General features: G+C 40.9%; 2 protein-coding genes across 3 annotated transcripts in view; both read left to right on the forward strand.

Annotated features, from left to right (window-relative positions):
• Window positions 1-5,977: 5,977 nt before the first annotated feature.
• E2F3 (E2F transcription factor 3) lies at window positions 5,978-55,597 on the forward strand (the record flags this gene model as incomplete). Its single annotated transcript, XM_083359508.1, is given in 8 exon segments — window positions 5,978-6,013; window positions 6,017-6,292; window positions 45,222-45,333; window positions 46,159-46,378; window positions 48,653-48,806; window positions 49,790-49,933; window positions 52,705-52,840; window positions 55,332-55,597. Coding segments are annotated over 8 exon segments (1,344 nt in total).
• A 6,733-nt stretch (window positions 55,598-62,330) lies between these two features.
• CDKAL1 (CDKAL1 threonylcarbamoyladenosine tRNA methylthiotransferase) overlaps window positions 62,331-72,089 on the forward strand; it is a 307,006-nt gene continuing 297,247 nt past the window's right edge. The window contains exons 1-3 of one of the 2 annotated variants that reach the window (XM_083359500.1): window positions 62,331-62,398; window positions 65,439-65,478; window positions 67,674-67,845. In XM_083359500.1, the coding sequence (XP_083215626.1) occupies window positions 67,679-67,845 (167 nt within the window). In that variant the 5' untranslated portion in view covers window positions 62,331-62,398; window positions 65,439-65,478; window positions 67,674-67,678. Of the gene's footprint in view, window positions 62,399-65,438; window positions 65,479-66,366; window positions 66,477-67,673; window positions 67,846-72,089 lie in introns of those variants that run through there. The other variant, XM_083359501.1, reaches the window with a different exon arrangement.

The raw sequence follows: 72,089 nt of genomic DNA on the forward strand, positions 1-72,089 counted from the left end.
TGCATTTGATGTATTTATATTAAAAATATTTTTACAGTTTTACAGAGCCAGTTTGATGTAATAGTCAAGGTGCTGGCCTAGAAACCAGGAGAGTGTGAGTTCTAGTCCTGCCTTACGCATAAACCCCAGCTGAGTGACTTTGGGCCAGTCACTCTCTTTCAATCCAACTCACCTCACAGGGTTGTTGTGGGGAAAATAGGAGGAGGAAGGAAGGAGTAGTAGGTATGTTTGCTGCCTTGGGTTACTTTTAAAATAATAAACTGATTTTAAAAAGTCAGCAGAGAAGATTGCAAATGGCGATCACATGTTTGTAGAGTGCTTGGTAGCTGGTCCTAGAACCAATCTCATTCCAACCTCTGGAAAGCAATTAGGGAAAAAAACTTCAGATTATGACTGGTGTGAACAAGTGAATATATATGGAGAAGGCAATCTTTGATATATCGTGGTTTATTTAGGACTTGCTAGAGAGGTCAAGCTGGGCAGGGACAGGACATCTTCTGCAAAAGATGGTGTCTCTGGTTGCAAATACTATGAGAATGAAGAAATAAATAGTGCCTTAATTGTGGCCTATGTAACTAAGGGAATGAGGAGGACTTACTGTAATTAACTTTATACTATCCATATCAGATTTCCTGGAATCATTAGCCCTAAAGGGATTAGTAGAGGACAATAAGCAATCTTTGAACTGTTAATCCACATTTTTCTCTAGGACAGTGAGTCTGTGCTTGTGTGGTTAAACTGGAGTTTATAATCTGAGGGACAGATTTTTACTTTGTGATGTGCATATCCAAATAACATTAGCCTCAGTCTGTTTTGCAATATAGGCAAGAAGAATAGTGGGTGGATATATATTCTGTGGTTAAAAAGAAAGAACAAGAGCAGTGATGGGAATATTGGGAAGAATACAAAGGAAAATTTATTACTATTTTATTTTTATTGATAAAATTTATTGGCTGCCCATCTTTGCACAAGGTAACTCTGGGTAGTTTGGAATCATGATTTACCTTTATGGAGAAGGAAAGTGAGTTTTGCAAAAATTTCATCTGAAAACATCTAAAAGTCTAAGCATTTTGAATTTTGAAATACAGTAGAAAATAATTGTGATTAAAGAAAAGGGTTAGAACAAATGTCATGATATACCCTAAAGGAACATCATGTAGACATGTAGACAGAATCTTTCTACAGATATTTATTTTTATGGTAGCTTTATATTATATAGATAAAAGGTAAAGGTTCCCCCGCACATGCGTGCTAGTTTCCAACTCTAGGGGCCGGTGCTTATCTCCATTTCAAAGCCGAAGAGCCAGCGCTTGTCCGAGGACGACTCCGTGGTCATGTGGCCAGCATGACTAGATGCCAAAGGCGCACGGAACGCTCTTACCTTCCCACCATAGTGGTCCCTATTTTCCTACTTGCATTTTTACGTGCTTTCGAACTGCTAGGTTGGCAGAAGCTGGGACGAGTAACAGGCACTCTGCTACGCGGCACTCAGGATTCGACCTGCCAAACTGCCGACCTTCTGATCGACAAGCTCAGCATCCTAACCCACTGAGCTACCGCGTCCCTCTATTATATAGATAGTCGTCAGTTAATAACATATTTGAGATTGGAAAGTTCAAAACAATCGTAAAGTGAAAAAACACATGATAGCACCAATTTAAAATCACAGTTCTGGCAGATACAAATGGCAGATCCTATTGTGGTTGTTAAGCAAATTCTGTGCAGTAGTTAAGCACAACATAACCTGACTGATGTGTATCTTCCTTGGCTTGTTAGATGCGGTGAATTGCAAATGGCATTTATGGGACCATGGGACCCTTTTTAAATGCACACCTGTTGTCAAGCTCCCAAATCATAGTCACATGACCATGGGGCTGCTGAACTGGCTGCAACTTCAAGAACTGGACATAAGTCTCATTCAGCATCATTGTAATTTTGAATAATCACTGAACGTGTTACTAATCAAGGACTAATTCTCTAATTCCAAGTTTCCATTCTGGAATGTATACATTAATCTCATATACAGTATGTCCTAGGCATTATTCATAGGATTTTTCAAATTCAGTTGCAGCAACCATATAATGTTATAGTTTAATATTTGATAGAAATTGGATATAAAAATACCTTATACTGTAGTACACGACTAAGTTGTTAGTATATATATTACCCACATGATAGTTCAGATCTGCTGGTTAGTAAAGACTTGTTAGTCATCTCCCTGTATTTTACAGCTTTTGTTCTTGTGTCGACTCCTGGCAACTGCCTGGAGAAGTCCCTGAAGTTTTCTTGGGAAGATTTCAGAAATGGTTTGCTATTGCCGGCTTCCTAGGGCTGAAAGAAAGGTCACCCAGCTAACTCCTGGTTTCTATCCTGATGCCTTAACCACTACACTAAACTACCTTTCTTTTATTGCTTATAGTGGTTGGACGTTTCCCCACCACCACCTTTTGTCTCTTCCTTATAATATTTTATATTCCCAATGTGTATTTGTATTAAAATTATTTTTCTTTTTGTTATAGAATAATAAGGCTAAGGATAGAAATACTAAGATCAACTTTACAATCGTGCCATCTTTCCTTGCCCCTGTATAGAATGACTTCTTAGAATTACCGGTAGCTGTGACACTGACCCTTACTAGTTGATATATACACTATAACTTTAAAACATATAAAATGAAGCCAATTAACTTTTCGGTAGCAGATCAAGACTGCTTCTTAAGTATGATAGTAGGGGAAGCTCATAATATATTTTAAGATGGAATTAGAAAAGATGCTCAAAGAACCACTGAAATGTTTTCAAGTGAAAAGTTCTAATTATTATGATTAGTTTAGAACATTTTATTCTCCTGGCTAATCTGTTAGAAAATTAAGCATCTTATCAATGTGATCATTGCACAGTTCTGTACAGCAGAAATTGATTATATGCCATCAAGTTGCTGTTGATGCTTATTGAATGAATTTACTCAACAACAATCTGTTTCTAATCTGGTTCTTCATCTCTTCCAACAGTGTATTCATCACCGCTCTGACTAAGTCCATCCACCTTGCTGCTGTTCATCTTCTTCTGTTCAAATAAATGGTTTTCTATTTTTTTTCAGTGAGTGTCTTTGGAACTTTATTATATACTTTGCACTTTCTGAGCCTTCTTTTTTCCTTTGTTTCCTTAAAAACAGGAGAACTGTTCACAAGATTGCAATTATTTGCTTTACCTTTGTTATGCTTGTTATATATTGTTTGCACTAGTGTAGGGCAACTCACAGTGTTTGCTTAACATACTATGCTAAACCTGAGTGGGTTTATCCTGTACTCTGTAGTATGTATCATAAGATGCTAATGAGAGTGCACTATGCCTTGGTGCCAACTGTTATACTATCCACACTTGTGGTGACAAAGATGGGACAATTGATTTCAAAATGATTCTCCCCCCCCTCCAATAAATTCAGTGGTAGGAAGAGAAGGAGGAATTTCATTGCCCTGTCTCAAAGTTCAATATGAAAGTATATCACCAAGAAAGGTGGGATGGTTTTAAAACATAAATGTGTTCCTTGTGCCCATCTTATCAATTCTGCATGTACCATTCTGCCAGTGCAGTGCTGTACTAACAGAGTACCAATTTAACCAAGACATTGTGCTTGTTTTCCCAAGTAGGATTTTACCTGTAGTGTCTCAGATGGCATCTGTTCACCATAGGATTGTGTCCTTAAATGTAACATAATTAGCTTGGGACTCGCAGGAGTCTTCTTCAGCACCATAGTTCAAAGGCCTCAATTCTTTGGTATTCAGCCTCTCTTATGGTCCAACTGTAGCAAAGTTCCTTTTTTAATATAAATCTTGTGTGGCCACATTACTAGCTGTCCAGGGCCGCATGTGAGCCAGGGTCTACCAGTTGAACATGCGTGCCTTAAACTATTTAAATCTTTATGCTTTTATTTATCCCATTCCATGCACACTGCTCCTCATGGTCATCTGTTGGGCATGTTATATACTAAACCTTATGAAACATTTTGCTCTCGTAATCCCTTTGGTTCAATTAGGAACAACCTGGTTTAGAGACTGGGGTACTTTACAGTAGGCTGTTAGTTTGAAAGCACTGGATATATTGTTTTCATTAGTGAAAGGAGGCAATTACGGTTCTGTGGCATGAAGGCTAAAACCAGAAATATATAAAGAAAGAGACTTGGTGCAATTCCTTTAAACCAAAAAGCCCTGTTAAAAAGGCCATGCAAACCATCCTTTCTCTTTCCATTGTATGCAACTTACCCCCAGCAGAATCGGAAGCTCCAGGTCCTATGAATTTCATGTGGCTACAATAATTTATTTGCAAGGACCAGATGTTAAAACCAAACCATGGTTAATTTATTAAATTAAGAAATCGGGAGATTGTGAGTTCTAAGTCTCCTGTAGACAAATTAGTGACTGTCTTTCTCAACTACCTGACAGGGTTGCCAAAAATTAAAATAGTAATTCTTCTGGTGATAAAATAATGCAAACTGAATTATTTATAGTTTGCTACCCTCACTGATAGCCCAAACTCTGCCTCAGCCCAACCACTCTCATAGAGTTATTGTTGTGGGAGGATGGGAAGAGAAGGTAACAATATCCTGAAGGAAAGATTGAATCTAACAATAAATTGAAATAATATCTGAGAAAATAATACCAAAATGTTAAAAATGGACTTAAAATTAACATCATCTAAAATGCATTCAATATTTGAACTGATATCTGCTTAGATTAATAATTGCATAGCTCCTTCCAGCAGCAATGGTAACAATTACTTCCAGTTTTAATAAATTATATAAAGCAAGGGCATTACCATATCTGCCACAAACTATGGTAAATATAATTCAGGCGTGTGGGCTCAGCTTTGTCTATTATTCAGTCTAAATCAGAAATCTATCAAATAGAGCCTAGTGCAAATTGCCATTAATTGTGAGTCCACCAGCTGTTTGAATGCTAAAAAGCCATTTGTCCACAGATCTTCCAAACAAAATGAATTTTATTAATGCTTAGCCACTTGAACAATATAATTTGAATTTGCAGTTCTAGGAGATGATTTTGCTCCAGCTATTACCAGTCAAAAGTTTTTAGTGATCTACCGACAATAGTCAGATATCTATCAGATGACCAAAGGAAAGGGAGGGGTAAATCTTGTAGGTCATTATAAGCTTAATTATGGCATAAATTACAATATTCTTCACGCAGCCGTACCAGTTTAATTTCTTCCGAATCTGGTTTAGATGTCGGCAATTTTACTTTTAATATCCCAGCAATCCACCGAGTTCCTTTTTATGTCTGTGACTTATTTTGAGTGCAAACCGGTGCCGTGTTTCCCTCTTCACTGTAAAGCAAAAGAAAAGTTCGGAAAGGAATAAAGACTGAGGGTGGGAGGCTCGGCGTTAAAATCCGGAATCCCGGCATCTCGAAAGGGAATCCCCCAACTGATGAACCAATCGGCAAGGAGAATGCAAAACAGGGCAACCCCGTGCCTTTATGACCCAATGAGAAACTGGCAAAGTGTCCAAGGCTCTCGCGATTGGGAGACCTGGCAGAGGGAGTAGACCAATGAGTTAACGATCCAGGCTTGGCACGCTGAAAGGGCGGGGCTATGCAAATCTGGTTTGAAAAGCGAGCGGGAAATCTGAGTTTCGCGGGAGGCTCTTGGCGCGTAACCCTTCTCCCTTCTCTTTATTCATTGTCAGCGGCAGCTGCCGCTGCTTCCTGGAGCCATTTTCCAGCTAGCCCCACACAGCGGGAGTGGCCGCAATCCATCCGCCGCATCTGCCCATAATGCGGGCTCCTTCGCCTTAGTAACCTTGCCTCCTAAAGCTGGCTCCTTCTCCGGGATTCGCAGCCTGGACCATTTCGAGCCGGGCTCGGGCCTTAAGTAGCTCAAGACTAGGGAAGGCCCGGGGGGAAGGGGTGGCGAGCGAAAGGGGTGGGAGGAGACTCGGCTCCGGGTGCAGATCCGTACAAGAAGGATGCGGAGGGGACTCCACCCGCACGGCCTCCCTACTTAGTCGGCTTCGCCTCCCATGGATTCCGGAGGGACCCCCGCGGTTGTAGTCAGCCTCCCAGCTCGCTTCGCTCCTGCCGCCGCCAGCGCTTTCATTCAGTTCCACAGCAGTTCCGGGGCATCCGCGCTGGGTTCCAGTTTCCCCAGGGCTGATTGTGGCACGGCGGAGGGCGCTCGGCCTAATCTCGTGGGAGGCACCTCCTTGTGCTGTACCCCGCGCGGGCCCGCCGGACGGGCGGTGCTGGTGCCTCCCGCCAGTGAAAGCGGAGGCCGATCCCTGGTAATTCCTCCTTCCCTGTCTCTGGGGCTGAGTTTCCTTTCTGCGCTGCGGTACGGGGGTGCTCCCTGAAAGAGGGGCACCGTGGACGCTGTCGTCTGTGAAGTCTACCCCAGTGCCACAAACTTTTTATCTTTCCTTTCCTTTCCTTCTGGCGGGAAGACATCATGGCCCAGCAGCCGGGGGTAGGATTTGGGGCAATTAGGGCGTCCCCAACTGATTGAAATAAATCTCGGGGGGTGGTAGTTGTCCTCCAATTAAGGGGGGGACCACTGGGGGGGGAGCAGTCTCCTTCCTTTGCCTTATGGCAGGAACAAAGAGGCCGGCGTTGCAAACGGCGCACTGGAATGGGAGAACTAGGGATTAGGGGCAACTGGCGGCGTGTTCGTGTGAATGCGCGAGAAGGCCGGCCGGGTTTCGACCCTCCTCTCCCCAGCGGTGGGGTTCAGGGTCTGAGCAGGCAGCATGGCCGTGGGGAAGAGGAAGGCTCTCTGTCCCGCTGGTCGCTTTTTCTCTTCACCCCCGGACTCGGTGGTGACGTTTCGCACACGTGCGCCGAGGCCGCGTTTGTGACTGGGAGCCGGGCGAAGGAGGGAGAGAGGGAAGGAGGGGGTGCTGATCCGAGCGGGGGAGGGGGGACACACACCAGAGCCTTCCTCTGGCCTGAGCAACCACACAGAACTGCACACCTAACACAACAGGGTGCGCGCCTGTGCCCGTCTCGCCGCCTCTCTCGCCTACAGACACGCGGCCCTTCCCGATCCTCAACTCTTGGAGCTGTCGGGAGGGGGGGCATTGTTAGGCTTGGAAATGCCCCTGCAGCAGGTAGGTTAAGGAAGCGTGGGGTGTGTGTGTGTGTGTGTGTGTGTGTGTCGTGGGGGCGCAGTTAAGGTGCTGGCTGCAACAGTCGCTCCCCGAAGTGTGAGCAGATTCCGCTTGCCCAACAGAAATTCCCTCAAGCAAATGCTCCCTCTTCTGTTTCCGGGGAGGGGCTGTGAAGTTGGGGTACTAAGTTACCCCCCCCCTCCAAGTGTCCCCTCGCTGCCCTAGGTATCCCTTCTGCTAAAATTACCGTTATGGAAACCCCCGTTCTTCCTCTTCCCCCCCCCCCCCCTCATGTTTTTCTCTGGAGTTGAGTTCTGGCATTTCTGCTGTCACTGGAGATGGCTCCCTCAAAGTTGGCCGGTTCAAGTAACTGCTTCAGGCCAGCCACCGTTGCCTGCCTGCTTATCCTATATATTTGAAATGTCTTCGTGGTTTGGGTGGGGTGAGGTGGGTAGGCTTGGAAATGAAGCCTTCCCTTTCTTGTTCCTCAACTTTCACCCCACCCCCACCCCTCCTGCTAAGTATAATTTGATTATAATGTCTTGGCTGTTACCTTGAGGAGGGCAAAGGGTAGCTGGGGGGGGGGAATTAGTTGAAAAACTAATGTGTGAGAATGTTTGGGGGTTGTGGAATAATTTACTCCTTGCACCCTCTCTGCTCCTTTCTGAAATGGTTCTTGGAGACTTTTTTTTTTCCCTTTCCAATTCCTGCTTGTTACAACAAATACACTTGTCATCCGACCTGGTAGTTCAGAAGTTGAAATGAAAATTTGGGTAAAAGCGCCGAATGGAGATACTGGAGATATGGGGGAAAACAGAAAGAAAATAATGGTCTCCCCTTTGGGCAAATGGGAGGCAATAAAGGTAAGCAGAATAAAATGAAAAGAATAGGTGTGGTCTTGAATTCTAGGCCACCCCATCTCGGGCCTTGCTCAGAAACCTTTTCTGGGGAGGCTTATTAGATCCATGGCTTTTCACAGGTACAGTTAGAAGGCCACACAGATTTATTTTGCAAAGCTTCTTCACAGCAAGCATAGGCTGTTGGTCGTGGGCCTTTACATTCCTTTTTCTCTTTCCCCATAATATATGGTTTACCTTTTGTGCCATACTTTGAAGCTAAAAGGCCTGTGCCTCCATATGACTGTTTTTTTTTAAAATTATTATACCTGTTTGGTTTGTCTTGGCTAGGGAAATTCACTCTAGAGAAGACTAGCCAGACTACAGTATAGAGGAAGAGCAAAAAACAAATCATACATTGTTTGTATCATAGGGTTGACACTTGAGTGAAACTGTCTTGTTACTTAAAACCAATTAAAGTAATTAGGGTTACACTAGCATCTTTTTTATAAAAAATGCCTATTCAGTTTTATGTTTTTGTAATAAGAATAAAAACATGAAACAGTAAAAATAGAAAAAATGAAAACAAGAAAGCAGTGATTTAAATTTCTTTCCTAAAAAGTATGATGTGCATTTCTGTACATGGGCTAGAGATGTGATATGAAAGAAAACCCTGATGACACAATCAGAGTTATGCTAGTAAATAATTCTAAACATATCTAAATTGTGTTGAATATTAGAAAATTGTTTGCTTAACTCTTTCTGAATATTTATTGGCTCAATAAAAGTACTTTGTTTTAATCCAAGTTCCACTTTTATAATAAACTGTGTTGTATGGGTTCCTAATATGGAGACTTTCAGATGTTACTGAATCAAGACTTCTTTCTACTGGCTGTGCTAGTTACGGCAACATCTGGAAGGATGCACATTATGCATTCATGAATGGATTAGTGTGAGATATTCATTTTTATATTCACAAGTTATGATTTAAACAACCTATGACATAGTGGATGTATAAACTTAAATCTGTTGAATAACATATGACCATCTGCTTAGGATATTTGTTTCTAATAGTGGGGTTTGTGCAGATTTTTTTTTAAAATAAAGAACAGTCAATTTATATTCTTATGGCAGTGTCCTAAATTGTAGCTATTACAATTAGTTTAAAGCAAGTGTACAATCTATGTTGCAGTGCTCCATCTGTTCAGACACACTATTTCTAATCATCATGGCCGCCATGATAATTTAGGTCCTGTAATGAAGAGTAAGGTATCCTTGTCCAACTTGATGTTTCCCATATATGTTGTAATTTCCACACTCAGAATTCCATTATAGTTCCATTGTGTTTAGAATGACATTGGAAGTACTAGAAATTATTTGCAAGACTATGTCTCTCCGTCTCTGCTCATCTCACCAGATCTAATAGAAGGGGCATGGTCTAAATCCCTTCTATCAAACAGTATCTTGTACCCTGAAGTCATACTTTCTTAAGGGGACCACCTGCCCTATGGATCAGCATTCCCTCTAGAGATTCAGATGGCCTCCACCATGTTTGGCATTGAATACATGGCTATTTCTCCAAGACTTTGGGTCAGGAATTTAAATCAGCTCTGCTACTGCTGGTGTGCTAGTTTGTTTGTTTATCCTTGGGCATCAGAGTTATATGTTGTGAGGTATTTTTGTTCTTAACCTTTGTACCTTGCCCAGAATCACCTGTGTGATCAATGACCATATAAATCACACAAATAAATAAAGCAGTTTTAGCCATAGTTTACAGCAACAGCTTTCAAGGTACCCTTGAAGGACATGTCAAGAAAAATCTTTACACTGAGTTTGAATTGCATATACCAAGAAACAGAGGGGCCCAATGGCTCAGTGGTATGATGGTGGGCTTGTTGGCTGGAAAGCTAACAGCCTGGGTTCAAGACCTGAGCACCACACAACGGGATGAGCTCCTGTTACTTGCCCCAACTCTTGCCCACCTAGCAGTTTGAAAGCATGCAAATATAAGTAGATAAATAGGTACCATTTTGTTGGGGCGGTAACAGCATTTCGTGCGGCTCAGTGTATAGTCATGTTGGCCAAATGACCATGGAAGTGTCTTCAGACAACAGTGACTTCCTCAGCTAAGAAATGGCAGTGAGCACTGCCCCCTAGAGTCGGGCACGACTGGACAGGGTATTTTTACCTACATACCAAGAAGCGAAGAACAGCCTCACCAAAATGAAGTATAGATAGTCCTCAAATTAAATCTATTTGAAGTTATGTCAGATCCAGAAAATGGCCTGCCCATCCCCAAAAGCTGCCCCATAGTGAACAATGGGTTTGCTTAATGACCGCTTAACAACTGCTGCATAAAATGTTGTAAAATTGGGCATGGTCAAGTGGTCATCTACTTTACAATTGTCATGACGTATGACTAAAATTGTGGGCTCAATTATAGTCATAATTCAAGGACTATTTGCATATTAACTAGGGCATTACTTTTCTATTTTGCTATCTTTGTTGTATATATTTACATGCACTAAGAAAAAATAACTAAATATTTGGTCCTTCCATATTTTTAGCAACTGCTTCAGGATGACTTTCTGCTCTAGAGAAGAATAGATGCTGAAAAAATGTATGTGAACATAAATGCCAAAATATGTCCATAAAAATGGGATTCTATATGCATATTACTTGATAGATGAGGAACAGAGGGGACATTCAGGGTCAATGTTTGAATTCATATGGATGAATTAAAGCAAACATCTACCATAGTGGTGTGACAGTTTCAAATGTTAAAGTATTTAGCTTATATTTCCTCAGATCAAGTAAAGTGCTGATTACAATCTCGCAATATGCGTTTTTCTAATTTGGTGGAAAATGATTATTGGGATCAAAGAATGTTGCTTAGGATTTTAAAATGTCAGCTTTGCAGACAATTGCACAATACATAGATATTAGCAGATCAGCAATATCAAAATTAGTCATCTGTGATACATCACTGACCGAAAAGTGGGTGCAGAGGAGAGCTACTGTACATTTTGCAGAAGCTTCCTTCTTTGGCAATCTAAAGCACATATTTGCAGATCATCAGGCAGATGGTTATGTTCATGCTTGCAATAAATTGGTGCAAATACCCAATAAAAAAGGTTCTTGATGCTGCCAATACTTCTCATAGAAATTAAAGAAGGAACAGGATTTTTGACCGTCTCTAATCTTGCATCTACCTGTATCTATGTACAGATACATATAGAACTAAGATTTCTGACTGAATGATTAAAAGTTGAGAGTCAAGTAGTTGTAAGTACCACTGGAAAAGTTTAATCACCCAAATAAAAGCAGCTTCAGCATCCAGTGGATATGCTTGCTTCTCATGTTTACCTAGGAATACCTTAACTGTAGTTTACTCAAACTTATTTTCAGTTTTCTCATGAACATAACCATAAACTAACTGATGTTTGTATAACCCTCTAGTCCAGGGGTGTCAAACTCAATTTAATTGAGGGCCGCATCAGCATTGTGGTTGCCCTCAAGGGGCCGGGTGGGTTTGGTCAGGGTGGGCGTGGCCTACTGGGTGGGCATGGCTAGAGTGCGTATGGCCTACTGGGTGGCATGGCCAGCTCTACATCGTTCGCATCAAGGGTGCCTATGGGGGCCTGGGCAGGAGCGGGACAGATCTGAGGGTCTCTGGAAGAAGGAGGGTCTCTGGGCCAGGGCCAAGGCACTGGGGGCCGTTCCCTCACTGTTCCCAGGATGGCTTCGCGGGCCACATGAAACCACTTCGCGGGCTGGATTTCCCTTTAAAAATTCTAGAATCAAGAATATGCTTTACTTTATAGCGAGTCTGTCCTGCCACTACGAGGGGTCCGGGTGCCTTCTTAGGGGGAGGTCTTAAACTCCCTAAGTTCTTGAACTCCAATAAGGTTTCCAGAGGCTGCAATGGAAAACAGGATGAACTTTTCCTAAGAACCTGTGGTTGTTAGCTGCAAAGTCGTGTCCGACCCATCACGACCCTATGGACAATGTTCCTCCAGGCCTTCCTATCCTCTACCATCTTCTGGAGTCCATTTAAGCTCACGCCTACTGCTTCAGTGACTCCATCCAGCCACCTCATTCTCTGTCGTCCCCTTCTTCTCTTGCCCTCAATCTTTCCCAGCATTTAGGCTCTTCTCCAGCGAGTCCTTCCTTCTCATTAGGTGGCCAAAGTATTTAAGTTTTAGCTTTAGGATCTGGCCTTCTAAAGAGCAGTCAGGGTTGATCTCTAGGACTGACCAGTTTGATCGCCTTGCAGTCCAAGGGACTCGCAGGAGTCTTCTCCAGCACCAGAGTTCAAAGGCCTCAATTCTTTGGCGCTCAGCCTTTTTTATGGTCCAACTTTCACTGCCATACATTGCAACTGGGAAGACCATAGCCTTGACTATACACACTTTTGTTGACAGGGTGATGTCTCTGCTTTTTAGTGTGCTGTCTAGATTTGCCATGGCTTTCCTCCTGAGGAGTTAGCGTCTTTTAATTTCTTGGCTACAGTGCCCATCTGCAGTGATCTTGGAGCCCAGGAAAATAAAATCTGTCACTACCTCCATTTCGTCCCCATCTATTTGCCAGGAATTGAGAGGGCCGGATGCCATGATCTTGGTTGTTTTAATGTTAAGTTTCAACCCACATTTTGTACTCTCCTTCTTCACCCGCAACAAGAGGCTCTTTAGTTGTTCTTCACTTTCTGCCATTAGAGTGGTATCATCTGCATATCTTAGGTTGTTGATATTTCTTCTGGCAATCTTAATTCCAACTTTTGATTCATCTAGCCCTGCCTTTCTCATGATGTGCTCTGCATATAAGTTAAATAGGCAGGGCGACAGTATACAGCCTTGCCAGACTCCTTTCCCAATTTTGAACCAATCAGTGGTTCCGTGTCCAGTTCCCACTGTTGCTTCTTGGCCTACATATAGGTTTCTCAAGAGACAAATAAGATGGTCTGGTATGCCCATCTCTAAGAACTTGCCACAGTTTGTTATGATCCACACAATCAAAGGCTTTAGCATAGTCAATGAAGCAGAAGTAGATGTTTTTCTGGAACTCTAGCTTTCTCCATGATCCAGCGTATGTTGGCAATTTGATCTCTAGTTCCTCTGTCTCTTCGAAATCCTGCCTGTACTTCTGGTAGTTCTCGATCCACATACTGCTGGAGTCTAGCTTGTAGGATTTTAAGCATAACTTTACTAGCATGAGAAATGAGTGCAATGGTGCGATAGTTTGAACATTCTTTGGCACTGCCTTTCTTTGGAATTGGAATGTAAACAGATCTTTTCCAATCCTGTGGCCACTGTTGAGTTTTCCAAATTTGCTGGCAAATTGAGTGCAGCACTTTTACTGCATCGTCTTTTAAGATTTTGAATAGCTCAGCTGGAATACTGTCACCTCCACTAGCTTTGTTGTTGCTCATCTTTTCTAAGGCCCACTTCACTTCACATTCTAGGATGTCTGGCTCGAGGTCAGTGACCACCTCATTGTGATTATCAGGGACGTTAAGCTCATTCTTGTATAGTTCTTCTGTGTAATTTTGTCACCTCTTCTTAATCTCTTCTGCCTCTGTTAGGTCCCTGCCATTTTGGTCCTTTGTCATGCCCATTTTTGCATTAAACATTCCCTTCATCTCTCCAATTTTCTTGAAAAGATCTCTGGTCCTCCCTATTCTATTGTTTTCTTCTATTTCTTTGCACTGTTCATTTAAGAAGGCATTCTTATCTCTTCTAGCTATTCTCTGGAATTCTGCATTCAATTGGGTGTATCTTTCTTTTTCTCCCTTGCCTTTCGTTTCCCTCCTTTCCTCAGCTATTTGCAAAGCTTCCTCACACAGCCATTTTGCTTTCTTGTATTTCTTTTTCTTTGGGATGGTTTTGGTTGCTACCTCTTGTACAATGTTGCGAACCTCTGTCCATAGTTCTTCAGGCACTCTGTCTATCAGATCTAATTCATTAAATCTATTTTGTCACCTCTACTGTATATTCAACAGGGATATGATTTAATTCATACCTGAGTGGCCTAGCGCTTTTCCCTACTTTCTTCAGTTTAAGCCTAAACTTTACAATGAGAAGCTCATGGTCTGAGCCACAGTCAGCTCATGGTCTTGTTTTTACTGACTGTATAGAGCGTCTCCATCTTTGGCTGCAGAGCATATAGTCAATCTGATTTCTGTGTTGGCTGTGTGGTGATGTCCATGTGTAGAGCCATCTCGGGTTGTTGGAAAAGAGTGTTTGCTGTGACCATCGTATTCTCTTGACAAAATTCTATCAGCCTGTGCCCTGCTTCATTTTGTACTCCAAGGCCAAACTTGCCTGTTATTCCGCTTATCTTTTGGCTTCCTACATTAGCATTCCAATCCCCCGTGATGATAAGGACATCATTTTTTGGTGTTAGTTCTATAAGGTGCTGTAGGGCTTCATAGAACCGGTCAATTTCATCCTCTTCAGCACCGGTGGTTGGGGCATAGACTTGGACTACTGTGATATTGAATGGTTTGCCTTGGATTCGAACTGAGATCATTCTGTCATTTTGAGGATTGTATCCCAGTATTGCTTTTCCTACTCTTTTATTGACTGTGAAGGCTACTCCATTTCTTCTGAGGGATTCTTGCCCGCAGTAGTATACCTGGTCATCTGAATTAAATTCACCCATTCCTGTCCATTTTAGTTCACTGATACCTACTGTAAGATGTCCATGTTCAGTCTTGTCATCTCTTGTTTGACCACGTCCAGCTTTTCTTGATTCATGGATCTTACATTCCAGGTTCCTACGGAGAAAAAATCTTTACAGCATCGGACTTTCCTTTCACCACCAGACACATCCACAGCTGAGCGTCCTTTCGGCTTTGGCCCAGTCGCTTCATTCTTTCTGGCGCTACTAGTACTAGCCCTCTGCTCTTCCCCAGTAGCATATTGGACGCCTTGTGACCTGAGGGGCTCATCTTCCAGCGTCATATCGTTTTGCCTTTTGGTACTGTCCATAGGGTTTTCATGGCAAAGATAGTGGAGTGGGTTGCCATTTCCTTCTCCAGTGGATCACGTTTTGTCAGAACTCTCTGCTATGACCTTTCCGTCTTGGGTGGCCCTGCACGGCATAGCTCATAGCTTCATTGAATTACGCAAGCCCCTTTGCCACGACAAGGCAGTAATCCATGAAGGGGTCCTAAGAGCCTAGGGAGCTTTAATTCCACTGTGACCAGGTTAATTATCTTTACAATGGGAAAAAGTCCCAAGAACTTTGGTCCTAGCTTCTTACTAGGTACTTTGAGCCGTAAATATTTAGTTGATAGGTAGACTTTTTCCCCAACTTGAAATGTCCTTTGAGGAACCCTTTTTTCATCTGCCTGTTTTTAATAGGTCTTGGAAGCCTTTTTTAAAGCAGTTTTTGTGGTTTTCCAAACTTCTTCCCACCCCCTCACCCATTGATCAAGTGTCTGAGAAGCGGTGGGCACCTGGGGGTATTTGGGTATCGGGCTGAACTCTTTTCCTGTAGCTGCTGTGAACAGAGTTATTGTAAGCCATCTCTGCAAAAGGCAAGAGGTCAGTCCAGTTCATTTGTTGATAATCCACATAGCATCGGAGATACTGCTCGACCATTGAGTTTGCAGATTCAGCCGCCCCATTGGTAGATGGATGAAAACCAGATTATAGGCCTTGAGATGATCCAGTTAGTTTTAAGAAAACATCTCCAAAACCTAGCTGTGAATTGCACCCGCCTGTCTGAAATTATTCGTTTAGATGCGCCATGCAGCCAGTAGATGTGTTTCAAGAAAATTTTGGTCATTCGTTGGGTGGACGGGAGCCCTTTGCAGGCAATGAAGTGAGCCTGTTTTGAAAACAGATCTATCACAGTTCAGATGACTTTATTTCCTCTACTTTCAGGTAGATCATCTATAAAATCCATAGCAATTTCTTCCCATGGTTGAGAAGGGTTTGCTACTGATTGCAATTACCCAGGGGGTTTCCCTGGAATTCTTTCCATGGTGGCACATACAGCAAAACTCTGAACATAGTTTTCTACATCCCGTTTCAATCCCAGCCACCAAAATTGTCGGCAGATGAGGTGTAGAGTTTTTAAATACCCAAAGTGCCCAGCCTGTTTTATGTCATGTTCATGTTGGAGAGCGTTAAGGCAGAGGGTCTCCGGCAAGTATAACTTTCCCCCCTTGTAAGCCAAAACATCCCTGCATGTTAGGGAGGTTTGATTGTCCTTGAACCATTGGTTGGTGAGGAGCTCTTCTTTTTTTTTTTTGCCCCAGGGTCATCGGGGTTAGGGGCTTTTAGAAGTAAAACTGTACATGGTTTGAGTTGAGAAGCAGTTTGTGGATTGGATAATTGCCTCATTAACCACGCTGGCTTTTGTACTGGGGCAGTCTGGATATAACATCAGCTAAAAAGTTTTTCCCTCTCTGTATGTATTTTAGAGTGGAGTTAAAATGGTTAAAGTACTGCGCCCATCACACTTGTTTCAGGGACAATTTGCGGGGAGTTTTCAGTGGTTCTAGATTTTTGTGATCAGTCCATAGCTTGAAAGGCATCTTGTAATAATAATAATAATAATAATAATAATAATAATAATAATAATAATAAGAATAAGAAGAAGAAGAAGAAGAAGAAGAAGAAGAAGAAGAAGAAGAAGAAGAAGAAGAAGAAGAAGAAGAAGAAGAAGAAGAAGAAGAAGAAGAAGAAGAAGAAGAAGAAGAAGAGGTGGTAGTTGGAAGGGACCTTGGAGGTTATCTAGTCCAACCCCCTTCTCAGGCAGGAAACCCTATACCATTTCAGACAAGTGGCTGGCCAGTCTCTTCTTAAAAACTTCCAGTGTTGGAGCATTCACCACTTCTGGAGGCAGGTTGTTCCACTGGTTAATTGTTCTAACTGTCAGGAAGTTTCTCCTTAGTTCTAGGTTGCTTCTCTCCTTGACTAGTTTCCATCCGTTGCTTCTTGTCCTGCTTTCAGGTGCTTTGGAGAATAGCTTGACTCCCTCTTCTTTGTGGCAGCCCCTGAGATATTGGAACACTGCTATCATGTCACCCCTCACCTTTCTCTTCATTAAACTACACATACCCAATTCCAGCAACCGTTCCCTATATGTTTTAGACTCCAGTCCCCCAATCATCTTTGTTGCTCTTCTCTGTACTCTTTCTAGAGTCTCAACATCTTTTTTACATCGTGGTGACCAAAACTGGATGCAGTATTCCAAGTGTAGCCTTACCAAGGCATTGTAAAGTGGTATTCACGCTATCTTGATTTTATCCCTCTGTTAATGCAGCCTAGCACTGTGTTGGCTTTTTTGGTAGCTGCAGCACACTGCTGGCTCATATTTATTTATTTATTTATTTATTTATTTATTTATTTATTTATTTATTTATTTATTTATTTTATATACCGCCCTTCTCCCGGAGGACTCAGGGCGGTGAACAGGGCAATACATAAAAACTAGATACAAAAATTAAAAATTATTAAAACGTGATTAAACAATGCCCATAATAAATTGATACAGATTAAAATTAAAGTTCATTTATAAAAATCCCACCCCGTCCCATCAGGCCAGGCCAGCTTGTTTAAAGAGATGGGTTTTAAGATCGCGCCGGAAGGAGCGGAGATCGGGCACCATCCGGAGCTCGACCGGAAGATGGTTCCATAAATCCGGTGCACCCACAGAGAACGCCCTCCCCCTGGGGGCCACCAGTCAGCATTCTTTGACCGGTGGCACCCTGAGGAGGCCCTCTCTGTGGGAGCGTACTGGGCGGAGGGAAGTTGACGCCGGCTGCAGGTGCTCCCCAAGGTATTTAAGTGATTGTCCACTAGGACTCCGAGATCTCTCTCACAGTTGCTACTATTGAGCAAGGTACCACCTATACTATACCTGTGCATTTGATTTTTCCTGCCTAAATGTAGAACCTTACTTTTTTCACCATTGAATTTCATTTTGTTAGATAGTGCCCAGTGTTCGAGTCTGTCCAGATCCTCCTGTATCTTAAGCCTATCTTCTGGAGTATTGGCTATTCCTGCCAGCTTGGTGTCGTCTGCAAATTTGATGAGTTCCCCATCTTTCCCCTCATCCAAATCGTTGATGAAGATGTTGAAGAGCACTGGGCCCAGAACAGAGCCCTGGGGCACCCCACTACACACTTCCTTCCATGTAGATGCAGTTCCATTGAGGACCACACGCTGAGTATGGCCTGTCACCCAGCTACAAATCCATCTGGGGGTGATGCTATCTAACCCACATTTTTCTATCTTATCAAGTAGTAGGTTGTGATCTACTTTACAAATGCCTTACTGAAGTTCAAGTAAATTATATCTACAGCATTCCTCTGGTCCACTGGTTTTGTCACGTGGTCAAAGAATGCAATAAGATTTGTCTGGCATGATCTGTTTTTGACAAACCCATGTTGGCTTTTAGTGATAACTTTGTTCGCATCAAGGTGTTCGCTCATTTGTTGTTTGATTATCCTTTCCAGAATCTTCCTAGGTATTGAGGTCAGGCTGATAGGTCTGTAGTTTCCTGGATCTATTTTTTCCCTTTTTTGAAGATGGGAACTACATCAGCTCTCTTCCAGTCCTCTGGTAGTTCTCCAGTGCTCCAGGATCTTTGAAAAATATAGTTCAGTGGTTCTGAGATCACGTCTGCCAGTTCCTTGAGAACCTTGGGGTGTAATCTGTCTGGTCCTGGTGATTTGAACTCGTCTAGGCTGGACAGGTGCTCACTTACCATTTTCTTGCCTATCTTAACTTGCGTTTCTATTCTGTTTTTTATGGCACTGGTTTTGGTAGGTTGGACTGTTTTTTCCCTTTGCGTAAAGACAGATGCAAAAAATGAGATAAATAGTTCTGCTTTCTCCCTGTTGCTTGTCACCTTCTTGCCACTTTCCCCCACTAATGGACCAATCATTTCCTTAACTTTTTTCTTGTTTTTTATATGTTGAAATAAGCTTTTTTGTTATTTTTGACTTTGGTCACAAGCCTTAGTTAATTTTGAGCCTTAGCTTCTCTCACTTCATCTTTGCAGGCACGGGCTGTTTGCTGATATTCTGACTTAGTTATGTGCCCCTCTTTCCACTTCTTATACTTGTCCTTTTTATCTTTCAGTTTACCAGAGTTCTTTATGCAGCCATGCTGGTTTCTTTTGAAAGCTGTTATTTTTCTTCTTTGTTGGTATTGTGCTAGACTGGGCCTTTATTATCTCACTTTTCAAAATTTCCCAAGCTTCTTGAGTTGTTTTCCCCTTTAGATTCTCATCCATGGAATTCTTCCCAAGGTCTCTCTAAGTTTATTGAAATTAGCTCTTTTAAAGTCCAAGACTCTAGTTTGGCTGTATTCTATTGCTTGTGCTTCCATAATGTTGAATTCCAATATTGCATGATCGCTTCCCCCCAAGGTTCCTGTGGCTTCGACACTTTCTATCATTTCATCTCTGTTAGTGAGAATTAAATCCAATATGGCTAATCCCCTAGTTCCCTTCTCTACTTTTTGGGAGAGAAAGTTGTCTGCTAGGTTTGTCAGGAATCTGTTAGATCTTCCACTTGCTGCAGAATTTGTCTCCCAGTTGATATCAGGGTAATTAAAGTCCCCCATTACTATTGTGATGTGCTTCCTACATACCTTAGTTAACTGACTAGCAAAAAGTTCATCTATTAAAGAGCCTTGGTGGAGCAGTGGGCTAATGCCTCCTTAAAGTAACACCAGCTGCCTGCAATTAGTGCAGGTTTGAGTCCCACCAGGCTCAAGGTTGACTCAGCCTTCCATCCTTCCGAGGTAGGTAAAATGAGGACCCAGATTGTTGGGGGCAATTAAGCTGACTTTGTAATAATGCCGCTTGGGGTGTGTGTGAAAGCCCTAATAAGCAGGCATATACATAGAATGAAGGCTACTGCTAAGCTTGTAAGCCGCCCTGAGTCTTCGGAGAAGGGCGGGATATAAATGGAATTAAAAAAAAAATTAAAAAAATTTCCTCTGCTTGGTTGGGCGGCCTATAGTATACACCTATGGCAATGTCATTTTCCCCCCCTTTTATATTGACCCAAATACATTCAAGTTTACAGTTTTCATCATTGTTGTGCTCTATTTCTGTAGAGATAAAGTTATTTCTTATATAGAGAGCAACTCCACCTCCTCTTTTGTTTAGTCTGTTTCTTTTAAATAATTTAAATCCCTCTAGCTGTGTGTTCCATTTGTGGGTTTCATCCCACCATGTTTCCGTAATGGCAACAATATCATATCCGCCCTCATTTACCTGAATTTCTAGTTCACCCTGCTTCTAGATAGTGTCTTCAGTTTAATAGAGCCCAGCAGATTGTGAAAGCCTCCTTTTCCCACACAGCCCACCTCCTCTTGCACTTTGTGAATTTTTAGAGGTGTAGACGCAGGGTTGTAGGATCTCACTCTGGTTCTTTTGTAGTAGTACAGCTCCGATGGCTATGTCACTGGCTTGAATTACAAAGGACTTCCCTGGGCAGGGATGCTTTAAGACCGGTTCAACAGCAAATAGTCTTTTTAAGTTCTCAAAAGCAGTCTGACAATTCATAGTGCATGCTAGTGGTCGGCCGGTCGCGGCTTCCCTTCCTCTTTGCCTGTTTTTAGTAATTCTATAAGGGGTAGGGCAATTTCGGCAAAGGAGAGGATGAATTGATGGTAGAAATTGGCTTATCCAACTGCCGGCGGATAACACCCAGGGAGAGGGCCTTTTCTGTGGGTGCGCCTGCCCTCTGGAACCAGCTGCCCCTGACCTATGCTCATTCCGCCGGGACCTGAAGACTTGGCTCTTTGAGCTCTCTGACCCAGGCTGAGAATTTTAACTGGGGCTTTATTTTCAGGGATAATTTAATCTTTTAATTCTCTTTTAACTTTGTATTTTATATTGATGTGATTTTAAAATGCCCTGTAAACCGCCCTGAGTCCTTCGGGAAAGGGCGGTATATAAATCTAATAAAATCTAAATCTAAAATATCCTAGGAAGCTTTGGAGCTGCTTGCGAGTCTTTGGGGGCTGCCATTCAATTATGATTTTCACTTTGGTCGGGTCCCTTTCAATGCCCTTGTTGGAAATTCTGTAGCCAAGACAATCTAATCAGGTCTGGTGAAACTCACACTTTGATAGTTTGACATAAAGTTTGGCATTCAACAGTTTCTTTAGCACTTCTCTCACTAGTTTTACGTGGTCAGTCATGTTCGTGCTGTATATCAGGATGTCATCAAGATACACCAGAACCCCTTTGTGTAAATGGACATGTAGAACCTGATTAATCAGCTGCATGAAGACAGCTGGGGCCCCCTGTAGTCCAAACGGCATGACTTTAAATTGATAGCTCCCCATGGGACAGTTAAAAGCAGTCTTCCACTCATCTCCCTCCTTTATCCTCACCCGGTAATATGCCTCTCTCAGGTCTAACTTAGTGAAGACACTTCCCATTGCCAGGTGGGTTAGTAAGTCCTTCAGGAGGGGTAGGGGGTATTTATTTTCTACACTCACCGTGTTCAGACTTTTATAATCTACGCAGAGACAAAGTGACCCATTTTTTTTCTCTTTAAACAACACTGGGGCAACCAGAGCAGACTTGGCCCGTTCAATGAATCTCCTCGCTAGATTTTTGTCCACATATCACTGCATCTCCTCCATCTCAAGGGGGGACATAGCATACATTCTCGGTCATGGGAGTTTGGCTCCAGGTAACAGTTCAATAGAGCAATCATTGGGTCAGTGGGAGGCAGGGCATCACATTCTTTTTCACTAAATGCCTCCACTAGGTCCCAGTACTCGCTGGGGATGAGTAGCTTGCCTGGTTGCGATAAGGTCACCATATGCGCTGGCTCATTGGATGGGCTAAAGTCTCCCATAACGTCCGTTGAATTAAGGGGGGGCTTGGGTCCTATAGGTAACCTCACAGTCCTCATTCCCTTCTCCCACCAGATAAATGGCTTCCATTTGTTCAACCAGGCTAATCCTAGGATTACAGCCTCAGTCATTTCGGAGCCACTAGGAAACAAATGAACTCCCAGTGCTCACTTATTTCTAAATGTAGGGGTTTTGGTCAATTGCGTGACTAAAGCTCCTCCCATTAGGGAGCCGTCGGCTTGCTCAAACCTCACAGGTTTGGAGAGCAGCCTTGCTTGTATGCCCGGTTTCATGGCAAATGACAAGCTAATAATGTACCAGGAGCATCCAGAGTTGACTAGCACTTTTAAATCTACTTATGCACCCGTCTTAGGGATTATAAGTTTGGCACGTAGTGAAAAAGGTGGGATGTGTCGACTCACCATCAGGTCGTTCTGTCCTTCGTTGTCACTGTCGTAGGAGGGTAGAGCGGCAGTTGGTCTGGCTTGAGTCTTGGCACTCTCCTGCATGGGGGCCCTGACTTGGGCAACAGGTTCCTGTGTGATCCAGTTGGATTTCTCTTTCATTGGCTGCTGGGCAGGTTTTTTCTCACTGCTGGACCTAGTCTACTTTGCTGCTGAGGGTAAGGGACTGGGCAATTCGCTGCTCGATGTCCCTGTTGTCCGCATCGAAAACATAGATGGACTTGCAGGTGGCCTGGGATTTTCAGTAGCCGCAGTGGTTGGAAGGGGGGGGGGGACTGCCATTTGAGCTGCTCTGGTCTCGACTTGGCTTCAGGTGGGGGTGGCTTCTTATAGCGGGTGAGCTGAACGTCCAGACTTACTGCTGCTTGGTACCATCCTTGCAGCTGATCAGGTACTGCTCGATAGATTCAGGCCTGAGAGAGGTGGTCATCTAGTCCCTCTTTGAAGTGATTGACTAGGGATTGCTCGGGCCACCTCTCTATTCGTCAAGCTATCTTGCGAAACTCTCATACGTATTTCAGTGCAGGCCTGCCAGTTTGCTTTATCTTGTGGACTTGCTCCTCCACTTTGAGGGCAATGGATGGGTCCTCGAATCTTGCTCTCAGTCCTAGGAGGAAGAGATGGGGGTCTTCCAGCTTGGGTGCTTGCTCATTATATAAATTATTCAGGCACTCGGATGCTTCTCTTTCCAAGCTGTACGTAATCACATCGACCATAGCAGCAGAGTTCGGATAGAAATAGGCACAGCGGTTCAAGTGAGAGCGCACTTGGTTGAGGAAGAAGATTAGCTTCTCTGGATCTCCATAGAAGGTTGCCCTGAGGGGTGGTGCCATCAATGGTTGCTGGCTTCCCCACTGTGGCTGTTGCACCCCCAACTGTTGCTGGCCTCCCCATGGCAGTTGCTGCATCCCCAATGGTTGCAAGCCTCCCAATGGTTACTGAACATTTGGGGGATGTTGCCACCCCCACGGCTGTTGCTGCATTGCCGGTGACTGTGGCATCCCCAATTGCTGTACGACTCCCACAGGTCTCAGCGATGGCTGTAGTGGCGCCCCCAGTTGCTGTAGGCCTCCCAATGGTTGCTGCATGGGCAGGGGCTGCTGCCATCCCCACTGCTGCTGTTGCAGGGGGTTGTGATCTCCCCAATTGCTGTGGGCCCCCTTGCGGTCCCGGAGGGAGTTGTTGCTGGATCCCCATTGGTTGCTGTACATTCGGGGGCGGCAGCCATCCCCACTGCTGCTGCTGTACTTCAAATGATTGCTGACCTGGCGGCTGCATCACCCCCGGTTGTTGCAAAGCCCCCATCTGCTGCTGCATATTTGGGGGCTGCAACCACCCCCAGCTCGGTTGCTGTTCTGGCAAAGGCTGCTGGCCCCCCAACTGTGGGGGCTGTAGCATCCCCCATTGCTGTATGGGCCCTGGGCTGGGTGGTTGATAAGCGCATTAATCCAGAGATTGGCTGTCCCAGCGATGGCTCGGGCTCTTATCTCAGTCGTGATCTGGGCTTTTGGAGGGGCAATGACTGGAGCTAACTCTGTGGGTCTGGAGGGCCTGGTAGGTGGTTTCGAGGATGGGAAGGCTGCCTGGTCTGCACAGGTGGGACTAGGGGTTCCCCTTGTCAGGAGCTGGTGGCTGCCTCGCCAATCATCATGATTGCTAGCATATGGGGAACGGGAAAGTTGTTCCTCACTTCTCATCTCTAGCTCCTCGAATCTTTCCACCAATTTCTCCACTCACTGACTATTGGTTGCGGACAGGTAACTTCCACTCATTTGAGTCCTCAGTAGTAGACGATTTTGTAGTTTTCCACCGGTCTGGGGAATGCGACGTGTCAGAATCCCTTCTTAGCAGCTCCACCTCCCCTGCCTTTGAAGCACTTGCGGGTGGCAAGGCCGTCTCGAGGTGTCTGGTGTCTTTGCTGGGTAGCATTCATTCCGACAACCAGGTCAGCTGTCCTTGCAGCTTGGGCTTTGTCCCCAGCTGGGGAGGCCTGAAAAAGTTCTTTCTCCACTGGCTTGCTGGCTGACACTCCCTTTTCTGGGGTAGCAGCCGCTGCCGGGGTGCTGGTTTCAGGTGTTCTCTCTTTCTCCATGCTGAGATCTTCCCCGAATCTTTGTAGGCTTATCCCTCGATTCTAGGGACAGCAACGGGCTCGGGACCCCAAGATAGTTAGGAAAAGGTTTGAGTTTTTGGCTTAATGTCATGGTTCCGACAGATGAAACTCTTCAAAAGAACTTTGAGGCATTGTTTACCTTAAAGAATCTTTATTCGAGAAGCATAATATCGACATTTACATAGTTGAAGCCAAAAACTGAATTCCTCTCCCCTGGGCACATAGTATCAAAGCAAAATTTCCTTCTCCAATCTGGGCTCTAGTTGCCCAGAGTTGCTGCTGTGAAACAGCTAAAAATATATGTCAGAACATATAAAATTAAGTAAAACAATACTTTGACTTATTTTCATTTGAAGGCATAGTTTAATTGCATCATTGGATGTATAGAGGATCTGTATAACTTCAATAATCTCATTTATAACAGATTTTAATATCTTTCCATCACACTTGAATCTTATTTGTCTCTGTTCTCTTTTACTAATGAGATCCTATGTTAAGTTTAAATGTTGTGATTTCTCCCACTTTTTAAAAATACATCTCATCTTTATTTTCTTCTTCTTTTTCCTCCTCTATTGACATTTCTGATTCAGGTGCATTTCCTTCTTTGTATTCTTACTTGAAGTTGGAAAGATGTTTTAAGTCATCATTTGTCCTTTTGATTGTCTAAGACTTTCATCCTTTCATTTTTCTTTGGTTAACATAATAGCTTGTTTTAAAACTGACTTGGATGTCTTCCTGTTTAAAACTTTGGAAAGTTTTTTGGTTGATTGCATTTCTCCATTTTTTGTTATTTAATGATTTTAATGTCCATCAAGTAATACACAGCCTATGTTTAAGTTGCTTGAAACAGTGTTAGCAATAAACAGTTGTCTTGACCTATTTCTTGCATTATCACATTTGTCCGTTTTAAATATTCCTATAATTACAGGTTTTACCACTTCTCCAAATTCTGCATTTCAGTTACCTATCACTATATCCTTCCTTGATGTTGTATTTAGCACTTCTTGCACTGTGCCATAGTGCCATATTTGTAACAGGCAAATATACTAGCATTACAATGATGTTCAAAGAACTCACATAAGTCATTGAAGTTTCTTCCCCTGAGAAGATCTAAAGTGATAGATAATATTTTTATTTTTGAGAGTTTGATTTTTCCTGGCAGTAATTAGAATGGAAATGCAAGAGAATGGTAGAATATGTATTGTGGACACTGCACTTTGAAATATATAAGAGAATAGTAGTATTATATATTTATTTTACTATTAAATTTATATACTGCATATCTCACTTTGAGGGGCTACTTTAGGTGGCTATATAGCCAAAAATTACAACCCAAATGAAACTTCTGGAGGAATTGTTTTTGTGTCAGTAATTGAGATGGAAATGAGATACAGTCCAATTTTTAAAAATATGATCTAGGATTGGCAACAATATATTTGGCAAAAGCACTTTAGATAGTACCCCCAAAGGTCAGAAAGAATACATTAAGAAAAACAGAATATACCGGTAACCTGCAACTTGTGCTAAAACAGAGAAAGTTGTGATTAATCCTGATGTAATTCTAAATTACTTAGGATTAATTTAACTCTATTTAAGTGATTCTTATTTTTGGATTTAGCAACACAATCTACTGCTTGCAATTCTCTTTCAGGATTATAAACAAAATACAGTTCGAAGGTTTACCCTGAAATAAATAACCAAATACCATTTTTAAAAATTAATTTCCTGCAGAAGTCAATTAGAAGGGGAAAGTGGATATTGAAATAATACTGTATAAATAATGCAGTTTTGCTTTAAATTAAGATTTTTATTTTATCTTGATGAGATGCTGAAGAAAAAATAGGATGCGTAGGGAATGGGCAAAGATACAAATCCTATAATGTTATATATAAGGGATGGAACTTGAGTACATTTTTACAAAATCTTGGTTTGTTGATGACATCCCTGAGTGTATAGCACAATAATATAACAGTTGAATGTGGAATTATATAAACTGTCAGCAACAAATTTCTGTATTATCAATAAAGAAAACTGCCTTGTGTCACAGCCCAGGAAGGCTGTTAGAAAATCAGTAAATCTTCAGTAAATCTTGCTAAATATGAGAATTGTGGTGTTAAAAATTACTTTAAATCAAGGCAACTGGTGGAAGTAGCATCAATGCAAGAAAGAGAATAAAGCTCTGAAGCTTGTGAGACTTTTTCTGTCTTAAGATATCCAGATTTCCTATATTAAGATATCCAAAAGGTGCTCCACATCATGAAAATGTAAAAGATAAAGTAAGATAACCTTTATTGCCATTTTTTTACTGTGGGCACAACGACATACATCAAAAATGAAATTTAGTTGCCCGCTCTCAAAGTGGAACACATACATGACACACACCTAACCATACTATATACACATATGTGTAGATCCAGACCCCTACATATACATAACAAATAAATATTAAATACTGTCCATCTTGAATAAAATAATGGAAGGAGGAAGCTTGAGAGTTCACAAGGTTAATGCTGAATGGAATAAAACTACAGCTGAATCGATGTTCTGCTGTGGATACCACGGAGCCCCCTCCTCCCAGAAGGCAACAATGAAAACAGGTCGTGAAGAGGATGTGCAGTGTCCCAGATAATCTTACGGACCCTGCTCAAGCAGCGTTTCATTGCTATGTCCTGGATGGAGGGGAGGGAACTGCCAATGATCTTTTCAGCCATCCTCACCACTCTGCACCACCTTCCTATCTGAAGCAGTGAGGCTTCCAAACCAGACTGTGATGCTGTATGACAGGATGCTCTCGATCGTTCCCCTGTAGAAAGTGGTCAGGACAGGGGAAGGAAGGTGTGCTTTTCTCATGTGACGCAGAAAATGCAGGCGCTGCTATGCCCACTTCACCAGTTTCTCACTGTCGAGCGACCAACCCAGCCTACTCGTTAGCTGCACACCCAGGAATTTGATGCTGGTAACTATCTCCACAGGTGAATCATTTATGCACAGAGAAGTGTGGCTGTGCCTGCTTTTTCTGAAATCAACAATGATCTCTTTGTTTTTTTCGGTATTTAAAACAAGGCTGTTTTCCTTACACCTGTTCACCAACCCCTCAACCTCCTTGCGGTAAGCTTCCACCTTGTCATCATGAATAAGACCCACTACTGTTGTATCATCTGCAAACTTCACAATATGGTTGGTGGCAAATCTAGCACAACAGTCATGAGTCAACAGGGTGAACAGCAGCTGACTTAGGACACAGCCGTGAGGAGAAACTCTGCTTAAAAAAATGTTATTAGAGGTATTTGTTCCAACTCGCACATATTGGGGCCTGTTGGTAAGAAAATCAAGAATCCAGTTGCACAAAGGTGTTTAAGTCTAAAAGACCCAGTTTGTCTACTAGATGCAGGAGAATGATTGTGCTAAACGCCGAACTGAAGTTGACAAACAAATGCACGTGAGTATATCTTTCCTCTAAGTGCTTCAAGCTCAGATGGAGAACAGAAGAAATAGCATCCTCCATGGAATGATTTGGTCGGTAGGCAAACTGAAGCGGGTCAAATGCTGGTGGGAGGCTGGATACGATAATGTTTTTGTCAGCTTCTCAAAGCATTTCATAATGGTGGATGTCAGTGCAACCAGACGGTAATCATTGAGGCCTGTAATTGTGGACTTTTTTTGGCACTGGCAAGATGATGGCCATCTGAAAGCATGATGGGACCACTGCCTGCTGCATTGAGAGATTGAAAATATCTGTGAGCACACAAGGCAGCTCATCTGCGCATTCCCTAAGGACATGTCCAGGGATGTTATCTGGGCCTGCTGCTTTCCAAATGTTAACTTTCTGCAGTGTCTTCTGGACAGAGGTGACATCAAAGCTTAGCACTTGCTTGTCAGGATGGGGCACAGCTTTCCTAGCAGGAGTGCTATTTGATGCCTCAAATGTTCAAAAAATGGTATTCAGTTTGTTTAGGAAGTCTGTGTCATCCTTGCATCTTGATGGAGTCGCCTTGTAATCCGTAATGGCCTGGATCCCTTGCTACATTCGCCTGGTGTTTGTTGGGTCCTGAAAAAAGTTCTGAATTTTCTGGCACTTGCTTTGCACTTTTTAGGACACTTTTCAGATTTGCTCTGGCTGGTCTAAGTGCCAGCATGTCACCAGATTTAAAAGCCACATTCCAGCTTTCAGCATCTTGCGGACTTCATAAGTCAACCATGGTTTTTCATTTGCCCTCACAACATTGCTTTTCAAGACACAGACATCTTCTATGCACCTTTGGATATATGCAGACACTGTGGTGGCATACTCCTCAACATTTGCATGTTGGTTATCAGTAGCTGCTTCCTTAAACATGCCCCAATCTGCACTCAAAGCAGTCTTGTAATACTTCTATAGCTCCCTCTGTCCAAACCCTCACCTGCTTTACTGTAGGTTTCACTCTGACTAATAAAGGTTTATGTGGTGGAATAAGGAGCACTGAGAGATGGTCAGAAGAGCCCAGGTGAGGGCAGGGGTTAGCTTTGAAAGCCGCCTTGATGTTAGAATAAGCAAGATCCAGTGTATTGTCCCCTCTGGTTGCAAAGTCCACATATTGATGGAAATGTGGCAGGGTAGCTTTCAAATCCACTTGGTTAAAGTCTCCCACTGCAATAAATGTGCCCTCTGGGTGAGTAGTTTGTAAGTCACTGATGGTATGACAGAGAGCCTTCAGGGCCTTCAGATTTCCTATATTAAGATATCCAAAAGTTGCTCCACATCATGAAAATGTAATGAGTCTCGTATTTATTACTAGAACATTAGTGTGGTTCTCTCTTCAAAATGGTAGGTTATCATAAAATACCATCAATTTTTGATAGTTGTATTTGGGGGGCGGTGCTGCCCAGACCACCAAAAAGGACTGAGAAACTCCCTTAGGGTTCATATTTCCTACTTTTGGAAAACTATACAAATCAAGTGATACACAGTTTCAAAATTGTCCTTTCAATATGCTACTATCCCGTGTCTTTTCTATTTGAGAGTGATAAGTGGGCAGAGCAGTGATGTGATCTCAGTCACATTAAAGGTAAAGGTAAAGGTTCCGCTGCACATGCGTGCTAGTCGTTTCCGACTCTAGGGGCCAGTGCTCATCTCTGTTTCAAAGCCGAAGAGCCAGCGTTTGTCCGAGGACGTCTCCGTGGTCATGTGGCCAGCATGACTAGACGCCAAAGGCGCACGGAACAGTTACCTTCCCACCGTAGTGTTCCCTATTTTTCTACTTGCATTTTTACATGCTTTCGAACTGCTAGGTTGGCAGAAGCTGGGATGAGTAACAAGCGCTCACTCTGTTACACGGCACTCGGGATTCGACCCACCAAGCCACTGACCATCTGATTGACAAGCTCAGCGTCCTAACCCACTGAGCCACCATGTCCCTTTCAGTCACATTGGCAGGGCTAAATTTTTTATGTATTTCAGGATTATTATTTTTTTACAAAAAGCAAATGATTGTCTTAAACCTGGTAAAAGGTTCAGGAATCAGCATTAATCTTTTAAACTTCTCAAAATCTGAAAAAAAATTAGGAATGGGAAGATGAATAACGAGTACTTTAAGCCTAATTTGCCACCTACCATAACTCTAATCTTCTAATAATGGAAGAAAAAAAAGACAAATTTTAGTTCTATCTGGGATCCTGGGAGACCACATGCAGCCTATATGCTTAGGTTTCCACACAGATCAGCTATATGTCTATGATGTATGTCAAGAACACAGAGTGGGACTAATTTACTGACAAAAAAATGTCTATAAACAGGTGCAAGGGCTATCTTGGATGAATGGGTGGGTCAATAATACTTTGCCCCATAGTCTGTGACTTTCATTTCTGCCTCTTTGGAACTCACAGACTTAATGAAACTAAAAACTTACTCCCAGTTTCAGTATCATTATGTGAGACTTAAAGCTGAAAATAGGTGACTGGGGAGTTGGGTGGTATTTGAAGGCCACCTTTGATCTATGGATGACTGTGATTGATATAGGTGAACAAATGTATGTTGCAACCAGTATATGTAGTGATCAAATTCATCCATCCATGAGTCATACATGAATTACTGCAAAATCACAGATGAGTAAACTTAAGGTATAAGTATTCTTTTGTTTTGGTTCAGTTTTGCTTAGTTCTATTGAACTCCACTCGAGCCATTCTCCTTTTTATTGTCCAACTATGATAGACATAATTTCTTAAAAGCATCTATAGTGATGCTTATGTTTAATTAAAATAAATTTTCCTTTAAGGTTCGATTAAAACTTCAAGAAATTAAATATACCCCTGATTTTAAAACTTGATAACTGTCAGCTTTGAAATGAAAAATCTTTCCTAGGTGCATTTTGTATTTGCCTGTGGTACCTAGAAATATGCCAAAATCTATTGAAAGGGAAATTTGAAATTATTATTGAAAGAGAAATTATTTAAGCGAAAGGAAAATTTCATTTTAAAGTGTTCATTATTTATTTTATTTTTTTATTTTTATTTTAATCCCATTTATATCCCGCCCTTCGGCTTACAATCTAAGCACAAATTAAATGTGCTTAGCAATAGCCTTCATTCTATGTATATGCCTGCTTATTAGGGCTTTCCCCCCCCCCCCCAGAGGCATTATTACAAAGTCAGCTTAATTGCCCCCAACAATCTGGGTCCTCATTTTACCTACCTCGGAAGGATGGAAGGCTGAGTCAACCTTGAGCCTGGTGGGACTCGAACCTGCACTAATTGCAGGCAGCTGGTGTTACTTAAGGAGGCATTAGCCCACTGCTCCATCCTTGCTCTATCTTTTCACATTTGGAAATTATTCCATATGAATGTTTTGCCTAATAAGTATTTAAAACCAAATATTTTGATGTAGAAATTCCAAACTACCTTTTCTCACTGCTCCTGCTGTTTGGTGCAGCTTCTCAGTACCTTGTGTTGAATGCAGTTTTGTGACTTCAGTATAATGAAGAGAGGGAGACGGAAGGGAGAGATTAGAGTTTACAGTATTATTTTCCAAGGTTTATGTTGTGAGATTCCCACTTCATTAAGGTTTTTTGCTTCTTTCTGAAATATAATTTCCAGAAACTGTCTCAAACAGTACTCTTAGAACATATATTTTAAACTATATAGGCATAAAATTATATTCTGAAACTTGAAATGTAAAATCAAAAGTTTCAACATGAGTCAGAGTAATACATCTCTAGTTGTTAAATTACAAGACCATAGGAAATAAAATTGTTTTTAAGTTGCTAAGTATCCAGAATACTAAATGGTTTCTGTTTTGCTCCAGAAGCCATTTTAGGTAACTTAAACTTATTCAATTGTTTACAATCTAAGGAAGAAGCCCAACAAGAATGTAAAGAATCGTTTTCCAGTATTGACAGTACTGAACATCACATACCTACAGTGAGGGGGGAAATTATTTGATTCCCTGCTGATTTTGTATGTTTGCCCACTGACAAAGAAATGATCAGTCTATAATTTTAATGGAAGGTTTATTTTAACAGTGAGAGACAGACTAGTAACAAAAAAATTCAGAAAAACGCATTTCAAAAAAAGTTATAAATTGATTTCCATTTTAATGAGTGAAATAAGTATTTGACCCCTTTGCAAAACATGACAATATTTGGTGGTAAAACCCTTCTTGGCAATCACAGAGGCCAGACATTTCTTGTAGTTGGCCATCATGTTTGCACACATCTCAGGAGGGATTGTGTCCCACTCCTCTTTGCAGATCCTCTCCAAGTCATTAAGGTTTCAAGGCTGACATGTGGCAACTCGAATCTTCAGTTCCATCCACAGATTTTCTATGGGATTACGGTCTGGAGACTGGCTAGGCCACTCCAGGACCTTAATGTGCTTCTTCTTGAGCCACTCCTTTGTTGCTTTGGCCATGTGTTTTGGATCATTGTCATGCTGGAATACCTATCCACGACCCATTTTCAATGCCCTGGCTGAGGGAAGGAGGTTCTCACCTAAGATTTGACAGTACGTGGCCCTGTCCATTGTCCCTTTGATGTGGTGAAGTCCTGTACCCTTAGCAGAAAAACAGCCCTAAAGCATTATGTTTCCATCTCCGTGTTTGACAGTGGGGATGGTGTTCTTGGGTTCATAGGCATCATTTCTCCTCCTCCAAACACAGCGAGGTGATGCCAAAGAGCTTGATTTTGGCCTCATCTGACCACAACACTTTCACCCAGTTCTCTGAATAATTCAGATGTTCATTGGCAAACTTCAGACGGGCCTGTACATGTGCTTTTTTGAGCAGGGGGACCTTGTGGGTGCTGTAGGATTTCAGTCCTTCACAGCTTAATGTGTTTACAATTGTTTTCTTAGTGACTATGATCCCAGCTGCTTTGAGATTGACAAGATCCTCCCTGATAGTTCTGGGCTAATTCCTCACCATTCTCATGATAATTGAAACCACAAGGTGAGATCCCAGACCGAGGGAGATTGAAGTTATTTTTTGTTTCTTCCATTTGTGAATAATCACACCAACTGTTGTCACCTTCTCACCAAGCTGCTTGGCGATAGTCTTGTAGTCCATTCCAGCCTTTTGTAGGTCTACAATCTTGTCCCTGACATCCTTGGACAGCTCTTTGGTTTTGGCCATGGTGGAGAGTTTGGAATCTGATTGATTGATTGCTTCTGTGGACAGGTGCGTTTTATACAGGTAACAAGCTGAGATTAAGAGCACTCCCTTTAAGAGAGTACTTCTAATCTCAGTTCTGTTACCTTTATAAAGACATCTGGGAGCCAGAAATCTTGCTGATTGACAGGGGATCAAATACTTATTTCACTCATTAAAATGCAAATCTGTAACTTTTTTGAAATGCATTTTTCTGGATTTTGTTGTTGTTGTTATTCTGTTTTTCACTGTTAAAATAAACCTACCATTAAAATTATAGACTAATCATTTCTTTGTCAGCGGGCAAACATACAAAATCAGCAGGGGATCAAAATAAGAAGTCAGGATATATTCATAAATATTGGTAATGAAGTTGCCATTTGATACTGGTAACAGGGAAATGGAATAATATATCACTGATCTCTAAGGTGCCTTAAATGAATATATTTTTTTTTGCTAAACTGTGTAATTGTGTTTTATTGTCAGAATATGTAATATAAAACTCAATGGCTCCCTAAATGGAGATCACACTGCAGTATATGCTTATTGGGGAGCAGGGAGAAGATCAGTAGTCAACCATTCCATCTCTCAAAGGTCCCAAACCCAGGCCTGAGCCCAACACAAAAACAGATATGTCAGGATCAAGGAAACCTGGTTTATTCAGGCACACTTTGGCGTATAAAGTGCAAAGCAATTGCAAAACAAAGTGCTGGGAGCTACTGCCTCTCAGCACGCTAAATAAACAGATCCCGCCCAGATCCACCCCACATCCACCTAACCAGCATCCGGAGCAATGATTGTGAGCACCCAGTTCACAGCAGCAGTCCTCTGCCTCCAGCAAGCAGCTTGGCTCAGTTCCCTAGTAGCAAGGCAAGTGAGGTTCAAATTCCCTGCTGTTTTCTGTGCGGGATCAGCTGTGCAATGGACCGCCGAACAGCTGAGCCGGCAAACCCGGAAGTCCTGGCTGGCAGCCATTCACTGGCATGCTGGTCAGGCAGCAGCCGGCTGCCAGCCGCCTGACCACGATCACCTCTCAACTGAGCACCAGCCATCAGAGACAGCTACAAGGGGGATGGCTGTCACTGCCGCTACCACCAGTCACTGCCGCCACCGTCACTCCGGCCGTCAACGAGACACTGCCCCCCCAGTTAGTGGCAAGCCCCGCAGGGCTTGGCACCATCATGTCAGGTAATCTATATGTCTAGAGGCAGATTTTCAATTAGCTATCACCACTCCCCTAACAATTATGTCATCCCTCTATGAACCTGTAAGAACAGATGCAATCAATACCCTATAGTTGCAAAACAATAGCAGAGGAATGAATGGATGGAGAAAAATAATTTAAAAAATTGGTCATAGAATGACTAGCAACCTTAGTTTCCTTAGAAAATTTGAGCACACTTGCTAGACAAGTGTCCAAAAGCATCTTTAGATTTACAGTACATGGATTAGCTAATGTCTTACTTAAATTGAAATGAAAAGAACAAAAAATAGTTTGATCAGGGCTGTGCACAGCTGAAAATGTTACATCAGACTGCAAATAGAAAGATTAAACAATCTCCCGAGGACCAATATTTTCCCTATTGAACTTAAACGCTCATAAGTCCTTCCTAAAAAAGGAGAAAAAACTGGCAACAAAAGAGACATGCAGAAATTAATTCACTCCATCAAGAAGAGAGATTTCTTTCACTTCTGGCAAATTACCAGAGGAGTAATTCACTTCCCTTCTACTCCTAGTCTGTCAATCAAGTGGAATTTTAAATGTGGCAGTATTTTACATGGACTCTGGTAGTAACACAAATGAGAATGAGATAAATCTGGCCCAGGAGTGAAATTGGTGTCCTGTCTTCATGCAAGAAGTAAGCCATTGCTCAAGGTGTGAACAAAGCTGTAGCTGTTGATTGTTTTTTGCCTGAAATAATAATAAAGAACTCCAATTAGAATTAGTATCTCTAGCTGACCAGATTGGTATATTCCAAAATACAGGGCTGGCAATAATAACAATACTCATTTATAAAAAGGGAAATAGAATGATCTTTGCAATTATAAGTCTTTGAGTTCCCCTGAAGGTTAGCAAATTATGTGCTAAATATTTAAACCATAAACACTAATACTGGACAGTGACAAAACAGGTAGGATTCAGAGAAGGGAGGTTAACAAAGATCATGTTCTTATCATCTTTTACAAAAATATACCTACAAAAAAAACTTTGTGGCCTTTATAGATTTTAAACATGCCTTTAACCCAATTTCAAGAAATACCCTAAACCACGGGTCAACAACCCGCGGCTCTAGAGCCACATGTGGCTCTTTCAGCCTTCTACTGCAGCTCCCAGTCCTCTTCCACCATTTGCAGAGAGAGAGACAGAGAGAGGCACTTGTGCTTTCCTTCTCTCTCTCTCTCTCTCTCACACACACACACAAACACACACTTTTACTTACTTAGTGGGGGAAGAGGACTGGCAGACCAAGGGCAGGAGAGAGCCAGCCCAATAAGAATGTGTGTCAGCTTGTCGGAGAACAGCGTGAGGCCAGCTGGCCAGGTGAGCAGAAGATCGGAGAGAGGGAGAGGGGGAGAAGAGAGAGAAAGAGGGAGACGAAAGAGAGACAGGGAGAAAGAGAGAGAAAGGGGGAGAGGAAAGAGAGAGAGAGAATATGAATGTATGTTGTCCTTACTGGACTTTTAGTAAAGAACGTTTAATGAAATATTTTGATTTTTTTTAAATTAAGAGATGAGGGATGGGGATAATTATGCGGTATTTAAAGATGGTAGACAAGCTACTGAAATTATTTTCACCTGTTGGGATGAAGGAGAAAGGTGTTTTTTTCCCCTCTTTCTCCGGCATAAAAATTTGTTTTCTTCGTAGCAGTTCATTGATTTCATAAATGCAACACACTATACTTTTTTTATACATAGCATAAAGGTAAAAAAGGGACGTGGTGGCTCAGTGGGTTAGGACGCTGAGCTTGTGTCGATCAGAAGGTTGGCAGTTTGGCGGGTTGAATCCCGAGTGCCGCGTAACAGAGTGAGCGCCTGTTACTCGTCCCAGCTTCTGCCAACCTAGCAGTTCAAAAGCACATAAAAATGCAAGTAGAAAATTAGGGACCACTACGGTGGGAAGGTAACAGCGTTCCGTGCGCCTTTGGCATCTAGTCATGCCAGCCACATGACCACGGAGACGTCCTCGGACAAATGCTGGCTCTTCGGCTTTGAAACGGTGATGAGCACCGGCTCCTAGAGTTGGAAACGACTAGCACACATGTGTGGGGGAACCTTTAGCTTTACCTTAAAGGTAAAAAAGGATATATGTAGTATTATCTTCATTTTAGATGTCAAAAGGGTTTTGTGGCTCCCAATATTTTCTTTTCTGAGAGAAACGGGTCCAAGTGGCTCTTTGAGTGTTTAATGTTGCCAACCCCTGCCCTAAACAATAATATTGCAAAAATGTCAAATCCAGTTTAAACCTCCGGCTGTCTGTATGATTAGCCATAATAATCTGGATAATGGACATTGTAGTACCTGGAGACAGCAGAATAGAAGATAAGATCTGGAGAAAACCACAAATTACAAAGACCTGTAAGTTGAAAAAAAGTTGCAAAAGATAGTGCCAATAGCATAGGCACCTTGGGTGCAATCCCAAAACATCTGGAGCAGAACCTGAACATCATTGGCATAACAAAAACACCAGTCCAGTGCAAAAGGCAGCTTTAATTGGAACAGCTTACATCCTGCAATGTATCTTTAATACCATTAAACAACACCTACCTGGTCCAGGTCTGTGGGAAGGGCTCAGTACAGGCAGTCTTAAACTTACAACCAGTGGTGGGATTCAAATAGGTGAACAACTAGTTCTCTCTGTGGATGCCGCTTCCAGAAGTCCATTCTGGGCCTGGGCAACAAAAAATTAGCTACCGGTTCTGCCAAACTGGTGCAAACTGGCTGAATCCCACCACCGTTCATTTAGTGACCGTTCAAAGTTACAGCGACACCGAAAAAAGTGACTTATGACCATTTTTCACACTTAGAACCATTGCAGCATCCTCATGGTGATGTGATCAAAATTCGGACACTTGACAACTGGCATGTATTTACGATGATTGCAGTGTCCCAGGGTCATGTGAGCCCCTTTTGTGACCTTCTGACAAGCAAAGTTAATGGGGAAGGCTGATTCACTTAATAACCATCTTACTAACCTCACAACTGCAGTGACTCACTTGATAACTGTGGCAAGAAAACTGTAAAATGGGGCAAAACTTAACAAATGTCTCGCTTCATAGCAGAAATTTTGGGCTCAATTGTGGTCTTAAGTCAAGGACTACCTGTAGATGGACAAAAATGCCAGATCCAGTCTAAACATCTGTCTGACCGACCAGCAATAATAACAACCCCTCCATGGAAACATCATGGGGGAGGGGGCTTGTGATGCTCTGATAAAGCTGAGATCTGTGTTGGCAGTAGTGTATTCTATCAGAAGAGTCACCCATCCCAGACAGGTTTTAGCAGAAAAGCCAGACTAAGTATATCTGAGAACTTATTTAATAGTAGTAAAACAGAAGAAGAATCCTGTACTAGATAGCTTATTGCCTGCGTCAGATGTTAAGAGTTCCAAGGCATCTGTTGGTAAGGGGAATGGGACTCGAGAACTATGACTGGGGAATCTGGGCCTAGCTTTGTAGGATTACTGAAAGAACAGCAATGCAGACAAAAGTATACTGTATTTGAAAATTACACCATTATCATTTGCAATGATAAACTGGAACCAACTAACCCGGCCTACTTAAAATGAATGTTTGAACTGTGGAAAAGAATTTATGCATACTCAAATGTCATTGAACAAAATTTAGCAGGTAAAAGGAGATTCATTACAGAAATAAAATATCAAAGGATGCAGGAGAGGAAGAGAATGTGAACTGTGAAAATGGATGGCCCAGATAACCACTATTCAAAATATAGAGGAAAAAGCTAATGTGCATGACAGAATTTTTTTTATTTTTTATTTAATTCCATTTATATCCCGCCCTTCTCCGAAGACTCAGGGCGGCTTACAAGCTTAGCAGTAGCCTTCATTCTATGTATATGCCTGCTTATTAGGGCTTTCACACACACCCCAAGCGGCATTATTACAAAGTCAGCTTAATTGCCCCCAACAATCTGGGTCCTCATTTTACCTACCTCGGAAGGATGGAAGGCTGAGTCAACCTTGAGCCTGGTGGGCTCAGAAGGAGTAATAAAAAAAACAAGCCAGGTCTACACTGACACAACCTGTGAAGTGACCCCCCTCACAAGGAAAAAAAATGGAAGATTATGGCATATGCAGAATTATCAGCAGAAAGACAAGACTTCCAGCACTGAAAGTTAGTGTCCCAAAAGAGACCTAGTACGTATAATGATGGAAGTGAATAAGTACAGACGTGGCAGTTAAGAAGAAATGGGTATTGAAATTAGAAAACCAAAAGCAAAATCATATTTAAGTGGAAGATCAGACTGAAGGACAAGATAAAGAAATTAAGATCAGATGCAAATATTTTAAATTACACAAAAAAGCAAAAATTGAAGAATGTAAGAATCAAGAATTAGCACCAATTTTGGCTGCTCAAGAGCACACTATTGGAACTAATGCAATCAAGGCCAGAACTGAAAATTCATCAAATGATTCAAAGTGCAGATTGTGTAAAGAAGAAGAAGTTTAGAAACAACACAACACAGTTGCCAAAATCATTCACCAGAACATCTAAAAGTGATCATGTGCCACTAACAAAAAAAAATAGCGTGAAAAAATAATTGAAATGAGCAGGTTAAAATTTCCAAAAACAAGTTGACAAAGAATTGGAGAAAATCACAAAGTATCAAGATATGAAAGCCAGAATTGAATATTATGGCACAAGACAACTATGGTGGTCCCAATGGAAACACACAAAAAACCTGCATGGCACTTAGAAAATCAGTGCGTTGACAAAATTTCCAGCTGCCAATTACAAAAGGCCACGCTGTTTAGATCCACATATATACTATACATCATGAGATCTTAGGTTCTGGGGAAGAACTCAGTCTGTATGAAGGTCAACCCTACATGTTGGAATATGATTTCACATTATTGTGTATAATATAATGATAATAGGTCTCAATAGATTGAACAAAAATGCCAAATACAGTCTAAATATCTGGCTGACTAGGAGGTGACCAACCATAACTACAATAATAAAACTATGCATGGGCAACTTCTTTTTCTAATGCCAAAGTTATATGCCAACACAACTTTAAGAGTGAAGTATAAGCCTCAGGCTTTCCTCTGACACAATATTGTAAGTGTTCAGAAAGATATATTCTTCCCCCTCCACTCTTTATATGCCACTTCAGTGATGGCCCCATATTTTCATGCTACTAAACTAACATGGCACAAATTCCCGATACTCCTCTACATTGATGATGATGCTGGAATATCACAAACCTATTGGACTGAAAAGAGCAATGGTGGTGATATTTTATTGTTGCAAATGAAATCAAGTGGTATTTAATTTTCAGGAATCTAAAATCTTTGCCAAAACAGCCACTCAGCATTTCTCAACAGTAGAAGGCATAAAATAGAATGGATTTTTGCCTTTAAATCCTTTGGGTGTTTTTATGCACCACTTCAAATTTAATAGGCAGATTCTGCAATTGTGCTAGTTACCTTGTTTTTAGACTTTGTTCTCACATTACTGACTATACAGTAGCATTTTAGGCTTCTACTTATTAATATAGTGTACCTCATGTTATACTTTTATTATAAAGATTCTGTGCTATGATGGCATTTTATCTCATCAGTTTGATTGGACTTTCTTGTATTTTTAAAAATCTTGCTGCTCATTGACTAAATGTTACTACTACTACAATATTAATTCATTGTCAAAACTATTGCAGTTGTTATCTTGATTTAAACTGGAAAAATCTGAGCAAAAAAAATATCCCAGATACTGCCTTAGTCTTTCATTTTCATAAACAATTTTTTAAAGATACTTCACTGTAATTTATATTTGAACAATAAATCAACATATGAATTGACTCCTATGTATTATCTGAAAACATGCAATTCTGTATATATAAAAAAGCTCCTGGATGAAAAAAGTTGAATTAGTTTAGCAAAATATTCCCTATGTGAATTGCTGAAATGTGTAGCATTTAAATGAAAATACAGATATTGGTGAATTACAGATTTTTGCCTAAAGCAGATGTTATTTCCATAATGTATATTTATTCGGTTTGCATGTAGCATTGGCCTGCATTTTTTTAAAATATGAAATTATAATGGAAATGCTTATTGGCTATTGTAGAAGGCATAAGTGTTTTTAATTATAGCAACTATACTATGGAAAAAAATACTCTACTACCATTCCTAAACAGGTGTCACAAGATATGAAAGAATTAAAATTCCCAGAACCCCAGTCAATATGGAAATTTGATTTTGTTTTCTGGGATTTTTAGTGTCAATTTATATGGAGGACATCCCAGTGACGATCGATGGTTATTTTAAAATATTCAATATTGGAGTTGCAATAAGTAAAATCTTTGACTACAAACATTGCTGCTTAGATTTCTGCTATCTATGGTAATTACGTGTTTGCATTTTCAGTTCATAGCTGACAGTGGTGTTTTTAAAGTAATGAGTCATTACAAAAGCTGCCTATACCTCTCTCAGAGCAGGCTACAACAGTTCTGAAGTTAAACTTTGTGGATTTTAAAAGCACGTAGAAAACAGTATATTCCAAAACTGAAATTCTTTCATTGCTTTCCATCATTCCCACCATGAAATATCCCCTGAACTGCAAACTAACGAAAAAGCTCAATGTCTTGGATCAATTCTACATGGGGCTGCCCTTGAGGACCACTCGGAGGCTTCAACTGCTGCAGAATGCGGCCGCGCGAGTTGTGATGGGGGCTTCCCGATACTCCCATGTAACACCTCTACTCCGTGAGCTGCATTGGCTTCCGGTTGCCCTTCGGGTGAGATTCAAGGTGCTGGTGATGACAAGCCCTTAATGGCTTGGGTCCAGGTTATCTGAGGGAACACCTGCTGCCGGCATCAAGCTCCCTTCGTCCCGTGCGCTCCCACAGGGAGGGCCTTCTCAGGATACCACCGGTTAGGGAATGCCGGCGGGTTATTCCTAGGGGAAGAGCGTTCTCTGTGGGCGCGCCTACCCTCTGGAATGATTTACCCGTGGAACTTAGGACCGCCCCCGATCTGCGTTCGTTTCGCCGGGACCTGAAAACCTGGTTTTTCAATCTATCAGGCCTGGACTGAAGGGGTTTTAGCTTTTTTAAATGTTGTTTTAATTGGGCTTAATTAATTTAATGTATTTTAATCCTATATTATTTTTATATTGTATTTTATGCTGCCCTGTAAACTGCCCTGAGTCCTTCGGGAATAGGGCGGTATAGAAATTTAATAAAATAAAATAAATAAATAAATAAATAAAAGGCAGAAATTGTAATTTCTTTTGAAAGAGGCAGAATTCTATTATACTTAAGGGATAATAGTAATGCACATACTATCTTAAAAACACTGGAAGTTTTTAAGAAGAGACTGGACAGCCATTTGTCCGAAATGAGAAAGGGTATTCTGCCTGAGCAGGGGGTTGGACTAGATGACCTCCAAGGTCCCTTCCAACTTTGTTATTATTATTATACCTGGGGAAAAACAAATTGGCTAAATAGCACATTTAGAATTGTCTGTGGGTAAAGTCTCCTGAAATTCACAAATAGTAAACATTTTTTCTACTTATGAAATAATTAAACCAACGTAACAGTGGACATATGACAGGAAAAGATGTTTACTGACAAGTTGATTAGTGGGGAAACTTGATTTGAATTTGCATGTTTGAAGTGTTTAGGATGATCATGTTTTCTGGATGACTGTTCTTGATAGGTTTTCCATTTCTACACAACCTTTGTTTTAGATGTACAGTTGGACCTCCTTGAAAAGGATTCAGTGAAGCATTTTTAGTATGCTGTCTTTACTGTACTGTTAGAATACTCTTGCAACACATGTCATTGCTTGAGTATGCTTGAATAAATAAATGAATTAAGACTTCACCACTATTCGTAAGTAACTCTACAAAAAGGAATTTAAAGCGATGTGATTAGGTCAGAATATTTGACACTGAAACCTGTTATCTGTTAGAATATTCATAGATGATTTTTGTTGCATCTAGCAATTGTTTGGTATAACCTAGCAGTGGTTCGTCAGTAAGTCTTGTAGGCCAATAATCTGTCTTTGTTTTAACCAGATGTCTAAGAATAATATTCTAGGCAAAGAAATTCAGGACTATTCTTTCCTATACATGTTTTACACAATTAGTTTGATTTTTAAAACAAAGCACAGTAGCCAGACTGGAGCTTTGTCTTGTGAGAAAACAGTTGACAGCCAAAGATCTAAAAGTTAAGCAGCTATAAAACTTTTGGTAATATATCAAGCAGTGCTCTTGCTGCAAATAGCTGAGTTAATAGGGTGTTTCTTGGAAACATGTTGATTTAGCAATTTCGGTGCCAATTCTCTTTCGTGCATGTGTGTGTTTTGTATATACATGTTCACAAAAGCACAGTGTCTTTACTATAAGACACATGGAGATATTTGAGATAATACATTTATGATAAAATCTAGGATACCTTATTATTAAATGTGATTTTATTTTTGGCCCTTAATATTTAGTACTCTGTTGGTCACATGTTTAGTGTTTCCTTTTAAATTAATATATGGTCTAGTATAGACCACATGTCTTGGTACTAGTCAATGTACCTTTAATACATTACACTTATTAATATTATTTTTATTTCAATATCGTGTTTACATTATAGGTCACATCTCAAAGTTTGCAATATGTGGCTGATCTTGTCTGTGCTTTTAAACTAAATAGGATTGGGCCTGGTTAGTACTTGGATAGAATACCTCCGGGGAATCTCAGGGTTATAGTCTAGACTGGGAAGTTGAAAAACATTCCAGCAGAAGAAGACAGTGGCAAACAACTGGCTATTGCCAAGAAATTGCATGGATGTGTCCATGGATGTGTCCAAGAGCCTTGGTGGAGCAGTGGGCTAATGCCTCCTTAAGTAACACCAGCTGCCTGCAATTAGTGCAGGTTCGCATCCCACCAGGCTCAAGGTTGACTCAGCCTTCCATCCTTCCGAGGTAGGTAAAATGAGGACCCAGATTGTTGGGGGCAATTAAGCTGACTTTGTAATAATGCCGCTTGGGGTGTGTGTGAAAGCCCTAATAAGCAGGCATATGCATAGAATGAAGGCTACTGCTAAGCTTGTAAGCCGCCCTGAGTCTTCGGAGAAGGGCGGGATATAAATGGAATTAAAATAAATAAATAAATAAATGTAGTTAAAAAAATAAAATGTACTAAAATTGAGAAGGTAGGATTGAGCCTGCCCTATCAGAGTTGTCTTGTTGTAACCTGGTTGTTCTGATGTAGGTAGCACAATGTAAAGTTTATTGAAGATGATGGTGCCTTCATTGTAAATGGATAGAAATTTGATCAGTTTGGCTTGTTTTAATTACATTGGAATGATCTTTCAGTCAAATAGAAATTGAAAAGCTCCCATATGGACAGGCAAAAAGATCAAAGCAGAAGTTTTGCAAGTCTTACTTAGTGTTTATACTGCAAGCAACCCAGTACCTCAAATACTTTCAAAATATAGAAGAGTATTCATTTTGATGATTTCCCATCTGCAATCCTTGATGGTATATCTTGGAAGATCCCTCATAAGAAAAGACTGTCCATGTAGATATGGGACATAGAAACTCTTGCTCATGTTCTTTTGTGCTACCATCTGTCACAATTAATTTATTGTATTTTTATTACAAATGTAGCTGTGCTAGCCCCCTTGATGCAAAAAAACTCCAAATGCTCCAGATTGTATCCATGTAAAATATCAATTTGAAAAATTACCTGGCAAGTACCAACGTTCTACCTAATAGTATGCTGAATGCATACTATGCACCAAACTTATCTGGAGAAATATTTTAGGATTTTTATTATATTATGGATCTCATGGAAGTTGATTAGCATTGTGATGATAGCATTTAGATTGTGGCACTGACTTGCTATTTTAATAAAGAATTTGATAACTGCTTTGGTAAATTTTAGACTTAAATGTTCTAGTGCTTTAAATTTTAAAATATTAATATTACAGTACATTAAAATACAAGTATATTAAAATGGTATAGTACTTTTTTGGACATTTTACAGGTACAGTATGTAAATTATTGCTCTCTCAAAATATTCTGAAGATCACCACATAAATCAGTGTTGTGCCATGCGGCAGTTATAGGCATTATCACACACTAAAATTAAAAATTACTGAAATTATACAAGTTTTTCATATTTCATACCTGAAATCTTGCAGGATTGGGGCAGTAATGTCAACAAAGTGAAGCATATGATAAGCTGAAATGTAAAATATTTATTTCATCACACCGGAAACCAGTTGCAATATCCTCATGGATCTCATAAGGGTCTCTAACTCATTGGAATATTTCCTTAGGATGGATGGATGGATGGATGGATGGATGGATAGGTAGATAGATAGATAGATAGATAGATAGATAGATAGGGAGAGAGAGAGAGAGAGAGAGAGAGATGACAGACAGACAACCTAAGTCAGGGGTGTCAAACTCAATTTCATTGAGGGCCGCATCAGCACTGCAGTTGCCCTCAGGGGGCCGGGTGGGTATGGCCAGGGTGGGCGTGGCTAGAGTGCGTATGGCCTACTGGGTGGGCGTGGCCAGCTCTACATCGTTCGCATCAAGGGTGCCTATGGGGGCCTGGGCAGCAGTGGGACAGATCTGAGGGTCTCTGGCAGAAGGAGGGTCTCTGGGCCAGGGCCAAGGCAGTGGGGGCCGTTCCCTCACTGTTTCCAGGATGGCTTTGCGGGCCGCATGAAACCACTTCGCGGGCCGGATCTGGCCCCCGGGCCTTGTGTTTAACATGTCTGACCTACGTTATCACAATTGATTTGGACTACAACTTCCAAAATCCCTAGTGCTCACTTGAGAATCTGGAAGTTGCTCTCAGAGTCATCTGCAAGTGGAATATTCTTGTCTAATAGATGCAGGAATTTGTAGGTAATCAGCTTCAATCATATAACAGTTTTCTATACCACAGAGGGACCACTGAAAATAATAGCTTTTCCATAATCACGACAAAATAAAACTGAGCTTGCATTTGCTCTGATGCTGTTGAATTCTGTTTCTTTGGCAGGCAAAACGAAGATTGGAACTAGAAGAACCTGGACAGCAATTTCTACCTGAAGGATTGAGAACTCCAAAGGGAAAAGGCAGAGCGGCAACAAGAAGTCCAGAGAGTCCAAAAAGTAAGAATACCTGTGCATAACTACATAAACTGCATTTAGTTTCTTACACCCTGTTCTTGGGTAAATTGAAGCTTGTGAGTGAAAAGTAGTTAATTTTGTTTGCAGAAGAGGAATCAAAGCTCTAACAGACGCTGAAGTTTTAGCCATGAAAACTAGTCAAACTAAGTACAGGTAGTCCTTGACTTACAACCATTTTATTTAGTGACTATTCAAATTTACAATGCTATTTATCTTTATTAGACTTATATACCACCCTTCTCCCGTAGGACTCAGGGCGGTTTACAAGGTTTTTAAAATAACAATGCAACAATTACAAAAATTAAGAACAGTTAAAACAATTACATTTAGACCTTGAATAAATATAAAACCCCAATCAAAATACAATTTAAAAAGATACTTATGACTGCTTTTCACACTTGAGGGCTGTTGCAGCATCCCCATGGTCACATGAACAAAATTCAGATGCTTGGCAACTGGTTCATTTCTATAATGGTTAAAGTGTCCTGGGATCAGTCATCATCTTTTGTAATCTTCTGACAAGCAAAGTCAGTGGAGAAACCAGATTCATTTAACAACCGTGTTATGAACAACTGAAGTGATTTATTTAACAATTGTGGGAAGAAAGGTTGCAAAATGGGGCAAAACCCGCTTAACAACAGAAAATTTGTGCTCAGTTATGGTCATAAGTGGAGGACTACCTGTATACTGCTAAGGTCAAACTGTCTAGGAGTGCTATCTAAGGTACTCGCATAGTACCTTTGAATTCTTTTTAATAAAATGTTATACCAGTTTTCAGAATTGGCATTAAATACTTTTTATTTCCAGCTCCCAAATCTCCTTCAGAAAAGACACGGTATGATACATCGCTTGGTCTTCTCACAAAGAAGTTTATTCAGTTGTTAAGCCAGTCTCCTGATGGTGTGGTAGATTTGAACAAAGCAGCAGAGGTCCTTAAGGTACAAAAAAGGAGGATTTATGATATTACCAATGTTCTGGAAGGCATTCATCTCATTAAGAAAAAATCCAAGAACAACATTCAATGGATGTACGTATCACATTTCTGTATTTTTGTTGCATTCTAGGAAAGTTGTCTGCTTCTAGTTTTCAATTTTTCAGTTGTGGTGGTAAAATTATATTTAGCTTAGTTTTGAATTATTATTTTGAAGTTGTTTTTAAGAAGGAAGAGGTAAAGTAAAACTCACCCTTAATTTTGTAGGCTATTCCAACTTGTGGGAAGGGGCAGGCGACAGTTTCCCTAGCCTAGACACACATAAATTGAGAACCACAGTCTATTAGACTTAACAAAATATTTTATTCAGGACAAAGGTCTGCCTACTTGTAAAACATTTAGAACACCTTGGCTGACCATCCATACCAGGCTTTGAAAGGCTTTCCGTGTTCCTCAGAATGCTAGATAGGGAACTTAATAATTGTCTTTGAAATGTTTCATGTACATTTTGATGGCTTATTCAAAGTTGCAGAAATAGAAGGCAGAGCAGCCTTTTCTGTATGTGTTCTTATGCATTGTAGTTTATGGCACTAAACTCTTCTGGGATTAAGAATGCCATACTGAAAGAAAGTTCTTCATGTATACTGACTGTTACATTGGTTTTCCATTATTTCCCCCCCCCCCTTTGTCTTTGGCCTGTCGTAACATTTATCAACATCTACCAGCTATTTAACATTATTCCCTGAGGCTATTCCTTTGCTGAATATATTGTATGCAATGCAAAGTTTACTTCATAGTTCCTGCTCTTAATACATGGGCTGGGCTCAGACATCCTAGTGAGCCATAGTATGTGCGATATGTGAACTATATTATTATATATTAGATATTTAATTCCACCTTTTCTATGTATAACTCAAGATAGTGAACATTCTGTGTCTTCTATTTTCCACCTCAACAACAACCTTTTGAGGAGGGTTGGGTTGAGAGAGAATCTGGCCCAAAGTCACTCAGTCGGCTTCCATAACTAAGGGAGGCCTAGAAGTCACAGTCTCCTAGTTTCTTCACCAGCACCCTAACCACTGGACCAGACTGGGTCTCATACTAGCTTCGTGCTTTGTGAAATCATGGCTAATGGCTTTAGATGATTGAAGTACTATACTCACCCGGTTTGTATTATTCAACAAATCAGGATCAAGCAAGGCTTGAGCTGATGCAATTTATGAATCCAGCCATTGTATTATTTGTGTATTTATGTCCCCTCTTTGTCATATGTATAAATAACTCAAGGAGACAAAGGTACCTAATGCTTTTTACTCCTCCTATTTTCTCCACAATAACCTTGTGACATGTGTTGGGCTCAGAGAGTATGATTGGCCCAAATTCACAGAGCTGGCTTTCATTGCCTATGTTTGGATTAGAATTCACACGGTTTCTATACTGGTGCCTTAGCTAGTAGAGCAAGCCAGCTTTCTTTATAAATAGTTATTACATATATAATAATAATTTAAATGAGCTTGTATTGAGTTTTTATTGAATAAAAATACCATTCTAATTTTTATTATTTGAATATTACAGGTAAGTCTTTACATGTTTGTAGTTATTTTATATGCCGCCCATCTTACTATCGAGCAACTCTGGTCAGCTTACAGTGTCCTAAATAACAATATAAGACAATTAGAAAGTCAAAAGATTAAAAAGAAAATGGGCATCAAATGTTTAAACATTAAAATGAACAAACACACTGGATAACAATGAAAAATATGTAAAGGGGAAGGAAGTGGTGGGATCTTCTCCTAATCTACTAGTCACCCCCAGAATGGATACCCCCATCAGGGACCCAAGACAGATGGCAGAGCCAGATTTTCAGGCCCTTTTAAAAGGCCAATAGGGGAGGGCAGGTCTCATCTCAAGGGGCATGATGAGCCGGGGGGGGGGGGAAATCCTTGACAGAAAAGCCTCTTCCAGCTACAATTTTTTGGCCAGAGAAAACCCAGCATGCCTCTTCCCCCAGAGCCAGTGGGGTAGGCCAATCTCCTTGGAGTGAGACACCTCCTCCGATAACCTGGGACCATGCCATAAAGGCTATAAAGATAATAAATTTTATATTGATAAAATATAAATATTGTATTGATTCTTTTGTCTCCAGTAATGTTTTTTGTTGGGAGTAGAAATTCTGTAGGTATTATTGTTATTTTATTTCATTTTCAAAGAAAGCTGTGCAAGTCCATGTGTTCCTCTTTTGCTGTTCATATTAATAAATTAGTTCTTCCAAAATAAGGAACAGCTCGATTAAGGAATGAGACACACCTTTCCTCAGACTGGAGCTCTTGTCATGTGTTCCACGCACCGTTTGCTCATTTGTTTTTAAAGGGGCTGCAGTCTATCTGATTTCGGGGGCATGTTGGCACACTGTCAAGGCTTGTCAAAAGAGGTAGCAGAACTCAGCCAGGAAGAAAAGAAGTTGGATGAATTAATCCAAAGCTGCTCTCATGACCTCAAGCTTCTAAAAGATTCTGAAGATCGGAAATATCCTTTTATAGTGAATGAAGATACACTTCTTTAATAAATATACTCTGTGCTCTTCATTTTTTATTTTTTAGGTTAAGGCCAGTGTTTTTCAACCTTGTAACTTTAAGATGTGTGGACTTCAACTTCCAGATTTTTTTTTTAATTCCATTTATATCCTGCCCTTCTCCGAAGACTCAGGGCGGCTTACAAGCTTAGCAGTAGCCTTCATTCTATGTATATGCCTGCTTATTAGGGCTTTCGCACCCCCCCAAGTGGCATTATTACAAAGTCAGCTTAATTGCCCCCAACAATCTGGGTCCTCATTTTACCTACCTCGGAAGGATGGAAGGCTGAGTCAACCTTGAGCCTGGTGGGATGCGAACCTGCACTAATTGCAGGCAGCTGGTGTTACTTAAGGAGGCATTAGCCCACTGCTCCACCAAGGCTCTTCCCCAACCATTGTGCTTTCTTAAAGTTATGTAAGTTGGAAAGCATTGGCTTAGCCCAGGGGTAGGCAACCTTGGCTGTTTTATAACACGTGGACTTCCAACTCCCAGAATTCCTGAGCCAGCATAGTCATAAAAGAGCCAAGGTTGCCCACCCTTGGCCTAGCCTAGGCTATCGGGCTGATACTCAGCATATTAGTGATCAATTGCATACCTGGGTCCTGTCCTTGGCTATTTTAAATATTGCAAAATATCTGCAAAAGTGTCTTTCAAAAGGCTTTCCACAGAGAGTCTGCCGCTTAGTGTGAGCAGAAGACTTTTGTCAAGCTGCTGAAATCTAAGAACCACTGCTGCATTTTTGGTATGGGACGGAGCCTGGCAGTGAGATTCCAGATTGTAATTTTTTACTCTTCAAAATAATCTCTACACACATACATACCCATGATTTTTTTTTAAAAAAAATAGTTTTAGCAAGATAATGAAGGTAGGTTAACGGGAGACAATATAAAAATGTCTACTAAAATATCTACTTTGGTTTGCTAATTCTCAACAGCTGCTCAGCAATTCTTTAACGCTGATTACATTAGCATATGTTAGGTATGAAGATATTCAAGAAATTAGGAGCTTTAAAGACCAAACTGTCATACTTGTCAAAGCTCCTCCAGAAACAAAACTTGAAATGCTTGACCCAGAAAAGGTAAAGACTTACTTTATTACATAGCAGAATCATTTTTCTTTTCTACATTCTAAAACTAATGTTTATTTGTAGGAGTCATTTAATGGAATAAGTTTTTATGGGTGACAAAAACTTTCCAAACTTCTATGTTGTTTACAATCATTTTTTCTGTTATATGCTTGCTTATTGATGGATTGATTTTTATTTGTTTTTATCTGCCTTCATTTTTGTTCGGCTCAAGGCAGCATACACATCTAATGCTCCTCTCTCCTACTTTCCCCACAATAACAACCCTGTGAGGTGAGTTGGGCTGAGAGAATGATTGGCCTACCAAAATCACCCAATTAACTGATATGCCTAAATGAAAAACAGAACTCATAGTCTTCTAATTAAATAATAAAGTTTCCCTCTACTTGAACTCCATTCCTGGTGAATGCATGGATGCCTCCATGGTGCTTTTTTGGCAGCAATATGAAGGTAGCTTGCAGTTGTTTGCTTCTGGAATGACTGTTCAGTTTTGCTTTTATAGAAGCCATGGACTAAAAAGGTAAATCAGGCGAAGTTGTGTAGATAATGTCAACCTGCTGGGAATTTCTTCCTATCTTATGCTCTGTTTTACACATTCCATTCCCTGAAATGCTGATCTACAACTATCCTGTTCTATTCTTTTTCCTTTCCGAACAGTTGGAATTGGACTTCTTTCTATAGCTAATATCAGGCTTGTTTATATCCCCTGACTTACCATCTTATGTCTACTCACTCTGCATCAAATCACCGTTACTAATGTTCTTTCCTTTGTAACTACCTTTTGAAGGGGGAGGGGGTGCTGATACACAGCCCAAGGTTATCAGCTAAGATTTCTGGCAGAGGAGGATTTTAAGCTGGATCTCTAGTCCAAGACCAGTTCTGTAACCTCTGTGCCACATGTGATCCATGTTAAATAGCTATTTTTCATTGCTAGCAGCACCACTGCCATTTGACTTTTTCTTTGGCAGTCTCTGCTGCTCATTTATCTCTCTCTCTTTCTGCCTTCCCTCAACATACAGTAGATTATAAATTCTCTGGGATGGGACTTAGAAGTCAGATGCATACTGTGCTACTAGATATAGCAAGAACATTCCGTCTCAGTTCCATATTCCTGAGCAAACGAGAAGATTACAAAAGTAGTTTTATTAGGGAGCCATACATTCAAAAAAGTGCTGCACCCAGCAACACGTTGGAAACCTTTTTTGTACCTGTATTGTCCACCCAAACTTTAAAATTCTGCTTCTTCTATTTTTTTTTATTATTATATTTATATACCGCCCTTTCCTGAAGGACTCAGGGCGGTTTACAGGGTGATTAAAACAAAAAATACAAAAGTTAAAAACAGATTAAAAAAATTATATCCGTCCCTGAACAAATAAAACCCCAGTTAAAATTAAAATTAAAATTAAAATTCTCAGCCTGGGCCAGAGAGCTCGAAGAGCCAAGTCTTCAGGTCCCGGCAGAATGAACGGAGGTTGGGGCGGTCCTAAGCTCCACTGGCAGCTGGTTCCAAAGGGCAGGCATACCCACTGAGAAGGCCCTATCCCTGGGTGTTGTCCGCCGGCAGTGTCTTACCGGCGATACCCTGAGAAGACCCTCCCTGTGGGAGCGCACTGGACGAAGGGAGCTTGATGCCGGCAGCAGGTGTTCCCTCAGATAACCCAGACCCAAGCCATTTAGGGCTTTATAGGTCATCACCAGCACCTTGAATCTCACCCAGAGGGCAACCGGGAGCCAATGCAGCTCACGGAGTAGAGGTGTTACATGGGAGTATCGGGAAACCCCCATCACAACTCGCACGGCCGCATTCTGCACCAGCTGAAGCCTCCGAGTGGTCCTCAAGGGCAGCCCCATTTTTTGAAGCAATTGATTTTTCTTCTCTCAGCCTTGAAGCTTTCCATCATCAATTCATTCACTAAATGGCTGCCTCTGACATGAGAATCGAGGCCTATGCTTTACCATCTTGAGCCCTTATGTTGTGTTTATAGCATCTTCTCAGTCAGCATAGCTGAGTCATCCAAGTTTACTACTAGTTGGGCTGTGCAAATCTTTTAAGGGCTGCTTTAAAGCCAAGCATCTCAATTGCTTATTTCACAAAGCAATGTGGTCCCCTCACTTCTAAGAATAAAGCAGCCGTGCTGTTTTCTTTGACTCTTGTATTATTTGGAAGAAGAAACACTATATGCACATGGAACACATGCACAGAAATCTTTTCTAGTAACTCTTAAGAGTTGTAAGAGAATGTAAGGCCTTATACTGATAAGTTTAGAAATTGAGAAAGTTTCATATTTTTTACACACTGGATTGTCCTCCCTTTTTAGTTAAGAGAACAGCTTTCTCAGCAGTTTTGTCAGTAAGAGACTGAGAAGATCCCCACTTTAGGAAACTCGGTAAGCTGAATTGAAGGGGCGGGGGAGGGCAGTCCCATAGTTTGACCTCTGGTATCATTTTCAATAAATCTTAGAAAAGAAACTCTGGAAGAAACTTAAGAAGGTGGTTTCACCAAGAACTTGACTGGGAGCATGAAATACCTTGTCAAGGAGAACAGTGTTACCTCACTGGCCCAACAAGGCACATGAAATCAACCTTGTCCCATCCCAATTCATGTCTTCTATTAGATCAGTTGTAATCATTTTGCAAACTTTCAGCCTGCATTGGGCTTTTTGTCTTTTGCAGATCAGTACATTAAGAATGAAAAATGTTCCAGTAGATATTTGTATATTGGCAAAAGGGATGCAGAAAACTGGAATTCTTTCTTGTTGCAGAATAAGCTGATACACTTATGTAGTACTGAAGGACCTATTGAGGTGTACTTGTGCCCAGAAGAAACGGACTACTCCAGCCGAATAAAAACTCAGGATCAGGATCACAATGGAAATATCTCAAGAAACATTTCCAAAGGTAATCTGAAGACTGGCGATAACCAAATATATACAGAGCTTAAAACTGAAATATAATGTATTGTATAATTTTTTTAAAATGCTAGACTTCTGAGTAAACTAAATAACTTTTTTTCATAATTTCTTATTCTTGAGTACAAATTATAATGTTTTACTATATTACTTATGTTTATAACTATGTGTAGATTCCTGGTTTGCAACAATGCCAGTGTTACTCCCACTCTGGCATGCATTGTCAGGCACACAAAATTTGGCCATGCATGCGTGTATTGGTCGGAAAAAATGAATTATTTACGATGATCATATTTGCAAATGGTCCCTGAGTAATCACTAAATATGGAGTGAGTGAATTAAGGTTTTTCCACCTAACAGACAAATAATTTAATTTGGGCAATACCTAAACATTAATGTGCGCCACGGAATGTGTATGTTAAACTGTCACATTAAAAAATAGTTTCTACTTTGTCTCAGGAAGCAGAATTTATCTATATTTGTACAAGTACCATAAGTAAAAGACTGAGAAAATTTCCACTTTAGGATACTCCATAAAGCTGAATTGAAAGGCGGTGGGGGCAGGGCAATCCCATAGTTTGAATTTCTATAACCTGTGGTAGCTTTTTCAATAAATCTTGTAAAAGAAACACTGGACGAAACTTTCTGTGAAGGTGGCTTGTGTTTGCCATAAAGCAGACATGTCAAACACAAGGCCCGGGGGCCAGATCCGGCCCGCGAAGTGGTTTCATGTGGCCCACGAAGCCATCCTGGAAACAGTGAGGGAACGGCCCCCACTGCCTTGGCCCTGGCAGAGATCCTCCTTCTGCCAGAGACCCTCAGATCTGTCCAACTCCTGCCCAGGCCCCCATAGGCACCCTTGATGACAACGATGTAGAGCTGGCCATGCCCACCCAGTAGGCCATACGCACTCTAGCCACGCCCACCCAGTAGACCACACCCACCCTGGCCATACCCACCCGGCCCCCTGAGGGCAACCGCAATGCTGATGCGGCCCTCAGTGAAATTGAGTTTGACACCCCTGCCATAAAGCATCCACTCGCTTGGAAAGTAATTACTCTCTGGCCAAACCATAAGAGCTTAACTGGGAAGGCCAAAAAGGAGAAGGAAGCATCTATCACTTTCTCCTACACCCTAAGAGCTACCTTCGGGCAACTGAAGGAAAAAGAGCAGAGTTTTGGCACACTCTGCCCTTCTAGCAATGCATTATAGGCATGGCTTCTTCAAAAGCCAAGCCTGACATTGCTTTTCCTGAAACCTTTGTTCCCCAGATGGATATGCTATGTAAATGACAGTGGGTGGATACCTGAGTGAGGGTGAAAGGCCTGAAGCCTCCTAGAAATTACTGGAAGCTTTTTATTTTATATGAATTACACAAAAGGTTTTCTTGCAGGGAAATTAATTCTGTGTTTTGAGGGTGGCCACTAAGTCTTCATTTCTTTCAATATAACCTCAAGTACTCTGATTTCCCCCAAAGGGGGAAGGGAAACTAGAGGTGGTGGTTTGCTTCATGTTGGCAGAGCACACACTAAAAGACAAGGTTTCTTTCTCATTCACCTAGCCCAGGGGTCGGCAACCTCGGCTCTTTTATGACTCGTGGACTTCAACTCCCAGAATTCCTGAGCCAGCATAGCTGGCTCAGGAATTCTGGGAGTTGAAGTCCACGAGTCATAAAAGAGCCGAGGTTGCCGACCCCTGACCTAGCCTCTGTCTGGTTTTTCCCTGCATAGGAGGAGGATGGCAGGAAGATTGAGATTTCATGATTAATGCTTACCCTGATGTTTTATAAATACTTACAAATTCTAAATAGAATGTTAATAAAGTAAAATCACTACGGGTCCTATTTCAGTGCAAAAACTCAAATTTTCACCCAGGTTTCAGATATTTGGTGTCTCTTTGGGTGATTAAGGAAGGAAAGTTGTCTTTAGTATTTATGGTAAATAATATGTTTCCTGCATGTGCTGTAATATAGAAGGTAACGTGGAATGTTTGAATTTCAGTTTGGTTTACAGTTTACACGTATAAAAATATGCATATTGGTTAGGCTTGTCAGATAAGGGTCCAAACTCCAAGTGGCTTCTAGAGAAGTACAATTTATTTATTTCCTACCCTCTAGTGATTGTTCTGCATATTTGAGGTCCGTGTCTGGTACTCATGGCTGTTCATGGCTAAAGAATTAAAGAGCCACAGTGACTTCCTTAAACAGGATTGTACACAATGGAAGAGGTGACCCCAGAGAATCTACTTTTGTAATTAGCATTGTCACTTAATTGTGTAAATCCTGCTTATGTCACAAAACTATTGGTCCTCTGGACTTAAGCAGTTCCTGAGGCTGGGAGGTGTTGGGCTGCTGTCTCTTTCCATAGTAGCAAAGATAACTTTACAATAAGCTGTGTGGAAGGCAAAGCATTTATACGTAGTAATGTTGGAGAAGGTTTCCGTGTGCAAGTTTTGATATCTTGTTCTCTTACTTATAACAGATCTGAACTTTGATAACTCAGGAGGGCCTGACTGTTCAGAAAATGCAACGGCCATCTCCCCGTTAGTTTCTACCACTAATCTTTTGCAGCAGACAGAGGATCAAATTACTTCAAGTCTTGATGGGCCATTTGTAAACTTATTGCCACCTTTACTTCATGAAGACTATCTGCTTGGGCTTGATGAAGAAGAAGGGATTAGTGACCTCTTTGATGCTTATGACTTTGAAAAAGTACCTTCCTTGATGGATGGATTTTTATGCAGCTGATTTTTGTTTCTATTTTCTTTTTAAAAGTGAAACCAGAATACCTGCTGACATTCCACACTATATCTCCTCTTATCTCCTAACCCTTATTCCATTTCAAAGATTAGAAATTATAGTATTTCACACATATATATATATATATATATATATATATATATATATATATATATATATATATTTATGTAAATACTTCATAAAATAGTGCAAACACAGAATGGCAGACTTTCTTATCAGAGTTACCTTAACCTTATACAGGCAGCTACTGATTTAGTAATTATAAAAGAACACACAGAGAATCGGAAGAAATGGTTAAGCCTATTTTATTCTGGTTTATTGTGTCTATAAGTTTCATAAAGGGCTAAAGAACTATTTTAGCCAAAAATAGCATTTTTTCCTTACAATTTCAAGCCGTGCCTTCTGTAAACCATGTCTGTTCAACTTTTTCATTCAAAGAGTAACTACAGAGAAGTATGAGATACACAAACAAAAATGTGAAATAGACTTCTTCCAAAGTTAACTAGAAATATTTAAATTCTTATCTGTGCTCCATTTTTGAGCATTCACCTATCGCTGAGGACATTAATAATTTTGAGTATGAATAGGCTTTAAAATATTGCTATTCAAGATAGAACAGAGGTGCTGACCCCAGTGAATTCAATATATCCGGGTAGCCTCTAAGTAACCTTTTAAAAAAATGAAAAGTTGTCCATATCAGCTGCTTTAGAAAGGGAGAGTAGGCAGTGTGGATTGATTCTAGCTTCTAGCTCTCTCTGTAGAGTAGTCTAGTGGATTTTACCTTCTTTCCAAAGAGCTAGATTTATACAGCCCATCTTTGTATTTGACTGGTGAACTGCACATAGTATCAGTTTCTGCATGTAGTTGTTAACCCGCTTCACCTTCAGATGGCTGAAGATGATAATTTTCCCCACTGGGAAGAAATGTGGTACTGAGGAAGTCCCTTGCTATAATATAAAGCAAAGATGCACAGTTCAATTTCACTGTCTGCAAAGTGCAGTAGAACTGGCATGTAAGGTTTGTGGTACGAAGTGGGGCTCTGTGTTAAGTGCCTACTAGAATTGCACTGTGGGCTTTATTTTTTAATTTTTTTGTAATAAGTACTATTTAAGCCAAGCTTCACTTTTTCAGTACTCTGTTTTTATTTGAGAAGGTTAGTTGCTTTTACTTCCCATTTTGGAAGTTGCTACAAAGCTGACATTTCACCCAAAGTCTAAATAATATACTTGTCAAGATTGTCTTCGCTGAATTTTAATTGATAACTCTTTGCTGATATAATGTGCTTTCTGAAAAATGAATAGAATTCATACATGTAAACATAGTTGTATGACATGTTGTCACTTTGGTTAATTAGTTGAATAGTTTAAGCAGTATACATTACTTTTTCTACATGATGCTTAAAACATTTCTAAAATGTTTGTTTTAAATAATATATGTGCAGGTTTTCTGGTACCATTGAAATGCTGCTACAGACACTCACAAATGAAATGGCTGAGTAATAGTATGAAAGTTGTATGATTGAGCCTTGGAAAATAATTGTGGAAAAAATGCAACACCTTGAGAACTGTTAAACAGTATTAAGCGTGTTTTATATGTATACAAATATGTTCATAGTTAATTGGTTATTTAAGTTGTATGTTCTTAAGCTATAGTCATATAACAGTTTTGTACAATAGGAATGAATTTGTAAAGCCTGCAGAGTATTTTATAGTTAGCTTGTTATTTCTTAAAAAAACCCATAAAACCTTAAATCTGTAAATAAAAATGTAGTATTTAAGTATGTCATATGAAGAAACAGGAATTTGTGTATGCATGAATACTTTTATTATATGAAGAGGATCCATGGGTAGAATAAAATGAAAGGGAAGAAAATAAAATGACATTTTGTACAATTACATACTTCCCCCAGTGTATCAGCAAAATACTAACCTTAATATACTTTGATTAGTATAGTTCTAAATGTGTAAAATAATGTAAAAAAAGCAAAAATAATTTTTCATCTGTAAAGGCTGTTCTATAGCTGGGACCTTACCTAATTAAATGTAACTAACTTTTTAAATGGTAATCAATAAAGCTTTATATCAGTACATACTGTATTAGTCTTCTCCTGCGTAATTTTTTTTATCTGCTTCAACTTATTTCAAATGCATTTTACCCCAAGGTGATGAGCAACGTATCCTAGTCACATAGAAATTGAACGGACTACCCATTGTGGCTAAGCCAGAGGAACTACATTCCAGCTGGCATTAGCAACAGTCAGACTTGCGCTCTTCTGTAGCTTTTGCCGTTCACTAAATAAGCAAATAATAAATTCTGTAACTTAGATTACTGCCTATATTCATACATCAGAAAAAGATTAGTGATATCATGTAGCTTAGGGGTCCCCGACCTGTGGGCCATGGCCCAGTAGTGGGCCGTGGACTGCTGGCCATCAGGCCGCAGGACAGGCTGTCCAGTGTGCACATGTGTGCATGCACACCCCCTCACTTGCGCTAGAGCCGTGGCCGCAGGGCACAAAAATGCCACTGTTGCGCCTCGGGGCACAAAAATGGGACCCCAATGCCACGCATCAGCGCAAAAATGGGCAATGACAATGCACCTTGGGGCACAAAAATGGGCTGCCGCCATGCTGCAGAGCACAAATATGGGTGCCACAGGGTGCAAAAATGGGCACCACCACAGCGCGGGGCATGGAAATGGGACACCACCATGCTGCAGGGTGCAAAAATGAGTGCTGTCACACTGCGGGGCACAAAAACAACCTGCCGCTGCGCTGCAAGGTGCAAAAATAGTTGCCACCATACTGCAGGGCGCAGAAACAAGGTGCTGTGCCATGCAAGAACAGGGCAGGGCTAGTGAGTATCACGCAGGTGATAGCCTCACCCCAGTTGGTGGGTTCATGCTCGTTGCCCTGTGCACACACATGAGCACATATAAAATGCTTCCCCCTCCCTTTTCCTCCGGTCCACCAACCAACGAAGGTTGGTGACCTCTAATGTATCTAGCACAAAACAGTCTATTCAACCGCAGGTAGTCTTTGACTTAACAACCCATTCATTTAATGACCGTTTCGAGTTACAGTGGCAGTGAAAAAAGTGACCTATGACTGGTCCTTGCACTTAATGACAGTTGTGAAATCCCCACAGCCACATGATCAAGAAATTCAGGCATTTGTACTAGTATATATTTAGGACAACTGCAGTGTGTCAGTGTCCCATGGGATCATGATTTGTAGCCTTCCCAACTGGCTTCTAGCAAATCAGTAGGGGAAGCTCGATTTGGTGAAAGACTGTGTGATGTGCTTAACAACTGCAGTGATTCTCTTAACCTTGGCAAAAAGAAAAAAAATTGTAAAATTGGGTGTGATTCACTTGATAGCCACCCTGCTTAGCAACAGTAATTCTAGCCCCAATTGTGATCCTAAGTCAAGGACTACCTAGAATTGAATAATAGAATAGAATAATAACTTTATTGTCACCTTGAATGTACACTCATCGGCATACATTAAAATGAAATTTTGTTGCATACAGCTCCCAAAGGGTCACCACCTCCAATATGCACTACATAAATATGACAAAATACAGAATTATGCATATACCCACATATATTTTTTTTTAAACAGAGAAACAACAGTCTACTTTACCAGACGGATGGCACAGGGAATAAAGCTATTACAGAATTGGGTAGTCCTGCTAGAAATACTTTGAAACCTCCTCCCAGAGGGGAGCGACAGAAACAGACTGTAAAGAGGGGTGTGTGGGGGTCTCTCTAAAGCTGTAGTTTATAGCCGAATGAGTTAGGAAAATCCCAGATTGAATTAAATATTCTAACTGATTGGGAAACTAGATATATTTTTATTTTTAGTGTGCTGCTACAATGGTGGACTGCTGACTTGTATTTGGCTTCTGATCAGCAACCATTCCAATATTCTTTTCACAGGTACTATTATCCAGTTAGATCAGACATGTCAAACTCGCAAGGTCACGTGACATCACACAATGTATCGGGATGGTTTTGCCATTGCCGGCAATGGGGTGGGTGTGGCTTCTGCATGACACGTCCAGCCCGCGGGCCAGCAGTTTGACACCCCTGAGTTAGATGGTCACTACTCTATATTAGATAACTGCATTTAGTTTCCCTTTTATAAGTGAAGACCCTTGAATTTATTATTTATTTATTTATTATTTAAACTTACCGTATATACCGCCCTTCTCCCGTAGGACCCAGGGCGGTTCACAAGGCGATTAAAACAATATAACAATACAAAAGTTAATAACAAATTAAAATAAATTAAGCTATCCTTAATTAAAATCTAAAACCCATAACTCTAATTGAAAAACCCAATTACAATAGGTTAAAAATTAAAAGTTCTCAGTCCTGGCCGGAAAGCTCAAAGAGCCAGGTCTTCAGGTCCCGGTGGAACGAACGAAAATCTGGGGCAGTCCTGAGCTCTACAGGTAACTGGTTCCAAATTCCATGAATTTGCCTCCATGAGGACTTGGAAATCCAAGATTATTAGCCATTCTAGATAAAATTGCAGCATGCTGTAGTTCAGCAACTTCCTAAGGTCCACAAATCACTTTCCCTTTGTCTCTGTTGAATTTCCATTGCTTTTGGTTTGATTCAGTCTATCAGGATATTTTGAATAATGTTTGCTTCCCAAGCACTGATTATACCACAGCCTTGCATCACCCACAGATTTGATATATACAGGTAGTCCTTAACTTACAACAATTTGTTCAGTGACCATTTGAAGTTGCAGCACTGAAAAAAGTGACTTATGTTTTGCTCACTTACAACCGTTGCATCATTTCCATGGTCACATGATGAAAAATTTGGGCATTTGGCAACTGACTCACATAATGGTTGCAATATCCAGCGGTCGTGTAAAATCACGTTTTGCAATGGGGAACCCAGATTCACTTAACAGTTCTGTTACTAATTTAACAACTGCAATGATTCACTGTGGTAAGAAAGGCCATAAAATGGGGAAAAGTCACTTAACTGTCTTGGTTAACAACAGAAATTTTGGACTCAGTTGTTATTGTAAGTCAAGGACTACCTGTATTCTGTCCATCTCTTCATCTGAGTCATGAATGAAAATCTTGGACAGCATGAGCTCTTGAACCCAATCCTATGACATTCTGTGTCTTAGACACATTTTTTTCAAGATATAAAATAAGATGAAGTGTGCTTTGGTGGGCTTCTAAACCCTTATAATTTTGCCTAAGCTTGACGCCAAAGGAACTATGCTAAATCCCAATTTCTAGCTGACTGACAACTGCCACAAGGTATCCAAATTTAGTAGAAAAAAGCACGAACGTTCTGCAAGGAAGAAAGTATTGTAGATCCAAATATCAAGTTGCTTAGCACGTACAAAGTAAAAATACAGGTCATGTTTATCCAAAAATCAGTGAATGGCTAAACTGAGTCACTGATTAAAATCAAGCCTAGCCATTTGATCCGTGCAAATTCATGACCGCCTACTCAAAAAGTCAGTCTTTGAAGCGAATAAATAATAACTATCTTTGCAAGTTATGCAATACTTCCTTAAAACAGCTACTGCAAGACCTTTGAACTCAGAAAGCCAGAAAAGGAAGAAATCATTGTGGTTGTGCTGTGCAGCTCTCTAGAGCAGGGGTCTTCAAACTTGGCCCTTTTATGACTTGTGGACTTCAACTCCCAGAATTCCTCAGCTTTGCTGGCTGAGGAATTCTGGGAGTTGAAGTCCACAAGTCATAAAAGGGCCAAGTTTGAAGACCCCTGCTCTAGAGGGTTAATCTTTTAAGTAAAGTGCTTTGGAGGAAGAGCATGATGTATTACCTTAAAGCAGCCACGGGGTGGGGAAGGCAACTGCTTTAAAAGTGTTGCCAATACTACACGTGCTAAGTTCCCACGCCCAAACGATCTTTTGGAGGGGAAACCGAAGCTCCCTATAGCGCTAGAAATCATAAATCCCAACGCGCAGCTGACCTAATAATTCATTTTTCATCCTTCGTTTCTATGGAGATTCTCAACTATCCAGGTCATGGCTGTCCCAAAATGTTTTCAAAAGGCAAATGAACTGGGGAGGGGGAGGGGGGGTTCCCCCTTGAAAACGTTTCGGCTTCTCGTCCAAGAAGCTAATTCAGTAACTAAAGAAGCTTCTTGGGAGTAAGAAGCGAAACGTTTTCAAGGAAAAGAGAAACAGTCCAGTTGCCTTTTGAAAAAGCACCTTTGGGACTTTCGTTCCACGTGCCATTCCCTTCAGAGCTTATAAACGACGGCTGAAATCCTCGTTGCAGTTCTATTATTGTTCTTCATGCAACAGACGTAGACGCTGTCGATAAATCCAGTTATCTCGGAAATAAATACTGCCTAAAAATCGAGTCTCCCCCGGATTGAGGCTTGCCCCCCACCCCGAGGATGCCTTCTCCAACATTTCCATTTAATCCACAATCCTGGGGAGCCGCACGCATCTCCGGGGAAAGAGTTAACCCAGGGGTCTTCAAACTTGGCCTTTTATGACTGTGGACTTCAACTCCCAGAATTCCTCAGCCAACATACCTGGCTGAGGAATTCTGGGAGTTGAAGTCCACAAGTCATTAAAGGGCCAAGTTTGAAGACCCCTGAGTTAACCAGTCCTGACTTCGCCGAGTTCGAACGCGGACTTTCGCGGAGCGAAAAACGAGCCGCGTTTGTTCCCTCCGGCATACCGTCGCAGCCTCTTCCTGTGACGTGTCAAAGGGCGTGGCCACAACATGGCGCAGTGCATGTGCAGCTGCTCGGAGCTGAGCTAGGGGCTTCACGGTAAATTGTTCGCTTATTACGGTTGTCGCCGCTGTTAGCGCACCGCCGGTTGGGAAGGAGAGCTAGATTTCGTCTCCCGTGGGCTGAAGAACAGCTTAGCCCGGTATTCTGTTTCCTGGTTTCTGGTCGTTTTAGGGGGATAGCCCTTTCTGGGATCTCACCCGATTGGTTGGGAAGCGAGTTATTACGTATCTCTGAAGTAGATGGAGAAAACCTGTCTTACGTGGTTGCTAGGTATCCCAAACGACTTGATAATACGTAATCAGATATGTTAGAAAATCGATAAATCTATGTTGGAGCGAAGGCAATTCAAATGAATGGTTTGTTTCTCCTTAGACTTCTTCTACAATATCCTCTATCTGCGACGTGTGGGTCTCAACACTTTAAATCTGTGTTTTTTTAGCCTTAAAAGGTAAAGGATACCCCCCCATGCACATGCGTGCCAGTCGTTTCCGACACTAGGGGCCGGTGCTCATCTCCGTTTCAAAGCCGAAGAGCCAGCGCTTGTCCGAGGACGTCTCCGTGGAGGCGCTCCATGGAGGGGTTGTTATTATTGCTGGTCACAGTCAGACAGATGTTTAGACTGGATCTGGCATTATTGTCCATCTACAGGTAGTCCTTGAGTTAAGACCACAATTGAGCCCAAAATTTCTGTTATGAAGCGAGACATTTGTTAAGTTTTGCCCCATTTTACAGTTTTCTTGCCACAGTTATCAAGTGAGTCACTGCAGTTGTGAGGTTAGTAAGATGGTTAAGTGAATCAGCCTTCCCCATTAACTTTGCTTGTCAGAAGGTCACAAAAGGGGCTCACATGACCCTGGGACACTGCAATCATCGTAAATACATGCCAGTTGTCAAGTGTCCGGATTTTGATCACATCACCATGAGGATGCTGCAATGTTTCTAAGTGTGAAAAATGGTCATAAGTCACTTTTTTCAGTGTCGCTGTAACTTTGAACGGTCACTAAATGAACGGTGGTGGGATTCAGCCAGTTTGCACCAGTTTGGCAGAACCAGTAGCTAATTTTTTGTTGCCCAGGCCCAGAATGGACTTCTGGAAGCGGCATCCACAGAGAGAACTAGTTGTTCACCTATTTGAATCCCACCACTGGTTGTAAGTTTAAGACTGCCTGTACTGAGCCCTTCCCACAGACCTGGACCAGGTAGGTGTTGTTTAATGGTATTAAAGATACATTGCAGGATGTAAGCTGTTCCAATTAAAGCTGCCTTTTGCACTAGACTGGTGTTTTTGTTATGCCAATGATGTTCAAGTTGTGCTCCAGATGTTTTGGGATTGCACCCAAGGTGCCTATGCTATTGGCACTATCTTTTGCAACTTTTTTTCAACTTACAGGTCTTTGTAATTTGTGGTTTTCTCCAGATCTTATCTTCTATTCTGCTGTCTCCAGGTACTACAATGTCCATTATCCAGATTATTATGGCTAATCATACAGACAGCCAGAGGTTTAAACTGGATTTGACATTTTTGCAATATTATTGTTTAGGGCAGGGGTTGGCAACATTAAACACTCAAAGAGCCACTTGGACCCGTTTCTCACAGAAAAGAAAATATTTTATTTTATTTATTTATTTTAATCCCATTTATATACCGCCCTTCTCCGAAGACTCAGGGCGGCTTACAAGCTTAGCAGTAGCCTTCATTCTATGTATATGCCTGCTTATTAGGGCTTTTGGAAGCCACAAAACCCTTTTGACATCTAAAATGAAGATAACACTACATATATCCTTTTTTACCTTTAAGGTAAAGGTAAAGGTTCCCCCGCACATGTGTGCTAGTCGTTTCCAACTCTAGGAGCTGGTGCTCATCTCCGTTTCAAAGCCGAAGAGCCAGCGCTTGTCCGAGGACGTCTCCGTGGTCATGTGGCTGGCATGACTAGATGCCAAAGGCGCATGGAACACTGTTACCTTCCTACCGTAGTGGTCCCTATTTTTCTACTTGCATTTTTACGTGCTTTCGAACTGCTAGGTTGGCAGAAGCTGGGACGAGTAACAGGCGCTCACTCTGTTATGCGGCACTTGGGATTCGACCCGCCAAACTGCCGACCTTCTGATCAACAGGCTCAGCGTCCTAACCCACTGAGCCACCACGTCCCTTTATTCATATCTTCTTGCACTGTAATTATTATTTTGTAATTTTAAAATATTTATTAAACCAATTGATTTTTTAAAAAAAGTTTATTTCCAAAAAAAAATAATCCAATACATATAATAAAAACATTAACCCTAACATAATGCCTGACATGTTCTAAATGTTTACACTGAGGGGAAAGAATCGTAAAAGAGGGAAATTATCATCTCATAAAATACTCTGTTTAAACACGGATGGCTAAACATTAAGCTTCCAGAATCAAATATATTTTCCTCTAAAAAATCAAGGAACACTAATTGAAGCCAGACACAGAATAATGTTTCAGGAAGTTGCACTTAAAATATGGCTAGGGATATTTAACTTAAGGTGTTTTTAAAAGCTTATGTTTTTCACATAATTTTTATTCAAAATCTACTCTTTTCTTTTTGTTAGCTTAAATCTTATAACCCAATTTAAAGGAAAAGGTACCAGTTGATTTGGATTTATCTGAGGTTTTGAATTTTGAATTTTCAAAAAGCAAAAGGTTCTCGGGGCATACTAATATGCTTTGACTAAACACTTTAAAATTACTTTTAAAAGTAAAATATTCACATAATAGGCTAGTGATGGTGAACCTATGACATATGTATCAATGGTGCCACACCACAATGCTTTGGGTGGTACACCAGGATTCACCAACACTCAAGAACTATTTTTGAAAGCATGCCCCATTTTACTTGATTTTCAGAAGCTGCAGAGGCTGTGCAAGAATGGGGTGTATTCTTGCATGCCTCTGGATCCTCCAGAAACCATGTGAGAAGGCCATGATCTCACACAGTTTTTGGAGGCTGCAGAGGCTGCAGAAGAACATTCCCCAAAGATGTTTTCCTTTGCCAGTAATGTCTTTGGTGGTACATGTGACCACTGCTAACAAACTTCTGTTCCTTTCAGGAAAAAAATGCTGAAGGACCCAATACCGAGCAATATTAAGGTAAGGTTTTATTAGAAGATACTATCCCTAGCATTGTATTTTGTTTTGATGTGATTGTCATTTAGCTGTTTGAGAAAAAAATATATATATTTGATTCCTTTCCTAAACAACAGCTTTTGAATTACAAGGTCTAAGAGTCATAGCCAGCCTGAACAACTGTCAGGAAATGTTGAAATTTAGTCCAAAACATTTAGCAGGCAACGTATTGACAAACTCTGGTTTATTTAGATAAACATAAAAGTACTTAATTTTCCATATTGAAAATTTTGTATAATCTCTTTTCCTTTGTTACTGTTTGCTAAAATATATATTGGCTGGGTTTATAAATCATACTAAAATTTTATGTATCGTCGATGAGTCTCAATGGCAGGGTTCACACAGTTTGTGAAGCAAAAAACCCTGCAAACTCTGTTATCACTTAATGTTATTGGTTCCAAAGCAAGTTGTGATGACACCAAAATGGCATTCATATTGTGACATCATTATGTAAATACACTGATTAGGTACTTGGCTCAGGATTTCTAACACAAATCATGACATTTTGTGTGATGTCATTCTTACAAATGCAGTTACCATAGCTATCGAACAAGTTTGTAGAATGCACTTATATATGGTTTAGGTTAAGCTTGGGTAATAGGCTTCTCCTGAATCAAAAGCAGATGATCAAATCTTTGGTTACTTAGACCTCTTCTTAGCTTGTGGGTTGTGTTCCGTCTCAAGTAGAGATGTGATTGCTAATCCCACTTGAAACAGCCAGAATAAACTCAAATGAAATGGGAATAATCAAATTACTTTATTCTCATGCGTCCAATGTCAATGTCAATAACTCACGGTTATAGCAAAGGTCCATCCGGAATGCAAGGTTGTAATTTGGACCCATCTCATTAGGTAAAAAAATGATGAACTTTCCATCCTGTGCAAAGTTACATGTTGAAAATGGAGCTTGATATCCCAGCCACATGCCAGGGTTCATCCAGAGAGATAATACAAAGACAAAGGTAGGAAGTCCTGCCATAAACTATGAAATCTCCACCCACTTAACTAGCAAGCATGGTATTCACTATACAGCTAGACTACAATTCCCATAAGGCATCTCTTGAGGAAATAACGTGAAAAATGTGACGCATTCCCTTTTTTTACACTTACCACTATTGCGGTATCCCCATGACCACATGATCAAAATTTGTATGCTTGGCAATCGGTTCATATTTATGATGGATAAAGTGTCCCTGGGTCACGTGATCCCCTTTTGTGACCTTCTGACAAGCAGAGTCAAAGGGGAAGTAACTGTGTTGCTAATTTAACAATTGCTGTGATTCACTTAACAAACTCTGACAGGAAAGGTTGTAAAAAGGGCAAAACTCACTTAACTGTCTTGCTTAGCAACAGACATTTTTGGTTCAACTGTGATTGTAAGTCAAGGACTATCTGTAGTATTGTCCTGTATGACTTTCATTTTGTAGTCTGGTCAACCTTGAAGGGCTGATATCATGGAAGAGGTTATCCTAACTAGGGCTGACCCAGCAGGGCTGCTACCATGTTGTCAGCTGACTAAGAAAGCACTGCCTGAGGAAATGTGGCTCGCCCACCATTTTGTCTGTGTGTGTGTGTGTTAAGCAAAAGCACTTGCTGAATATTTGTAGAACTATTGCTATGTAGTAGAAGAAATTTATCGATCCTAGTTAATCTGGAAAATAAAATTTTATAAATCTTGTTCTTAAAATATGGTGCCGAGTTTCAGTACGGGGGATTTTTCAATTATTTTGAGATTATATTGGTTTTCCCTGAATGATCTCATTAACTGAAACTGTGGTTACCTTTATTCTTATTTTAAAGCTCAACTTTCTGACATGAATGAACAGGTGGTTTACAGGAGGGGGGAGGGACATGGCAGGTCATTAGATGCTATATGCAATTTGCATTATGGTTCAGTTGATCCAAATTGCATAATTTGTATTATTTAGGCAATAATATTGTGATATATGTGACATTATTGTGGCTTTTGCTGAAGACCTACAAATGGTTGCTGCTCTTTGCTCTTTAAAATGATCTGTTAGCCTTGCAGAATTTGTGTGTGTGTGTGTGAGAGAGAGAGAGAGATAGAGGTAGATATGGATTGTTGTACGCTACTGTTACAGGCATAAGGATCCTTGTTTTATGCTTTTTCTCTTCTGCCATATATTTCTATCTTCCAGAGAAAATGATTGCTGCTGGTGATCTTTGCCTTGAAGACATTGAAGATGTTGTGTCAGCACAAGATCCAACGCCATTTGATCGTCAGTTCAGTAGAAGAAACATAATTCCTAAAGTCAGAAAACGCAAGTCACAAAAGAACGTGGAAGTGGATGATCCTCCCCCTAGAGATAGGTACACTTGTCAATGAAATGTAAAAAGCTGTGTTAAGTTGAGGCACTGGGCTCTTGAAAGCTTTAATATTCTTTATACTTGAAACAAATTGAAAACGTTTGTCATAATTTACCTTTCTTATAATTTGAAGTAGGATTTTGCCATACAAAGTACGGTACCTTTAATTTTATTGGATTGATCTGTGTTTAGCATAGATAATTCTGCTTTTTACTTCCATCAACTTTCAGGTGATGGAAGACATATGGGAATAAGGAATCTGAAAGAATGAGGCTAGAATCTAGATAGAACCACATAGTGATAGAGATTATTCTGTTGAGCAGGAGACTGAAAGCAGAACCAAATGGTTGGAGACAGTTCTCTCTGTCTCCAAGTCTTGCTATACTGCCTCTTTGTGCGAGTAGGGGGTCTGTTCCCGGGAAGGATGAGTGAAAAATCTCAGGAGTTTATGCTAGGAGTGTATACTCCAAGCAGGGTCACCCAAGGTGTAAAGATCAGCTAGCTTTCTAACTAAAGCAAGCAGCTACCTGTATCAGGCAACAATGATACAGAAAGGTGCTGGGGGCAGTTTAGTGACAATGACAGAGGCATCACTTTATACTGCAATGGTAAACCGTTCCTATATTTTACCAAGAAAACCAAATGGCCAGATAAGATAAGTTATTTGCAGTGCTTTTTCAAAAAAAAAAAAGGTGCCGGAACTCTCATCTTGGTGGGTGCAGGAGGCGGGGGTGGGTGGGGTGGGGTGGCGCTGCAGTCACGGGTGCGAGGGGTGTTGGCGGCAGGCTCCCCCCCGGGGTCGGAGCTGAAGCCGGCATGGCTGGTGCTGTGAAAGCAGCAGGGCCCGCTCTATATGGCGGGGCTGTGCTGGGCAGGCAGCGGAGGCGGGGCGGGCCAGGCGATGCAGGGCGGCCACTTAGGCACACAGGGCAAGGCAACGGTGGCGCAGGTCCAGCACCAGGTAGGTCACCAGCCTGGCTGACACGGGTGAGCACAAGGAAGGAGTGCACATGGATTCCACAGAACCCACCTCCCACTCCTTGTCCTCTCTTACTTACCTAGCTGAGATGGTGTAGTTGGGCAGCAGGGAGGGATGCAAAGTTTCTGCCTAGTTGCTTTCGCTGCAGACAACTAGCCGGTGCAACATTTGCCAGCCAGGTCTTTTGGCGCACTCAGCAGCAATTCGTATTGGCTTTTAAAAGCCAATAGAGGGAGTAGCATAGCTTGTGCAAAAGCTTTTTTTGTGTGTGCAAAAAAAAAGGTGCCGGAATGCCATTCTGAGCATTCTGTGAGAAAAAAAGCCCTGCTTTTATGTTTGAATCTTATGATTTTAAAAATATATTTTTTTCTATTGTAAATTGCCCCAAACCTCGCCATGTGGATTGCATACAAATATTATATAATTGGTAAATAAAGGTAGAACATATGTTAAATATACATCAAATGATAATATGCTTCCCTACAAAGTCAGTTCTTGCTGAATGACAGACCAAGGAGTTAACTCGGAAAGGCAAGAGGAAAATTTAGAAGAGATCTGTGCAACTTGTAGAAGGGAAAGGCCCACACTGATAAATTAAAAATCTTTGTGGTCTGCAAAGGAATGCTGGTGGGCTAATCAATGATTTGGTGACTAGAGGAGCATCTACAGTGTTGGAGCTTGTAGTCATGGTAAGCCATGGAGGCACTAGGCAACATGACTTTCAGGGCAGTGGTGATGATTTTATTACTTTTTTTTTAAAAAAAAAGTCTGTGCTCTGTCCAAGGGTGCTTGGTAGGCTGCATGTACAGGCCTGGTCTAGAATTTATTTTGGAACATTCAACTATCTAGAGTAGGGGTGTCAAACTCAATTTCATTGAGGGCCGCATCAGCACTGCGGTTGCCATCAGGGGGCCGGGTGGGTATGGCCAGGGTGGGCGTGGCCTACTGTGTGGGCGTGGCTAGAGTGCGTATGGCCTACTGGGTGGGCGTGGCCAGCTCTACATCGTTCGCATCAAGGGTGCCTATGGGGGCCTGGGCAGCAGTGGGACAGATCTGAGGGTCTCTGGCAGAAGGAGGGTCTCTGGGCCAGGGCCAAAGCAGTGGGGGCTGTTCCCTCACTGTTTCCAGGATGGCTTTGCGGGCCGCATGAAACCACTTCGCGGGCCGGATCTAGCCCCCGGGCCTTGTGTTTGACATGTCTGATCTAGAGCAGACATGTCAAACTCATTTTGTTTGAGGCAACTTCTTATAAAAGAATTGCCATTAATTTGTTTTAATAAAATAATTTAAATCAATTTTTCACTTGATTTCAAATTTATTTATTTATTTATTTATTTATTTATTTATTTATTTATTTATTTTTGGGACTTATATGCCGCCCTATCTCCTGAAGGACTCAGGGCGGCTAACAACAATAAAAACAACAATACAAAAGTTAAAAAAAATTAAATAAACAGCCCCAAAATAAATTAACTAAACAATTACAAATTAAAACATTTTAAAAACCCGTCGTCAATCCAGGTCAGCCTGATGAAAAAGGAAAGTTTTGAGGTCGCGGCGAAAGGACCGGAGATCCGGGGCCATCCGGAGCTCAAGGGGGAGTTGGTTCAGAATCTAAACCAATCTAATATTGGTTGACAATGATTTTTTTTAGTACAATTGTCAAATGCAATAAACTGGTTTTAGGTATATGTTACTGGAAGGAAAAAGCAATCCCTGCTGTGTTACTGATCCCAGAGAAGCATTTGCATGTATGCAGGTATCCTTAGGGTGCCATAGTTATGGATGAGAAATATTGGTTGCAAAGTTGGCATTTCTGGATGTAATACAGATATTTTGGACTTATTTTTGTTTCTTTGCATGTTTGATATTTTTAAAAAGGCATATGCTATGATCACTGCTTGTCCAAAATTTTAATATACAGATAATACCACCAGAAATTATTTTAGTCATTTTAATAAATGTTGTTAAGCTCACCAGGGAAAACATCATATATTGTTATGTATATACTAGGTTAATTATTTAAAGACTGAAGTGCAACATAACTAGATTCTAAATAATCTATTTTTCAAAACACACAACAATCCAAACAGTAAAAGCAAAGTCCAACTTAAGAATATTTCATTCTTAAGAATTGTTTAGATTCAAAATAGTTTTCAAGAGTGTACAAAAGATACTATTTTTTTCTAGAATCAGCTAAATTAGACATATGACATTGAGAAAAATGTTTTTCATTTCTTTCCTGTTACCTTTGATTTCATTGCAGAGATGTTAACATAACAAATAGATTATTTTGTTATCTAATTTTACCTTCCGAAAGACAGAAGCAGATGAAAAATGTGAGGTTCTTTCCTGTTGGCTTTTTTGAATTAGTGTTTTAGATTCTGAAAGTTTAGTTCCTAAAGAAGTAATCCTGTAAATAATTTTAATGTCCTCCTCTAGTGCAAGCTCTTTTATGACTCAAGGACTTCAACTCCCAGAATTCCTGAGCCAGCATGGCTCAGCTTGGAAACCACTCCCTTTCCCCTCAGCATGGCTGGCTCAGGATTTCTGGGAGTTGAAGTCCACGAGTCATAAAAAAGGGCCAAGATTGCTAGCCCTGCAATAGGCTTAGGAAAGCCAATAAGGGAGCTGGTGGTTTTTTTTGTTTTTTTTGCAAAAAAAAAGTGCCGGAACGCCGTTCTGAGCGTTCTATGAGAAAAAAAGCCCTGGTTATTGGCAATATCATGTCAGATGATGGGAGCTTGAAGTGAGAGGCCCCATGCTACTGAGGAAGAGCCGAGGACATTTCAGAGTACTAATAGTGTTTATGAAGGGCAGATTAAATACTTCAGGACATCTAGTTGCTGATGGTGCCATTCATAAAAAGAACATAGAAAGCTGCAAAGACATAAACCGTACATGCCAACGTCAAAGAAATGAGACTTAACAAAGTGCACAAATATTGCACATCATCTTTAATTTAATATGCTATCAAAATAAGGTATAGAGTCACCCAGAGAATATTAGAAGGCTGCATGGAAAAGGAAATGCCTATGGACAATTCTGCAAATCCCTGATTTCAGCCATCCTCCCATATTTGTTGTTTTCTTTCATCATGTTATCTTTTTGTCCAAATCAAAAGCAAATGTCTTGATTCATTAAGATTTGTTATTAATATCTTTAATTTGTGTAAGTATTGCAATACTTCCCCTCTCAGGGAATATTTTAAGGTTTCTGAGTTCCTCGGTATCTGCAATCACTGCTGGGCAAATTTTTCTAGCTTGGG

This window comes from Vipera ursinii (genome assembly GCF_947247035.1).
Source record: "Vipera ursinii genome assembly, chromosome: 3".
Lineage (NCBI taxonomy): Eukaryota > Metazoa > Chordata > Lepidosauria > Squamata > Viperidae > Vipera > Vipera ursinii.